The sequence below is a fragment of the Calonectris borealis genome, chromosome 10 (genome assembly GCF_964195595.1).
Source record: "Calonectris borealis chromosome 10, bCalBor7.hap1.2, whole genome shotgun sequence".
Lineage (NCBI taxonomy): Eukaryota > Metazoa > Chordata > Aves > Procellariiformes > Procellariidae > Calonectris > Calonectris borealis.
Genome location: NC_134321.1, coordinates 12,434,757 through 12,506,845, shown reverse-complemented (window position 1 = coordinate 12,506,845; position 72,089 = coordinate 12,434,757). Strand labels below are relative to the sequence as shown.

General features: G+C 40.2%; 1 protein-coding gene across 1 annotated transcript; it reads left to right on the top strand.

Moving 5' to 3' along the window:
• The first annotated feature begins 14,122 nt into the window (after nucleotides 1–14,122).
• Nucleotides 14,123–35,021, top strand: TXNRD3 (thioredoxin reductase 3). The gene is made up of 16 exons (XM_075158887.1): nucleotides 14,123–14,359; nucleotides 21,171–21,231; nucleotides 22,739–22,848; nucleotides 23,041–23,154; nucleotides 25,047–25,119; nucleotides 26,009–26,128; nucleotides 26,539–26,681; nucleotides 28,119–28,234; nucleotides 28,343–28,568; nucleotides 28,799–28,891; nucleotides 29,362–29,438; nucleotides 30,335–30,491; nucleotides 30,692–30,799; nucleotides 31,707–31,802; nucleotides 33,321–33,455; nucleotides 33,742–35,021. The coding sequence occupies exons 1-16, from the start codon at nucleotides 14,237–14,239 to the stop codon at nucleotides 33,802–33,804; spliced, it is 1,815 nt and encodes a 604-aa protein (XP_075014988.1). The 5' UTR covers nucleotides 14,123–14,236; the 3' UTR covers nucleotides 33,805–35,021.
• The last annotated feature ends 37,068 nt before the right edge of the window (nucleotides 35,022–72,089 follow it).

Here is a 72,089-nt window from a genome sequence, read left to right as displayed (position 1 = left end):
GAAGCTCTGTTGGTTACAGCTACAGGCAGCTGTAAGGTGACTCCTGTATCAAAGGGTGCCATAGCACTCAATCCAAACTGAAAACACAGATGTGCTGAAAACACAGGCATTCTGATACTTGGGGCTTTAACCTTCTGTTAACCTTACATACCTCGTGATCTTATGTATCTTAGAGAGCCCTGATGTCAAGGCTTTAACCCCTTTGATTTGGCAGGGGAAGAGTTGTTATTGTCAGAGTTGCCAGAGTCCTGGTGCTTTTTCATCATACCCAAACCCTCCTTTCTTTCAGCTGGCTCAGCTAGAAAGAAGAGAGGGTCCACACTGGCACCATAAGCATAGGTCTGCAGTCCCCGAGTTTCGTTTCTCTAAATGGGGGAAAGAGCACGGACGGTGCAGCTGGGCTAATTTCTCCCGAGTTTCCTGTCCAAGAGACTGACACACGTTACCACATACTATTTGCATCTGTGTTTGCAGCACAGGGAGGATCGTAGTCTGAACTCCTTTGGTCTCCATAGGGCTGCCGTGTGCCTCTGCCCTGAGATCTCTTTCTTTTGTTCTAGGTTCACACCCGGGCAGCAAACCCAGCTTGTTTGCAAAATTCCTCCATTAGAACACATGCTAGCTCCAAGATTGTCCCTTGAACTGCAGCTTGTCAGCTGCTGGGGAGAAGCAGCAGAAGAGGGCCCCTCTACCCATCTGACCTCGTCCTTATTCTCTCTTTCCAGACCCCCCCAGTACTGGCCAATACCAGAGACCCGGCTTAGACGGTTATTTGAGATGACCTCGTACAGCCACCCTTGTGCTGTCTCTCATATCGCACTGGTGAAACTCCTGTGCTTACTGAGGACGGGTGAAGAGAGCTTTACCTTCCTAACTCGCTCCTTATTTCATACCACTTCCCTTGTGAGCTCTGACGGCAGGAAAACATATGGTGCCTTTTTACTCATGGCTTGCAAATAGATGCAAAAAAGAGAACATTTAAGTTCCCCCTTTGAGTCTCCCTCTCCGTTCCCTGCCTGCACCTGAGCCGTGTCTGCCCTGCTGCACCCATGTCACCAGAGAGACCGTCTCAGGCTTCAGTTCCAGATCACACACCAGCAGCTGCCTTCGCAGCATCCTTCTGTTTCCAGAATAGGCTCTACCAGGGACAATGCAAGAAGGAAAATGGCTGAAGTTTCAGAGCAGCTGAGAATAAATCAATGCAGGATCCCCAGGAGGTCGTTTTTACAGAATTGCTCTGTACTAGAACAGCAAGTGGAGGAGCCGGAGAGTAGTAGCTGGCATTGATCACACCGGATTACTTATTAAAGTTATTAAGGAAAGATGTTGGAGGAGAAAAACAGGAGGAGCACCTTTTACAACTAGGCTAGAAGGATTTGGGGGAAAAGGGAGAGGAAAATAGCTCAGAATGGACTCCTACAATGTTCTCTTACGCTATGGCCCCATGTTTTTTCTCTAGATTTCATCCCTAGTTCATGTATTCTGAGGCTAAGGTGAAACTGTCACTTGAGAGGGGTCTGAGTAGAGTCAGGATGCAGGCAATAATACATTACATGAGCAAATACTATAAAAAGATGCCTCTTAATTGAAGTGCCTTTATGACTTTGTTTCTGCACATCTCTGTATAGACACATGCCTCTGTGTATGTGTCTGAGGACAGGCAGTTCTCTCTCTGCATGTATGAGCACGTGTTTGCGCACATACATAAATCTGACATTAGAAGATATAGATCTTTCTTCACATGGCAGTTTCAGTATAGTAACTGCATGTATGTGCAGGGTGCATTTACGTCCATAGGCCAGCATGTCTCCACCCATGTGCATGTCTGAACATAGCCCCCCCAAAAAGTACTGGTTTGTGTGCAGAGAGCCTAAAGCAAATGGGTCCTCTGCAGAAGAGCTCGTAAGCTACTGCGGTGTTAGTTAAGAAAGCAACATCTCTTCATAAAACCTAAAATAAGCCCTACATCAAAAACAGTACAAAACAACTCTAAACCCCCAGGCTACCGCAGGATTATACAGTTGTGAAATACATTATCCAGCCTTTAAAGTCATCTTTGACTATCTGCCTGGGGTCATTCAGACAGCCCAGACTCTCAGCTAAATAATACAAAAAAAAGTTGAGCTTGCAGATGTTCCCAGGAAGGCAATATGTCGAGGTCCAAGTTCTTCCTGCAGAGAGAGGCTGATGGGAGGATTATATTTGAATTCCTTGTTTGCCATAACAATGGCTCAGCAGAGAATTAGCTCCAACACAAACTCCTGTAGGAGAGAGATCTACTGTGTTTGGTGGCAGGAAGAGAAAAAATGAAGAGTTACAGGACTCCTGTGAATGAGTCATTGCATCAGAGGCCTAAAAGCAGACAGGCTATTCCTTAGCAATAAAGAAGCAAGATACAATAATTTCCAATGCAGTCTTTAGAGGGATTTGCAGGTAGAGTTTTCTATTTTATCCACAGCAGGCACACCAACTTCAGCCTCCAGTTGCTTTTTCTGGTTAGCCAGTCAAGCTTCTAATTGGATCTCCTGTTGGACATTATCTCTTGAGACACACCAGGGCTGAGAGAGGGGGCCAGGCTGCTACCCTGCCAACACAGCCAAGCCATCCGGCATCACCCTGCAGTGAGATCCAGACAGAGAGGGGGCTATGTGCACAAATGCATCCAAAGCACCATGTAGCCATCAGTCCACAGTGAGCTGCTTATGCCTCCATCCCAGGGCAGCAGAAGATCCAGCCAAACCTGCACGACCCTCCCATATTGGCCTGTCCGTTTTGTTCCTACACATGGGTAGTCTTGGCTGTCCATCCCCAGCCTGATCTCTTTTCTTCTTCCCCACAAGCCCAGGAGAGGATCTCCAGGGAAAACAAAGCAGTGTGAATTAGCTTGTCAGCAGCTTAACCAAAGGACAAGCCAAACCAAAGCTGCAAGCACAGCTAATTCCAGCTTCACTTCACCAGGCAGCTGGATACTTCAAGTGCAAGAAAATAAAAGTGTCCTGTGAGGCTCAGCAACAGTCTTTGACATTAGAAATGCTCAGATGAGCAGGTCCATGTATTGTGGGGAAAGGAGGCTTGGTGTGATATCATCCAGTGGATACATTTTATGAGAAATCCCAAATTCAGACAATGAAGGTGTTGAGCTGTCTCCAGCATCCAGCCAGGATCCTTCAAGCAGCAAGAGAAGCAGCATGAGATGAAGAGAAGATGTTTTTCTATGGACAGTAATGGTAACTCCAGGGGATTTTTTTGCTTACCCCAATGACTTAGATGGCCTTTTTCTTCTGTTGGTTGCAACAAACATTTGCCCACTCCTTTGGTTGCTTACCAGCTGCCACAATGATGCATTCTCTAACTCTTACTGGGGCAAACTGGCATGACTATTATCTGTGTTCTACATAAGAGCAACAAACATTGAAAGGAGCTCAAAATCAAATTTCCATGAAAGCAAAGACCAACTCAGGGACAAACAGGTGGCTCCACTCTGCCAGTGCCAGAATGCCTCATCCAGTCAGTCCCAGCAAGGGTTTCCCTGCAATGTCTCCTTCACCTTGCATCACTACGAACCTGAAGACCAATTTCATTAGCATGGGAACTAAGGAGAACAACTACTGCTTCTTAAGAAGTGCTGAAGTCCCTGGCCTTGTACAACATGTCTGCTGGTGCTTATATGTCACTGTTGTTCCCTATGGGGTACAGCTGTGAAGTGCTTGCACTCAATTTAGCCTTCTGTTGCTGGAGATTTACAGGAAAAAACCCACAGTCTGTGCTTACCGAGGAGCAATGGGGATTGTCCTGTGAGCTGTGTGTTTCTGGAGCTGGAGACGCTTGTGTTCCCATGACTATGCCTGTAAGTGTGTGCAGCTGACTGCTACAGCATCCCTGTTCTTGTGACCTTGGGTTCAGTCTAACCAATGAGCCAGCTAATAAGTTTATGTTAACATAAGGAGAGGCAGTAGCAGTGGCAGTCAGAAGAAAAGACATCAGAAATCAAACCTGAGAAAAGGAATTAGGGGAGAAGAATTCATTAGTTTCCTCTTTGCAATGACACATGCTTTCCACTCACTTTTTTAAAATGACATTTTACCTGCTATTAGTTTACTGTGAGCATCTCTAGCGCTGCCTTCCCTCCCCACAGCCAGTTCCCTCAAGAACAAAATTAAATTTAAGCTACTAAAGTTGGACCTTTCTGAAGTAAAAAGAATCTTTAAAAATGGATTTTTTTAAAGGTCATTTTGAACTTTATCTGAGCACACATGGAGACACAGGCCATTCAGCTAAATAATGCCATCTGACCACCTCCTGTCACCATTACTAGGATAAGAACATCATTTATGTGACGGGGAGAGGGGAAGGCTTTCCACTTGTTCCTTTTATTCCTCTTCTAATTTTTGGAGATTTTAATGCTGTTCATTTTTATAGCTGCTTCTCCACTTCCCATTTCCCTTGATAACCCATAGGAAAGGTCATGAACTTACATTGAAATGGGACATCCTGATTTTGACCCAAAACAGGACAGACTGAACTCCTTGCTCCCATGAGATCAAGCTGCATTCTCCAGGGCTCTACCTGCTCCTCAGCCTTAGCATGTCCTGCCATGTTGGCAGTCCCTGGGCAGGTCAGTGTCAGAGAAGTCCATCTTCCTCCTTGGGTCTCTTTCCCTCTTCCAGTAATCTAGCTTTACAAATTAAATAAAATATAACCTGTTATCACGTATCTAAGCACAGGCTTAAGTTCAAGCACAAGAACAATCTAGTCGACCTCATGAGCCTCTTTTGTGGGTTTATGCTTCACTGTGTGTGGGTGTAGCCTGTAAGACCCAAACCCTGCTCCAGAGGAAGCTCAGGGAAGTACAGTATTTATCCCAGCAGAGTCCCTATCTGCCAGAGAAACCTTCACCACTGACCTGAAGCATCTAGAATTAATTATCTTAATATTATCTTCAGCATTATCTTAACAGCAAAGGCTGGCATGGCGAGATGGCTTTGCACTGCCAGCCTCCAGTCTGAACAAACAGGGCCTCTTGAAACATGGACTCCGTTTCCAGATGTGTCAGATTCACCTTCAGCCATCAGTCGAAGGCAAAGGGGGTTGCACACAGCTTGCTGTGCGATGAGCTGTGCGGCAGAGCTCAGTGCTGTGAAAACACTGCATGTTATTTACTGTATCCAGCTCTTTCCAATCATGCTTTAAGCAAGGCCATATTTATTGGAGAGACACGTAAAAATGTCCCATATGCTTTGTGTGAATGGGGACTCTTGTCAAACAAAATTTCAGCACTCCACCTCGTCCTGCAATGGCATCCATGTCCCAGTTCACAGCTGCTCGGTCTCCTTGAACAGGCTTCCCTTTAACAACATTCAAATATTTAATTTGCCAAGTGCTGTGGGAATCCCAAAGGTTTGGAAGAAGTATCTATTATAAATGACAAAACATGACATTATTATAGGTAGCCTGCCTACTCGATGTCATCTGTGTTCTACGCTGCTCCTTTAATAAGGCTGTCATTCAGATCCTATACATAATAGAAAAAGACCCTGATGCTAGCACTTCCCAGGTACTCTAAAAATTAAAACAGCCAAGCCCTTACAACATAAAAAAGACTGCTTTCTGAACCCTAAAACCCTCATGTTCAGAGGAAGTGCTTTTAATATTCTGTTATTTAGTTGTACAGGCGTTCAGAAGGAGGCTACTCCCAGCCACCCAGTGCAATTCAGTAAATGTTCCCCTGAAACCTAACAACACAGTGCCCTCTGCTGCATTTTTCTCTGACATATTAAAAGGAGAAAAAAAAAAACACAACAAAAAACTGCCGTGCTTTGCAGCCTATCCTCTGGCTCAAATTGAGATAAGCAGATGGTTTGTTAGTACTTATCAATGACTCAGTAACATCCAAGGTACTACATAAAACACTTTAGCCGGAGAGAAGTCAAAATAACAAAATGGATTCCATACGAGGGAGAGCAAAAGCAATTGAAAAATCAAGTAGGGAGCACAGAAATGCTAGCAGCTCCACGTCTTAGCCCGGCTGTCCCTCCTCTCTAAGCAGAGCTCCAAACCCAATAATTTAAGTTAAATAACTAATTGCTATAGTCTCCTTGCTTTGTCCCTCCCACCACCCTCACCCCCATCCACCACATCCTCCTGTGACAAAACGCTTACAAGAACTACACGAACAAAACCAAGGACATGCAAGACGGGCAAGACCAAAGCCCATGCTATCTGCAGAGATGCACATCTGCACAGATGCCGTGTAATCTGCACCAAATGGAGCTGGCTGCAAGCAGCACCATCTCAGGAGAGAAGGATGGGCTGGGAAGAAGTTATTTCTGTCATCCTACTCTTCATGTTGACTGCAGTGCTGGATGTTAACATTCCAGGGGACAGGGATCTTTGTGGATTACTGCAGAAGAGAAGGACAAACACAAAGCAGCCTTGGGAAACTTCAAGGCCAACGACAGCACTTCAGCAATTCTTGCTTTGAGCTACTATCACTTTGGGCTCAGTTAATTAAAATCAATAAATGTATTTGCTTTGATTTGGATTTTAGGCCTTTACTGAACAGTGCTAAGGCTTTCCTTCACGGATTCACCAATGATAAAGTCAATAATTTAAAATTAGCTAGACATACTGTGAATATTGTCTTGGCAATGTAAGGTACTTCTGAACATGGGGACTCCAGGGAGGGATTTTAAAGCAGCACCCTGCTGGTGCGGTGGCTGCAGAACAAAAACATTTCAGATACTCCAAAAGACTATGTTAAAACCTGATCAAACACCAGCATTTGGGAATGTTTCATTCTGGTTTCTGGGTTAAGCTGCTAGAAAAATAGCGACCACCTGCAAACTGCATCAAGAGTCAATCAGAAGACAACCTCTAAAGAGCCAGCTGTTGAGTCTTGCCACCAAAGTGTACAAAAATCATCAATTTGGCTCTAAAATTGTGCCATTAAGAAATGTTTAGTTCTTTGCACAGTCGGCCTGATATTTGAGATTGTCAGAAATCATTTTTGAAAATGAAACCATTGTTTGCAACAGAAGCTGAAAAAGAAGGTAGAGTTTCTCTCCCCATTACTGTTTTAAGCAAAACACAAAAATTGAGAGACATGTCCTGAAATGCCGAGATTTGACAATAGTCTGGGTTTGTGTCTGGGTTACGCTGTTATCTAGCAAGGCCATGAAATCTACACCAGCACAAATACAGGTTTATTTGATCCTTCCCTGAAATTTGAGCTTCATCCCTCTCTAAACCTTCAGAAAACAGCAGGTCTGTTATGTCTTCTCCTTTCCACAACACCTTCTCTTGTGCTTCCTGCATCTTCCTGGGTCCCAGCCAGGCCTGGAAGCACCAAATAACCACAAGAAAGATTGCTCCTTGAGATCACCACCCAGGAGCAGGAAATATTATGAGCCTCTTGGGCGGGCCTGTTTTTACTGAAGGAACCACCCTACTTAGCAGATGCGAAACCTTGAATGGATCCAGAAATTCAGCCAACAGCTTATCCTCGTCAGCATCAGCCACTATTAAGAACAAACTCACTCCACTGAAGCAGTGAAAAACCTAAAAGGACGGCTTCTTTTGACATATGCAGTTAGCAACACTATTCTGATCAGCAGAGAGCACAGTATGTGTGAATCAAAAGGCACAAAGGGCAGAGCTCTCAACTCCAAGGATTCAAAGATGTCCAGCCTGCTTGTCTGCAGAATGGAAGAAAAAACTGAGAGGGCAACTACAAACTGGGTGGGAATCTGGATGCACAGAAAGATTTCTCTCTGATGCAGCTACCCCAAGGGTGAAAAACTGGGAGAATCCCTGCTCTGTTCAGCACAGTATTTAATTACCTAAAGGAAAAACCATGTAAATAGACTTTAAGAGACACACTTGATAATAAATCTATGACAAAAGGCAGTGTAGAAATCTGTGCTTTTGAATTTATTATCTGACCTCCCTGCTGAGCATTCCTGTGCAGCTGCAGGATAAAATAAATTGGTCTAGCTAAAGAAACTGTAGGAAACATTTGAATATTCCCTGTTCTGAAATATTAACCTGTGATGCTTCTGACCGTCTCTCTCTCAAGTGGAGAACAGCACAGTCACAGTGGACAGATCAAGACACTAGGAATTTCACTGGAAGTGAGGAATGCAAAGGGGAGTAGACCCCAGGCCAAGACCCCTGCATTACAAGTGCAAAAGCGTTGCCTTCCTAAAGCTGACTAGCATTAAAAAAAACCCAACCTTCATTAAAATACTCTCCTGGGAAATGTGCAGCATATGACTACTTAAAGGAACTCGTTTTGCTTAGAAATACAGCCAAGTTCCCATATTTCTAAAGATTAAAGACTTTTTTATCCTTTATTTCTACATTTCTTTTCTTTTCCTATTTCTTTTAAAAAGCCCTCGTAAGAAACTTAGCATGGGAAGGTGATTTCGGTGCATGGGAGACGGACACCACGCCGTTCGTTAAAGCAGACAAATAAAGAGCTCATCCTGTAAGTAGCTGAGTACCAACACTTTCTGTCAGCTCTAGAAAAGGTTCTGGCTTGCAGCACTTAACATAATTGAACTGCGGGGCTATTATTCTTCAGGTTTAGATCCAGCCTGAGTCTCTCTGATTTCATGAAAAGCTTCACCTGGGCAAAGGGAGACCCTAGTCTGCCCGAATCCTTGGAGCCTGACAGCCTCATGGCTTTCCTTCTCACCTGAGGAAGAAGACCTGGCACTCTTTATACTACTGTTTATTGTAAAATACATATAACATCATCAACAAACCTTGTGCCCTACACCTATGGGAGGAGACGTTCCCTGAGCCTAAGTCCCTGGCAATCTAATGATGCATTCAGAAAACCTCATGCTCACCTTAGCACTTTATAATAATGATATTAATCAAAATTAAACATTGTTCAAGGGACACTAACCATACACTTTAGACTGAAAGTGTGATGGGTAAGATTAGATGAGACACATTCAGCAGACTCTCAGGGACAAATTTTGAAACAGAAGACCACCAACATCACATCTGCAGAAAAGCAGATAAACAGCCATCTCTCATCTGCAGGCACAAACTAGCAGATGGTTTGCAAAACCAGGAAAGCGAACTTAAAGCACCCACTCTGTCTTTTATGACTTCACAAGCATGAGTTTTGCATGGGAAAAATACATGTGTACATCATTAACAGATGCAGGTCTTAACTCTTCCACTTTGATTATTTCTCTTTAACTGCCTTGTTTCTGACACCCTTTAAAAAGGAGCACAATGGCTTCTCACTATTTATTCAACACCTTGAAGAAAAATTATTCCTGGTGGGTCTTGAGCTCCCCCCATTGACTTCTCAATAGCAGCTAACATTGAGGCTTCATTTCAATGCTCCGCCACTGTCCAGACAAGCTTTTCTGGGTGGGATGTTGAATCTTTACAACAATGAAGATGTGATTGCCCTCCGCTGTGTGTATGCTCACTGTATTTTAGCACTACCACTGCTAACAGAAGTTACCGCTATGCCCAGCCCTTCCTGGAGAGTGCTGCTATTCAGCTGACGAGCTTATTTTCCTCTTTCTTCAGTGAAGGAAGAATAATCATTCCTCCCTAAGCTGTTCCCCCTCCCGACCTGGCCAACGTCTCTTACGATCTGAAAGACTCTCCCAGTCTCAGACTTGGAGCACAGGGTTATTACACCCTGGTATATTGTGTGCACCACCAGCACTCCAATGAGCTGATGGTAATATACCTAACGGTGCCAAAATTTGTGAATGTGCCAGGCTTTTGACATCATTTGCCATGAACACTAATCCATAAACTCTGAGCTGCAGGCCATCTGCATGTCACCCAAATGCCTGGCTATCAAATCAGGTTTTCAACAGCCTCCAGCATGGCTCAGTCTCCATTAACTCTCCATTGTTAGTGTTGACAAAGGGTGTAACCATGCTCATGGCTAAAGACTTTGGCTGTCTCCTGGCTTATGACTGATTTCTACAGTAATTCAAGGATAGTCAGTTGTTATTTATTCTGAAGAAATCATCAGCCTCTCTTTTCTTCCCTCTGCCCATGAAATGCTTGTGGCTTCGGGGAGATCAGGAGCTCCTTCTCCAAAACAGGAAATGCAGTTCTAAAATGCAGCATCCTTATTCTCCTGGTGCAGATAGGGTAAGTTCCCAGAAGGTCAGGGAAGGCACTGGGATAATGTGAGAAAGAATCAGGATACAGTTTAGGGATTTTGTCACCTTCTTGATCTTTAAGACACAGTCTCTACACTTTCTCAGCTGTGTTACAGCATTCTGGATATATAAAAGAGGCAACCTTAGGGAATACCACTTCATAGACAGATCTGCAATGGAATATAAGCTGGAGTTAGGTCATGCTCCTTCCTCTCCTGTGCTGTGACATAAGGACTGAGTCACGGAACAAAAAGATGTGGCTGGGAGGGGAGCGCTCTGCCTATTCTTCACTGTTAAATCCACTCCCTTCAGCAGCGCCAAGGCTCACAGCTATTTGAATGTACCTGAGAAATGGGAGCAAGCTCAGTGACACACAAATTTGATTTTAGGGAAAAAGATGGCTAAAGACTTTCACATTGTTATGTTTAAAGCAGTTCCCTGGTTCTTTTCTACCAGCCGTTTGCTCCTTCCTCCAAATATCTTCTGGCAAACAACTTAATTTAGAAATGCTTCCAACCTCTGCTGCCTGCGTCAATTTGTCGTTTGGAGCCTTTCTTATGGCAGAGACTGTCTTACTCCATATTTTTCAGCATGGTGTGTAGCTTCACACTTTTAAATATGGGATCAGACCTTTACGATGCTAAGAGCCCTCTAGTCCTGTGCAAGAGCTGTGGAAAGGATGTATCTTCTATTCTATTCTATTCTATTCTATTCTATTCTATTCATAAACCTCCCCTACCAGTTTCTACCTCAATGCCTTCCCATGGCATATCATGCTACATAATTAAGAACTATTTTACGTGGTTTGGTTTTTACTAATCCTCAGACTAATGTGAGTAACGCGTAGAAGAGGACTGTCTTAATGAGACCAGTTGCTTTTATTCTATCTGTTTATATTAGAGAAAGCAGACCAAGGCCTTTCATGTGGAAGGTGGGGAAGTTTACTATCATCCTATAAGCTCTTTGTATAGCTGCTGACTGGCCTGCAGGTAGCCACAGTTCAAGCATGCTTAAACCTTTATTAAACAAGTCTTTCACACTCCTATGTTTAAAACAGTTCCCTGGTTCTTTCCACAAGCCACTTGCCCCTTCCTCAAAATCTCTTCTTGCAAACCACTTCATTCAGAAATGTATACAACACTTATGCTGCTTCAAATATTTCGACATAGTCTCCTAGTGAGTGGAATGGTTGCCCAAAGAGCTCTAGTCAACCCCTTAGATCTATCCCCAGCACACCTGAAGAGTAAAATCTTGAGAGCTGAGTGTGATCTGGTATTCTGAGGGAGAAAAAAACCCACAGAAGAAAAGACAGATTCAGGGCCTATACTGTTAACAATAATCAGAGCTACTATAAGCCATTGAGGTGCACGGGCAGGACACTAAAGTGGCGGTCCCTTCCTTTCTAGAACTGAGCAGTTGCTTCCCTCTTCCTTCTCCAGAGTTCAATCCTTTCCTTTTCTCTCAACCATCGACAGCGACTGCCAACACGGCAAGACCTTACCTCCCTGCTCTCTCCTCCACTCCAGCTTTGAGTAAAGCAAAGCTGAGCAAGATACTGCCATTATAGCGCTTCCAGATCACCCATTTGTGTTCAGAGTTGACATTGTCCCCCTCATCCATTCTTCATAGAATCACAGAATCATAGAATTGGGTTGGAGGGGACCTTTAAAGGTCATCTAGTCCAACCCTCCTGCAATGAGCAGGGACATCTTCAACTAGATCACATTGCTCAGAGCCCCGTCCAACTTGACCTTGAATGTTTCCAGGTATGGGGCATCTACAACCTCTCTGGGCAACCTGTTCCAGTGTTTCACCACCCTCATCGTAAAAAATTTCTTACTTATATCTAGTCTGAATCTATCCTCCTTTAGTTTAAAACCATTACCCCATTCTTGCTCTATCTAAGGTAACAGTGATAATAATAACCAACAGCAGAGAGAGTACAGAAGGGAGAAAAAACCCTCCAGTGACATAACTTGCCTTGGACATTTATTCCTCATGGGACTTGGCACATTGCCATCAGTGCTGAGCGTTTCAACAGAAAAAGATGGTTTGAATATTTATTACATTCTCTGATCTTTCTGGAGCTGATAAATGCCAACTTCAACATGAAAACCCACCAACCTTCAGACTGTGTCACAAACCCTTGAGCTTGCGATATTAATTCCTCTAAGAATACTAAGGGTAACGATGTTTCTCATCAGGTAAAAGGAGTCTGAGAAGGAGGGAGAACAATTAGCCAAAGCTAGGAACCAAACAAGCAGTTTTGGTTGGACTATGACCGAAGTACAGTGGATACTTCTGGCCCCTGCATATTATGTCAAACCTTAGTAGCTGCAGGTACCGAATCCGCTTTCCTACATGCTGATACTAAAATAAGAGGCTAAACTTAGATTTGTTTTTCTCTGTGGGGAGTGTAGAAACACTCTTAGTCTAGAATTCTTTCATCGCCAACATTAAAATAAATGTAATATACATTTTTTCAAGCTCACTGGGCAGTGAACACTACAGATACACGTGATGAAAAAGGAATTAAGCAAGTTAATTCAGTTGTCTCCCACCAGGCCCATTTTCATCACCAGTGGCATTACAGCTTTTATATGTGATTATTTTTAGCATTAGTAAATAGCAGTAGGGCTTGTCTGTGGCAGGCGTGGGAGGGAGCACTGGACTTTATTATCTGCTTTCTTACAAACTTCCTATTGAACCTTACTAAATCGCCCCGTCTCTGTGCATTGCTCACCTATGGGAAATAATTCGTGTCACTCAGAAGCTTGCAGGGTTTGATTTACTAACATTAGTGAAGTTCTTAGATATTAAACCAGGGCAACCCCTTATGGTTGTTTACAGAAAGCTGTTGCTGCAATTGGTAAACACTGGCTTGCTCTGCAGGGAGATGACCGGGTTCTTGGGACTCAGCACGCAGCCTGTCATTCCCCAGCCAAAAACGCACCAAAGCAGGGGAATAACGAGACAGGATTCCTCCTGCTCCGTGCCCTGATCCAGGCTCTTTCCTCCTGTTCTACGCCCTGATCCAGGCCCTTTCCCTTGTTAGGCCATGACGCCCCCCTCCACCTTTCAGTCCTGACAACTGCTATGATTCTTGGGAAGAGAATAATCAATCTAATCAGAGATGTGTGTAACGATAAGCACTACCAGATGCTTCAGCATCCCCTTCCTTTAACCCTGTAACGTGAAAGAAAAGGGAGTTTCTTTCTGCTGTCTTGGCTAACGTGTTCTCAAGCCATAATCCATTTTATTATAGGAGAAGCTCCACCTGTACCCCGTTCTCCTTGTGCCTGAGAGGCCCAAGCAGCAGGTGAAGGCAGGTGGGGGAGAGCTGCGCTCCCAGAATTTGCCCTAATTTATAGGGCACCGAAGGGGCACAAAACAGGGCCCCGCTGCGGGTAGTTGTTCCACGCCGGGACATGGGACCATCGCCGCCACCTCGGGACTGGACGGTCCGTGGCGAGGACGGGAGGCGGGGGAAAGGCCAACGACCCCTGACCCAGCCCCAGCTCCGCTCTGTCCCTTCCAGTCGCTCCCCGCCGGAACTATTCGCCCTGCCCAGCCTTTGGAGGCGCCGCGGGACCCGCGGGGCGAGCGGGCGCTGCGGGTGGCCACGCCAGGGACCGCCCCGGCGCCGGCCAAGGCCAGCGCTGCCCTCCCGCCACCCACTCAGCGCGACTCCCCCTGCGCATGCGCTCTCTCTTCTCCCTCCTCTCGGTTATTCCACAGCTCCTCTCAGACGGGAGGGGTGGCTTAAAAAAATGCAAGGTTATCCCTCTATACATCACCTTTAGGTAAACATTGGCGCTTCTGTCCGTGATGTAAAGGCCCTGTTTATTACTTTACAATGAGTCATAGCGCGTGCCTGAAAGAAGGGGCAAGCAGCGCTCTTTGGCATTTTGCCCCCCCCTCCCCGCCGATGGGTCGGTCCGGTTCGTCACCGTCCCCCGCTCCGGAAGGGGCGGGGTGAGGCTGAGGGTCAGTGGGGGCGTCGGGCGCGCGCTGCTGCCGTTGGGTGAGCAGGGCGCGCGCCGGGCGGTTGTAGCTCGTCGCTTCCCGCCTCAGCCGCCGGCCCCGCCATGCCGCCGCCGGGCCAGACCCAGCTCCCGGACTGGGACGGCCTGAAGCTCCGCGTGCGGACCCTCATCGCCTCCCACCGCGTCATGATCTTCAGCAAGAGCTATTGCCCCTACTGCAACAAGGTGAGGCGGCGGCGGGAGTCACCTTGGCGCGCTCCCCCGCGGGCCCTCTCTTCCGGCCGGCAGCCGCCGGAACGGGGGTTCTCGGAGCCGCTTGTCTCCTCTCGCCGTCCTGGCGTGTGCCGGGCGGAAGGGCTGTCGCCGGGAGGAGGAGGCAGGCCTGGCGTGGCCCCCGTGCGAGGCGAGAGACATCTGCCCTGAGGGCGCCCGCTCACACGGCTGGCGGCCCGCCCCGGGCGGGGGGAAGTGCGCAAGGGGAAGAGAGTTGGCAAGCAAACGTTGCGGACACGCTGCTTCTTGTGCCGGCACCCTTGGGATTTAGACGTTACAGAAGTAGCTCAATATCCATCCCAGTTAAGTTGAGCACCAGGTGCCACCCCTTGGAAACCCCCTTATCAGGCTTGAAATGAGGCAAAGATCCTCACCGGCGTCCTTGGTAGGTCTTTCCCTTTGCCACGTGAGTGAAGGGGTAGACGAGGGTGTGGGAAGTTCTGCACAGTGTGCTTGTTGCTCAGCTAAACAGCTTTTGTATCTGTTACTTGAAGGTCAGGTTGCTGGTTGTGTTGCTCTCTTACTGAAAATTTGAGCATCACATTGGTGTTCAACTTGGACAAAGTTGCATCCCTGGGGAGGGCTAAGTTAAGTTTTCTGCTGTTTTTGAAATTTGAGGGAGAAGGTTTACTCTATAGCAAGAGTGTAAGTTCTAAATGCTAGCCATAATGTGTGTTTAAAAACAACAAAAAACTATTGATTAGTTGTGATGTTCAGAGAGAAATATCTAGCCCTGGTTTTGCATCAATATCACAGGGTAGCTGTAACTAGTGAGCCAGAAAAGAAAAACAGGACCTTCATTAGAATTTTATGATACCAACACACTATAGTCATAGCCCACATAGAATCTGGGCCTTTGTAGGCATTGTGATTCTTGGATGTTTGCAAAGAGCATGTTATGAAATGTTAGTTAAACTTCATAATACCGTATTTGATGTGGCCATGGTGGAAAAACATAATTGGAACTGTGGGATCGAGTCCTGGTGTTCCTCAATGGAATTGACAACCAGGGAAACACTCAAGCTGCATTCCTATGTGTAGGTTAGGTTTAGTTCCAGTAGCTCTTGTGAGGGAGGAGATATTATGACCCTGTTGTAGAAAACTTAAATGAATATATCCTATCTCACTTGCAACTTAATTGAGGTTTTGGGAAAGGAAGCTTCTGTGTATGAAAGGGTAGGGAAAACCAATGCCTTCTTTCCAAAAATGTTTCGGTAGAAAGATAGTATAGCATAGTAGGCAACTCAAATCCTTCTAAAATTTGCTTATTTATCAACTTACTCAATGGAAGTTTTAGCAAATGAAGTGATGATAGGGTTGAAGTTTTGCTCAAGTCTGATTAGTCCAGTTGACAAAAATGTTTTCGTCTGTTGAGGAGAAATCCTTTTATTGAGGACTTCAGTGCTGTCCATTGAGAAATATTTAGTTGTGCCTGTCCGTATTGCTCTGTGTGCTTTTAGTGATCGTGTTTGCTCAAGTGTTGATATGCATGGCACTCCGTCCAGTGTTTTTGAGATCATACAATGGCATAGTAACTTTTTAAACTTTGCAACCTTTTCCTTCATCTGTTTGTGATATTGCAGTGGGGCTAGACTAACACAAGTAAGGGAAAAATAGACTTCATTGTAGTCGGGTTATTAAATTCCCCATTGATGTTTTTTCCTGCATTTGTTCAGAGCTTCTCCATTAGGCAGGATTACTTGCTTCAGGGAAACAATCAGATATGAGGAATATTATCTTTATTGTCTTGGAAAGGGGAAGAATGAGTGTCGTGCATAGGAGGGCCCTCTCTCATGGCCCTTTCTAGGAGGGAGAGTTGAAGGACTCTGTATGAATCTTTGTGAGGAGGGGGGTGGGAGGAAGAGCTGATTGCTCTAGTAGGCAGATTTCCTTGCATTACTTTCCGGTTTAGAACAGAAGAGAAAGGTAATATAATGAAGAAAACATGTAGAAGAGGTATATATTGCAGAGGAACAATTAGAAGAAGAAAGCTTATGAGAAAAGCAAGCCACACATGAGACATCAAGTGATAAAACAGAAATATCTGCAACCATATGAATATTAACAACCCCTCCCACCGAAGACTTAGAAAATAGTGAAAGGAATGGGGGAACAATGGGTAATACAGCATTCTTGCTAGCTGATCTAGTCTGTTGAATTAATGAAGTGGATATAATTTGAAAGTGTAGTTACAGCTTGGGTACTTAGCCTGTGATCACATAGTTTTGAGTTCTTAAAGACAGACGGATGTGAATAGTGTGCACAGTCTGTCTTTTACTGTGGATGGTTGTTAGCAATGTGCTTTTGGTAGGATTAATTGAAAAACTGATGATGTTTAGCACTAGTGCAGAGAACACTCATGCTTTAAAAGGACCTAATTTGGGGAGTGGGAAGAATTCTTTATTTCAAATGGATGTAGCCATGCTAGAAGAAAATTAAGATTGTGTTTTCCTTCAGAAAAGCACTGCAAATAAATTCTCTAAATGAATTAAGTAGTTCTTGATTCTGTTCAGTTTAGCTAGTAGCATGACTAGGCAATTGTGCAGTTCTTTTTCTGCAAATGCAATTTATTGTTCAATTACTTTAGCAAGGCAGTAGTGGAGAGAGGGTGGTGTTAGAATTACTTCCTTGTCATAACTTGACTGTTCTTTAATTTCTTACCACCCTGAAAAGATTAATATTAAGTAAGATAGAAGTGCATAAAGAAAACACAGCTTTTTAGCATGAAAAATTGCCAAGTCTGAACACTGCGATATGTTGAAATTATTTTAAGAGCAACAACTGTGGTTGCATAGAAGTTGCCGGTTATTCTAGTTATATGTTGTGCTATTACCCATTATGTTCTGTATCCACAGGGGTTTCTGGTCAATTCAGCTGTAGCTATTATAGAATGTTAGCTGATATGTGAAACAGCAGATATAGGACATACCATTATTACTGAACTTCACTGCATGAAGCTTATTTCAAACGTGCTTAGCTAGTGACAGAAAGGGTCTCCAGGAAGAGTTTTCTAAAGTGTTAGACCAATTTCTCAGTTTCAGAGAAATTATCTACTGTTTAGTAATATCTAGAAATTTTTCTAGTCTCTCTCTCTTTTTGTGAAAACTGGAAGGGTTTAGTAGGTAAACGAGGCCATTGCATTGGTCAGAAGGGAAACGAATGGTTGTATTGGTGACCATGCAACCTAGTATCCCATCTCTAGGGAGATACTTGTTGGAGAAATTACATTTTTAGGATTGGGGTATAAGGAAGGAAATTTCCTAGTATGCTGCTGAAGTTTCCAGCACTGTGTGGCTCAGGAATTTCTTGACCTGAGTTTGTAGTAGTTTTATTGAGTTAGAAGTTTTCAGTGGATCCTTCTTTCATTAATTGGTCTAATAGCTCTTTTGATCTCCTTTTAATTTTGGCTTTTACAATGTCAGGTGGCAGTAAGTTCTCCAGTTTATATATTGTATGGAGGTTTACTTCCTTTTCATTTCAAAATTGTTTTCTGGTAAATGCAGTTGTTGCTGTTTGCTCCAGTGAGTATTTCTCAGAAATCATTTCCTGGTCACCTTATCTAGATATTACTCATGATTAGTGTATGTTATCTTTCTACTCCTCCTAATAATTTTCTTTTCCAAACTGGAATAATCTATTATCTCATGCCTGTATTGAAGACTTTGTAACTCTGATCATATACTTGTTACTTTTCTTTCTTTCTGTTTCATTAGCACAAGCATCATCTATTCATAAGTATAAAGTGCAATAGCTGCTTCTAATTAGGATGCTGACATTTGTCTGATTTTTTTTCTCTACTCCGTATCTTCAGTAGCGAATAAAGGTCGCTTAAATGCATTGTCTTAAATCTGTCCTTTCTTCAGTGTAATCCTTTCTTGTACTACTACTAATGTTCTCTGCCCTGTCGTCCTCCCTGCCAGCTGCTGTTGCAATGTTTTAGCAATTTAAAAAAAAACAAAACACTAATGAAAACTTGCCTGTTACTCTGCGGCTTTGCTGCAAACTAAAACAGCAGCCAAGTAGCTAATTTTGTGACTTTCCTCCAGATTCTTAGGTTACCACTTCATAGTAGTAATCCCTTTAAGCTTTGCTTTTTAGATCTTTCATGGCATTCAGCTTGGGCTTTGTAACAGCAGTTGCAGAGTGGGAGGTCTGTAACAGTCCCACTGCCTTTTCCTTTTCATTCAGTCCATACCCATAGTCATTCCAGTAATGAAGCCTGAAGGTAATGGTGAGTTGAGGACGAAAGTTTTTAGGACCACCTAGATGGTTAGAGGGCTGGAGCACAGGATGTGTGAAGAAGGAGCTCAGTTTGTTCAACCCTGAGAAGGCTAAGGAGGAATCTTAGTTGCTGTGTTCAGCAACCAAGTGGGAAGACAATCAGACTCTGAGAAGAGTTGCAGAGTGAAAGGACAAGGGCCAATAAAAACAAGTTGCAACAAGAGATACTCCAATGGGATAAAATGGAAATTCTTTACCGTGAGGATGGCCAAACATTGGAACAGCCCGAAGAGGTTATGGTATCTGCGTCTTTGCAGATATTCAGAATTGGAGCAGACAGTGCTTGAGCAACTAGATCAAACTTCACATTTGGCCCTGCTTTGAGCAGGGAGTTGGATCAGATGACCTCCAAAGGTCCCTTACAACTTAAATTATTCTATAATTGTAGAACTAATGTAATCAATTATACAAGCAGAGTTTATTTTTGTATATTATGGTTGATTCATGATGTGGTAAGAAACTTGCCATGTAGCTGGTGCAGAATGCAAAAGCTTTATGTTCGTCTGCATAAAGCTGAAACTCCAGTAGAAAGCACTGGAATACTCAGCCTTTGGTATAGTAACAGCATGGATCACTGCAGCATTAAAAACATTTTATTAATCATGTGTTTGACATATTTAAGCTTATTAGATGTGACTCAACTTACTCTTTGTGATGTGCTGTCAATAAATTTGAGGTTCATCAGAAAGCTGGTTGTAAAAGATTTCTTCTGAATTGGCAGCAACTTAGTATGCTTCATTGTTCAGACTCCATGCTGACAAGGGGATCCATCACACATATTTAGTGATTCTTGCTAGAGCTGTTTTCACATCAGGACAGTTATGATTAAAAGCAGATATTTTACCCATTGCCTTACAATATCTATTTGTATGAGTAAGTCTGCAAATTATATTTCAAAGGAGTGAATACTGCCAGATGTAATACTGCCTCCTGTGCTGTGAGGTATGTTGTTGTCCGACTGGAAGGACAATTCACAATTGCAATACTGCCGGTTTTACAAATAGGTGTTACCATAAAAAAATCTCAGTTCTAAAATGCTGCCTGATTTGAATCTGGTAATGGTACACTCTGTCCATTCAGAACTGATATTAGAAAAACACCCAGAACTCTGGGTAACACCCAGATTCTCTGTTAGAGAATCTCCTCTAAGTTGTCATTTAGGATGTTTTTTTTTTTTCTTTTTAAGACTAGGCTTGTATATAGAGTTCTCCTCCTCCCCCCCCTCCTTTTTTTTAATTTATTGCTCACTTCTGGATGCATAAACCATGTTTCTAGGACATGCTCCAGTGATACTATATCTGATTTTATTCATGGCAATGCAGGAGAAAGCAACCTTTTAATGACCAAGCATCTTTAGAATGCTTCTCCTGCTTAATGGAGAAGAATAGCAATTTAAGAAGTTAAAAAATGTAACTGTTACATTCTGGTATTAACTCTTTCAATATTTCACAAGCAAGATATGACTGATTTAGTAAAACAATGGCAAACAAGTTAGAACCACTCCTGCCTGATCCTGGAGGCTGAGGCAGATGTTGTTAAACAGTAAACCAAAAATCAGTGCTGGAAGAAAATTCAAGAGATCATCTAGTCTTGTCCCCTGCCTCACGGTAGGAGAAGTGGTAGTTCAAACACTTTTGAAATGTACTTTGAAGCCACTCACTGATGAAGATTGTCATCTACCCAGGCAATGTGTTTCAGTGCCTTGCTATTAGGAAAAGCTTTTCCTAAAGTCTAATATCAATCTCTTGATGCAGTTCAAGACCATTAGTTCTTATTCCATCCAGTACCACATCTCTTTTTCCTTGAGGGAGTCCATTATTTATTTGAAGACAGTGTTTTCTTTCCCCATTTTTTCTTTATGTTAAACCCAACTCATTGACTCCTTACAGTAATTGTTCTCTGCTTGTTCTAAAACTTTCCTGAAGTACAGCAACCAAAAGTGAAGGCAGGGCTGGTAGGCATGAGCTGTCCTAGTGCTGAGTACACTTGGAGAGTATTACCCTTTCTGCAGCTTTTTATAACGCCCTTTTTTTTTGCATTTACTTGACAGTGTTTTGTTTTGCATGTTATCCTCTACTCCCTTTTTTCTTTCTTTCCTTAGTACTTTCAAGGAATCTGGCTGTTATTTTATCTCTCCTCTTGATGTTTTTCTATATGGCAGTAATTCTCATGGCTTTTGGTATCTGTCAGGGATGGAGAAGCATATAGAAACTTTTTCTTAAGGTAATGAAACTTCTATTGGAAGATTGCTGTGATATGGGATGCTTAATCTGAATGCTGTTAAATAGCCTGGCTTTAAGTGAGGAACATGCAAAACATAGTAGTGCTAAACTTTACCAAAGGCATGTAGAGCTAGGCCCTCAAAGCATAATAACTGAGACTTAAAAATATCTGTATATGTCCAACAACCAAGTTTTACCCTGAGCTGTGTATCAGGTGTTGTGAAAGCTTTGCACTGGCATTGTGTCTGTTTCTGTTGTAGGTGAAAGAACTCTTCCGCTCTATGCGTGTGGAGTACTATGCTTTGGAACTTGATGTAACTGGTAAGTAGAAGAATGAAAGAGGATATATAAAGCAATTAAATCTTAATATATTCAGAGATAAAATCAATTAGGTTTCAATGTAGATTTTAATACAGGATGTGTTTTTAATATAACTGAAGGCTTTGACTCTCTGTACAAATCATTAGCTGATAGAGGATGTGAGATCTGATTTCTCTCTGAGGAGCTCTGTCTTTTGGGAAAAGGCCTGTGGTATTTTTCTCCTACCTCAGGTTCTTTTGTGGCTTTAGATGAATTGTTAATGTTTGACTTGGTATATGGGCGACCTTCGTGGAGAAAGTTGCTGAGTCATTGGAAGGAAGAGTAAATTCCAGTACCTTGGCTGTTGCTAGTTTGAGGGGGTTTTTTAAAGCCCAAACTGCTTTAGTTTTAATGCATGTGTAGTGCCTTATGCATGTATGTCCATAATGCACGTAGTTTTTAATGTAGTTTTAAGAACAAGTCGTTTCTAACATAATTCTTAGTAAACTCTTAATTGCACTGTTGGTAAGCTGTTGAATGTGTATTATAATCAATTTTTTTTCTGTACAAAACTTAGTTTCCAATGTTTTTTTAAAGTGCTAATGCTTGTTTGAAGTGTTTGTGCTTAAGCAGTGTTTGGGGAAAATACACTTATTTATTGATCCATCGCATCTTGTCTTACTTATTTTTACTTTTTATTGAAGTTGTGATACTGTGAACTAATTATAGCCCAAGATATGCAAAGTACAGTGCAGTCATTTTTTTCTGAAATTACTCCTAATTAATAATGTATTTCTCTTGCAATTGCTCTGATTACTGATACTAAATAGATACGGTCTTAGAGTAAAAAGATTTTAGTCAAAGTGATTACTGTAAATTCTCATTCCCACATTTACTGCTGGACAACTGCTGAGAGATCCAAATTGAGCCTGTGTGTGGGTGCTGATGATTCACGTGACAGGTCAGGCAATGATAATCTTAAAACTGGAAGGTTTAAGACAGTGTGGTGGGTAGAAAAAGTCTGAAGGCAGCTTTAGTAAGTAGAAGACCATGCTCATTCTTCCCATCCCTGTATTCTCATAATACAAAGCTGCTGGGCAAAACTATGTGCACTTAGACAGAACATACTTCAAAACTAGACAATTCTCATGAAAGAAAAGCTGTCTGTATGATCTACTGTGATATCTGGAAAAGAATTTTTGTGTGGTACCAAGCGTGACACTGTCAGGAAGAGACTGATCAAGAATCCAGGGAATACAGGGACTAAACTCTATTACTTTACTCCATTCTGTTAGAATTACCGCTTGAAGCACCGATTTATCCTTGGTATTTAAGTATGCTCTTTTGAGAAGTAGTTTCTGAAGACTTGTGTATGTTCAGGAAGTCTACAAATGTGATGCTTATAATAGAATTGTTTTCTTGGCAGGTCTACAGTATATTGCAGTCCAAACCTTCAATACTTCAGGTTGTTTTAAAAGCTCCCGTTTTGAAAATTGTTCTATAATGTACCTGTTTCTGTTATTCTTAGCTGATGGACCCAGTATTCAGCAAGTGTTAGCAGAGCTAACTAATCAGAGGACAGTGCCTAATGTATTTGTGAATGGAACTCACGTAGGCGGCTGTGATTCAACTTACCAGGTAACTTTTCTTGAAAAATCAGCTGGAAACAGACAAGACTACTGAGTGAATTCACTGTTTGATCATAATTAAATTTTGTGTGACTTATTAGACTGGGTGATCTAGCTCAGAGAAGGCATCGTCATTCAGTTTTTGTTTGCTCAGAAATGTGTGTGGTAATTTGATTTTTTTTTTCTCCCCCACTCCCCCCAGGCTTATCAGGATGGATCACTGCAGAAACTTCTTGGGGATAGCAAAGATGCAGAACCTTATGATTATGACCTCATTATTATTGGTGGTGGCTCGGGTGGACTTGCATGTTCCAAGGTATGACGTGAAAATTGCATTAAAGAACAGGCTGTATGTGAAACTTCTTCAAAAGTTAGTCTCGCTATTAATTACAATAGTATAAATCAGTCTATATTTTGATGATTATTACCATTCAACTTGTTAATTAATGAATCAGTAGTGGTCTACTAATGTGCTCATTCAGGAGATCACGGTCTGTGTGGACCAGTTTCTAGCCAATGCCTGTTCAGGTTTCGATCCTAATAATAGGTTTTAGGTTCTTGGCTGAGGGTGGAACCAAAAGTTTTTTAAGTATCTCCTCTTCATGTGTCGTACACAGGCACTTTAACACTTCCAAACAGTAATCTGGAAAAATTAAAGGCTATTCTTGAAGTACTTTTGACTGTTTAGGATTCAGGATCACCAGTCGTCTAAAATGAAGTGCTTTTAGCTGTTCTCTCAAGGAGCTGGTTCACTCCTTAGTTCTCTTTCTAGCTACTTTTTCAGAAATGGTAATAGAGTCTGTGTACCTCTTACACAGTTAGCTGTTGTTCAGAGTGCCTTAGGACCCAAAGTGTGGGTCCAGTTTTCTCTTCTACCTGGGGGATTTGAACACATGCTTCCCACCTCTCAGCCAGATATCCTAACCATCAGTTTATGGTTTGGGCATGGTGATGTTATTCTTGACAGCCTTGGCAATTGCTGTACAACAATACAGTTAAGCGTGCAACTTTCACTAGATAAATATAAGGCAGGCAGGAGAAGGTGACAATTAAATTCTTCAATTGGCCAATTGGACATTTTCAGAATGCCTTAGATCTTTCTTCGCAGTGCATTCTGGGACATCAGTTATCAACTTGGTGATAATTACCAAACTATTCAAAGTGGGAGAGATCAGGTATTCGCAGAACACAAGATAGCTGCGTAACTCTAAACCTTGTTTGAGCCAGGACTACAGTAACTCTGCAGGAGTTAAACAGATTTGAGGCACCTAAAGATTTGATACAAGCCCTTGAAGGATCAAACAATGGGTAGCTTCAATCAAGTGCCTGGTAATTGCTTGGACAGAGTATCATTATTCAGGTTGGAATGGACATTAGTGGGATGTCTAGCCTAAGCTCCTGCTCCAAGCAGGGTCACCTGTGAGGTCAAACAAGATTATGCAGAACCTCATCCATTTAGGTCCTGAAAATAGCCAGGGGTGGAGACGGCACAGCCTTCTGTGAAACCTGTTTCACTGCTTGAATGTCCTCATGGTGTTAAAGTTCCTTATATCCAATCTGAAACTCTCTTGTTTCAACTTACAGCCATTGTCTTTTGTCCCTCCACTACTCGCCAGTGTGAAGAGCCTGGCGCAGTCATCTTAATGATCTCCTCATAGGTATTGAAAGTTGCTGCTGCGTCCCCTCCAAATCCACCTTTTCTCCAGGCTGAATGTGTCAAGTTCCCTCACCCTTCTCATAGGGCGTGTGCTCCAGCCCCCTGAGCATCTTGGTGTCCTCCATTGAACTGTCTCCAGTGTGTTAACATCACTTTTTTCTTATTCATGAACATGCCAAGTCAATCCTGCCCTCCTGAGAGAAAAGGAGAGCTAATAGCATAAATATTGTTTTGGGTGAGGTAGAAAAGGATCATAGGCTGATAAGCCCATCTCATACCCTCTTCAGATCATGGCTTTTGACAGTGTAGGATGATATGGATGCAGCATTGAACATAAGTATCCATTCAAAGTTTGGAAAAAAGTAATAGTTTTTGAGGGATTTGAATTTTTGTCTAGTGAAGGAGGTAGAAGAGCCGTATATGATAATGAGACTAATCAGCAAAAGAGCCTTCTATTAGTGCTAAGTATATCGTGACCATAAATGAGCAGACAGGCTTTCTTGGTCAGGCAAAATTTCAGTAATGCTGACTTGTCTCTCCATCTTTTACAGGAAGCTGCTGCCTTGGGAAAGAAAGTAATGGTGTTAGATTATGTTGTTCCAACGCCTCTTGGAACATCATGGGGTAAACGTCTTTTAACTTGTATTTTATGATGTTTGAGTGCCAGTGATACATACTGAATTGTTAGATATTATGGATTTGTATTCTTAGAAATTGTGGCTGAATTCCTGTAATTCTGGAACACAGATAACAAAGGAGTTGTTTTCCTGGCATGCCTGCTTTTCTGGATAGTTATTTCTGGTTTGTGCATTGCTAACTCTCAGTTCTTTGTCAAGTGTTGTTCTAGTTCTGTTCACTTTCAAATTGTGTCCGGATAGTGTGTGCGTGCGTGTGTGTGCATGTTCACATTCTCATGTTTGTGGGGTTTTTTTGCCTTTTAGTTAATCTAGTTCTATTTCGTGGACAACTGATCTAGGCCTACCTCTAGAACAGCATTACTATATGGCTATGCATGCCTCATCTTTCCATAATTAAAGACAGCTGCTGTCTGACCTTATTAATACTATTGGCAGTTGAGAATGAGTAAGGAACTTCATTGGTCAAGTTTATTGAGTTGAGATGTGAATGTGCTTTCATAGCTAAGATTTCAAACAAATAAATATTTCAAATTCCACATAAGAGGTGATACTAAGCTCTAGGAACTTTGGGCTTTTTGCCTTGCTTACTTGCCAGTCTGACTAAAATCTAAAGCACTCTGGGGTAAGTATCCTGGGTCTATGTTTAAGACAACACATGGTACCCTTCTTGGTTCGTAACCTGTTAAACTGAATACAAACTTGTAAGCTTAGTATGTTCATTGTATTTTAAAATGTCTCTTAAAACAGAAATTTCATGTTACTTGTGTGGCTACAGCAAACATCAACTGGTATATGGGTGATTATACAAAGCACACGATAGGAAAAGCATAAATATCCTGTTCATGCAGGTAATAACATGGTTCTTTCCATCTTAGGACTTGGTGGCACATGTGTAAATGTAGGTTGCATTCCTAAGAAGCTAATGCATCAAGCAGCACTTCTGGGTCAGGCACTCCAAGATTCAAGGAAGTACGGGTGGCAGTATGAAGAACAAGGTTAGTAAGAACACAGAGGACAGACCAAGACAGTGTACAGAGGAGACTCTGAGCTTAACGTCACTCTTGTACTTTGGACTTAGTAAACTAGAGGCAGAGTTCAGTAGTTTTCTTAGATGAATCCGAAGGCATCCTTCTTCTTGAGTCATAGAAACCTTTAGGATTGAAAGATAATTGTGTCTTGTTCCCTATATCTGAATTAAATGAAAGAACTTCTAGAATGAGCTTATTTCAGATAGTAACAAGTCAGGTAAATATAGCATAGTAGAACAAGACTTTAATATCTATCCTCATAACTGATGATAATGATGTTTTCTTAGCGTGATGTACAATGAATAAGACTTAAGTTTTTCTTTAAGGGCTCATTGCACTTTGATTTCTTTAAATATGAAACTAATATCTTGTTTCAGTTAAACACAACTGGGAGGTCATGGTGGAAGCAATTCAAAACTACATTGGTTCTTTAAACTGGGGCTATCGAGTGTCCTTAAGAGAGAAGTCTGTGACATACCTCAATTCTTATGGAGAATTCATTGAACCACACAAAATTAAGGTATGTGCTGTGTTTAAAACATTTTGTTGGGAGGGAAAACTTGTGTTCTAAAACTGCCTTTTAAAATCCAACAGGGAAGAGGCTTCATCTTGACATTGCCAACTTAAGTCAACTGTAGTTAAAAACTCATTTGTGAAATAAGTTATTGATTCAAATTATTATTGTACTTTAGTACATGCCACAGTGTTTGCAAACCTAGTAACTCTTTTGTAAGAGTAATGTGGGTATCTGTAAACTTATGTCTTGCATGAATAGAATAAGATGGTCTCAGTTGCTAACTTCATGACTGAGGTCAGCAGCCTGAGGGGGTTGCAGGGGGGAAGAAAAGCTTTAGCTGTACGATTTTGCCACTTGGAAAATCTTCATACTAAAGCATAAAAACTATTGAAATTAAATACAGATTAAACACTTGCATAACAGTGCTGCTAGAACCTTATGCTGTATCAGCATAAGAATTAAATTGTCAGTTTTGCAAGACAAAACATGTGCTGGCAATCTTGCTGTAAATGATCATCTTGTAGCAAGGTTAACTTAGAAGAAGTGCATATTGAAGACAACTGTTTGGTAGAGTGTGTGTCTGAACCAGTCTGTTTTCAATATGGGTTTATGAAGGCTGAACTACATGTGTTTTAAACCAAGAGACTAGCACTGAAAAGACAGTAGTATGCTCAACTTACCTCATCTACCAACTGTTCTAGTGTCCAGGTATGCAGGTCATCTACTTAATTGTCCTTAGTCTATAAATGAAGTAGAACAGAAAGACTTTCAGCAGGAGGTTGGACTAGATGATGTCCTGAGATCCCTTCCAACCTGAATTACTTGATGGGGAGGAAGTTTCCCTTCATCTGTGTTGGAAAATAACTAAAGAGCAAGAATGAAGGTCAGATTTTGAGAGAGATGCATTGACAAAATGAAATTTCCCAAGACCAAGGGCCTCTAGAAGTCAAATTAGTTTGAATTCATTTAAGGCTGGGTCTTAGGCCCTCTGAGATCATGTAACTAGATCCTTTTTTTTTTTAATTTCTACATTGGCCTAGGAACTAATTGATGTTATTCTGTCACTAGCATTGTGTTGGCCTTTTATTGAAAGTAGGGCGCAGAGGAGGCTTAATTTATTGTGGCTTTTTATAACTTGAAAGTAAAGTTGTTATGAACAAATCAATCTAAATGAATAGTTCAAATGGGCAGGATTCAAAGAGTAAATGATTTAAAGTGCTTTAACTACTGTGAGGAAAGCCTGATAGTTTGTGATTTAAACCTATTATTCTTCAGTGACCTGCATGGCTTCTCTAAATGCATTAGTTCTTTTTTGAAACTGCTTGTTCTTGATTCTTAAACATATCCACAATATTTAAGGGGAGGATTACGTAATTTTTTTTATTTTATCTTACAACCTGTTCCTATGATAAAAACTTCCTTAACTGTCTATATAAACAGGCAACTAATAGAAAAGGACAAGCAACCTATCACACAGCAGAGACTTTTGTCCTGGCAACAGGAGAAAGGCCTAGATATCTGGGTATCCCTGGAGATAAAGAATACTGTATTACAAGGTGAGATGAAAAGGCATAGTAGACTGAACTTTGTCTGCTCTAGTGTTTGCGAAGACAAACAAGCTTGTCTTGAAAGAACCTTGTAACTTACACTTCTTTTCTTTTTAGCGATGACCTCTTCTCCCTGCCTTACTGCCCTGGCAAAACTCTAGTTGTGGGTGCTTCCTATGTGGCCCTAGAGTGTGCAGGATTTCTTGCTGGTCTAGGTCTAGATGTCACAGTGATGGTGCGTTCCATACTCCTTCGGGGCTTTGACCAAGAAATGGCAGAAAAAGTAGGTGCTTACATGGAAACACATGGCGTAAAGTTCATCAGGAAGTTTGTACCTGTTCAGGCAAGTCTTTCTTCAGGTTTCTTCTCTCCACGCAAAATTACTTTAAACAGCACATGTAGAATGCATGTGCTGTCTGGGAAGATTTTGGCTGTGTACAGGAATAAATGTTTTATGAGATTAAGCTTTTTTTTTTACTGCTGAATGATAGATTAGTAGGTCAAGGTTTAAAGTGACAATGTAAGTGAGCTCTGCTGCTTAAGGTCATTCTAAGCTTACAAATATTTATACAGGTTGAACAGCTGGAGGAAGGTATGCCTGGAAGACTGAAAGTGACAGCAAAGTCTACTGAGGGACCAGAAATGTTTGAAGAAGAATATAACACTGTAAGCATTTCTGGATTTGAAATAACTGAATATAGCAGCACATGAAAATGTATTAAAATACTGTAAAAGTTGTTCAGGAAAAAAGTAAAGGGAAATCTTGCTTGAAAAATTGTTCACATAAATTACTGGCAGAAAAAAATACATGAAAATTCAATATTCTTCTTCAATTGAGCCCTGTCAGCAGAACGGGCGAAACTTTACGTGCCTGGAATTTAGTTCATATGAACAGTGTTGTTGCTTCTGTCTTTGTTCTGATATTAACGTTTTGCTGTTTGTTGCATCTCTGAAACAAGTTGTACATGGAAGAGCCTGAACTGTTGGTGGCTCTTCCAAAAAATTTTTGGAAGAGTTACTTCAATCCTATGCTTCAGTTTTTTCAGAAGACGACCAAAGGAAGTGTTAGGCTGATTACACTTTTCTTGCATAAAATTATTGCATGTAATTTTGTGTGGGTTTTTTTTTTTTTTTAGGTTTTGATAGCCGTTGGTCGTGATGCATGTACCAGAAATATTGGTTTAGAGACAATTGGTGTTAAAATCAATGAGAAGTGAGTATTGCTCAACTACCTTAAACCACTGAATGTGATCATTTTTTTTTTTTTACCTCTAACAATACCTATGATACTGATGCTTTATTTTTTTTAAATCCTCACTCTTATACCTGGCAATTATGTGAACCTTTAAAACCTTTTCTCTCCTGGATTTGAGTACAGTTGTCCATTAACTTCATTTCTTTAATACGTATTTCGTAAAAGAACTATGCTGAATGAGTTAATACCTACTTGTTGGCCACTGTGCTTAAGGAATAGATTTAATATATTTGCTTAATTTACTTAGAAACTACAGCTTAATATTCTGTTAAATTAAACATTTTATTCAGCTCATGTGGCAAGTTAATCTAGGGATCCAAAGAGACAGCAAACTACTCACTTCCTACAGATTTAACTTTTTTCTTGTTTCTCCCTGGCATCACAGCAAAACTGGTGCAAAGGAAGAGGCAGGATTATGTTGTTAAGCAGAAAGCTGCTGCAAGCTGATCTTAAATTTTTCTAACAACTTACTAAGCCAACTTACTTAAACATGTGAGTGATATAGCAGCTCTTTTTCCCCATAGGGGAAAATGTACATTCCAAGCTGTATAATAATCAAGTAAAAGATAGTAAGTCCAAAGATGGCTGAGTAACTTCATTGTCATCAGACACGCACTGTCGCTCAGGTCAAAACTGGCCTACTGAATACTGACTTAGCCATGTGTCAGAGTTGGAGGTAATGGATGCTCTGAAGAGTTTGCAGTTGAAGTAAAAAAGGCGTAAGCATATTTAATAAAATGTGCATAGAATAGTTAGAATAACATCTTTGTAGCAGAACTTCTCCCCTGTTTTTTGCTGAGCTCTGAGGAAGGTTATGATACTGAACTCTATTCTCTTTTCTGTTTGTTTTAAAGGAATGGAAAAGTACCTGTAAATGATGAAGAACAAACCAATGTGCCTTATGTTTACGCTATTGGAGATATATTGGATGGAAAGCTTGAACTTACTCCAGTTGCCATTCAAGCAGGGAAACTGCTGGCCCGCAGGCTTTATGGTGGTAGTTCCACAAAGGTAAAGCTATAAGAATACAACTTCAACTTACTTCTATGCTTTTTGCCTCAAAATTGCAATAGCACGAGCTGATTTGTCCACTTGTCTGTGGGCACTGCAAGTGTTTTATTAAAAAAAAAAAAGTGCTAATACAACTTTTCCTGTTACGTACTGTATGGAACTTGCATAGTCTAAATATAAATTTTGTTTTTTATTTTTAGTGTGACTATATCAATGTACCAACGACAGTGTTTACTCCTTTAGAGTATGGCAGCTGTGGGTTAGCTGAAGAAAGAGCCATAGAAGAATACGGAAAGCAAAACTTGGAGGTGAAGAGCACACAAGACTTGTTTAACTTGTAGCTTGAGAATGTTTTTCTTGCGCCTTGCTGCTTTACACTCAAGGCATAGTGTTAAAACAAGATTAGAAGGTTAGCTGGATAGGTCTTTGATTGTGGAAGTGTTGTCATCTGGCTAACAAGGTATTGGACTCCCAGAAATCCAGGACTGGACTTGATAATGTTAGAATTGTGCGTTAGCTATTTGCATGCTGCCGAGAAGCATTTGACTTCCGGCCAAACTCAGGTTGCAAGACTGTAGGTGCTTTATTTTGTTGTTGTGAAGAAAAGACTTACTGCTGAAGTATACCAAACTCCTGGGATGAACTGGCTATTTTCTGCTTATTTACTGTACTTGAATTGGGAATTAATTTCTTCCTGACCTTTTCTTATGGCTATAGGAGTATTGGGCGTAACTTCCCTGTTTTATGGTAATTTCTGGCTTCTGCACTTCTCTGAAGAGTTTCATTAAAGCTGTTTGCATGCCTTGTGTTTGACTCTTTACATCTTTCAAATACACTTGGCATTATTTAGCTTCTGCTGTTGCCTGTTTTGCAGAATAGGTTTAAACTTTTAGTAACCAGATATTAATTTTGTGCTACTAAAGCACTTCTCTTTCTGAAAGTATGATCTTAAAATGCTTGTGTGTCTTATAGCTGTTGCTATAGAGTACTTAAATCAAGGGTGCATGGTTTGAGTCAAGTCTTCCTCTACTGACTTTTGGAGGATGGACTGCTTGGGTTGGGGGCAACAAAAATCAGTCTTGTCTAGTATATGTTATGAAAATCTAATGGGTTAAATGTCAAACCACCTATTTGTAAAGACATTAAAAATTAGAATTATGTCTGACTGAATTAATTCATCAAATTCTAATACTCTTTTTCTTGTCATCTTCCCAGGTTTATCACAGTTTGTTCTGGCCACTTGAATGGACAGTACCAGGCAGGGATAACAATACATGTTATGCAAAGATTATCTGCAGTAAACATGACAACGTAAGTAGCAAACTGGAATGGATATGCTGAGTGTATTCTTGAAATTTCTTTAGACCAGCCAAAAAGACTAGTGTCTTTTATTTGACCTGCCTGACGCCAGCTCCATTCTGTTAACATAGGTATTTAAGAGGTCTAATCAATTTGGAGAGAGCTGATTGTTTTGTTTTGGGGTTTTTTGGTGTAACAGCTGTTTGAGCAAATGGTAGCTTTACATGTTATGAAACTTCATGCTGAGTTCCAATTTAAGGATAGATTTGTGAAGAAATTCACCAAGGTTTTTCTTCGCAGTGGGTTTTGAGTAACTAGTATCTGGTGTCTTGTTTTAGGTTCCTGGACTTTGTGGTTTTTGCTTTTTGCAAAGTGCAGAATTTTGTATGTGTAGAAACTTGGAAAACATGTGGTTGGCCCTAGAAAACTCGGGGATGAGAAATGGGAATTTCTAGTGATCAGTAGGTTCTTGTTGTTGCAAAAAGTAAGTGCCAGTGCCGTCCGGTATTTTTCCCCAAAACTATTTGGGAGAACAGACAAACAAAGGAAGATTTTTGGTGTTTAAAATTACTTTGGAGAGAAGGAATGATATGGTGAAATAGCATGGCTTTTAAGCTAAGAGGAAGTAAGCTTACTCTTTTCCTTATTAGCCCACCTAACCTTTTCTCAAAGACTGCAGAAAGACTCAAAGTTCTGCTTTTATTGGAGCCTCATTGGAAATAATCCAAATGAAAAGAACACAATGGAAGGAGGGACTTCATTTAGATTTTTATGTGAAAGGTTTTTTCCTAGGATGCTGGAGGGGAATGTAAGGTAAATAGTGTATTTAAATCGCTTGTATTATGAGGAATTTGTGCCCTATCTTGCAAATCATGGCCAGACTTGGGCTAGGACATCTCTGAAGGTATGGGAACATCCTGGGATTGTTTGTATCCCTCTTGATAAACCAATTCATGAAACAAATTGAAACAAACCACACCCATTTTTAACTTGTTTTTGTAGCCTACCGCCATCACTCTAGATCTTGCTACAGAGACAGCTTGCTCAAAATTCAAGTCTATAATGTTTTCATTTTCCTTCTTGTTAACTGCTTGGGGAGGAAGGGAACAGCCAGTGAAGCTCTTCAGTATCAGATTTTTAACAAACAATGTAAACAGGTCTTCGAACTGGCCTAATTTCAATGTAGAAAAATAACTTTAAATCTGAACATACTAAACATGCTGTATATCTATAAAATCATAAAAACAGCTGACAAAACTAGAATCTGTTTCGTTTTAGGCAGTGTCTTTGAATTAGTGTTGTGCAGTGAATTTAAAACTCATTCATTTTAAAACATGTTTCATTCTGCTATAATGGACTGAAAAGAACTGCAGAGCTACTTTCTTCAGAGTAGTTCATTTCTTGTTAAGACTCTCCTGTTGACCTCTTTGCGTAACATATAATTTTTAACATAGTGGGAGTTACATACTAGAGCTTTTGTTTAAACTTTACCTAGTACTAACTCCTGTTTTGTTCTCACCTGTCTTAAAGAATCGTGTGATAGGATTTCATGTTCTTGGACCTAATGCTGGTGAAGTTACCCAAGGTTTTGCTGCTGCAATAAAATGTGGTCTCACCAAAGAATTACTTGATGAAACAATTGGTATCCATCCAACTTGTGGAGAGGTAAGGGAGGGGGAGGGCACAGCTTGATTTAAAACCTGCTTTTGAAGATGGTTACCTAGATGCAAGGAAAGAATACTACATTGTATTTTGAGATTTATTTAGTATTTGCTTAACTTCTCACCATAAGATATTGACATGTGATAGAAAATGTGTTAATTTGCACCGCAACTTGTTTTCCATTGTAACAGTTCAAAGAAACCTAGTATTGTTACAAGAGGAGACCAATAGCCATGTGGATGATGATACAGAGCGACAGTAAATAAGCTGTTCTTTTGGTGTCTTACAGGTGTTCACTACAATGGATATTACAAAATCTTCAGGACAAGACATCACTCAAAGAGGCTGCTGAGGTTAAACCTGCTGTTTTACATGTTTTCATGTTATGCACACTTGGTTCTGTGGAAGCCCTAATACATCCAACTGCTTTGCAGCAAAATAAACATTTGCATCAGTACCACTGTATGTAGTGCAGCTGGGAGTGGTGCCATTGTGAGGCTTCCTCAGTAAATAGTGTTGCAAATGGAAACAGTAATACAGCAGGGAAATCTTGAACTGTAAATCCCGACTTTGCTTGGAATCAGCACTACTGTGCTTTTTTGATGTTCTGGCTCGGAACCTTATTGTGAGGTGAGCTACGACTGATGGCTTCCATGCAAGGTTGGGAGATCTCTTCGTCCGGTCAGATGACTGAACTCCTTCTGAAGGAAATTCTTAAGTTGCACAAATTAAAGCTAGCGCTTCTAGGCTCCAGTGTACAAATGCCTGAGATAGAGGACAAATATATAATTGAATGATTCTTGCCAACAGTTTACAGTTGACTGATTTACCTTTTTTGATGCAATTTCTTTTACTTAATTGTATATTCAGTTGAGGCAAGATGGCACAAATAGGATGCAGTGTTGAGCAGTGCAGTTCAAGCACTAGTCTCCCACCTCAACCAGTCTAAAACTTCAAAGTAATGTAAGATAACGCTGCTGTTCACGTTCATAGTTGTTTGACCTCAGGTGACATCCTGTCTTTTAAGATAAAAATTTTGGTTGTAGGCATCTTGTGTGTCAGGGTTGAAGAGCACAAGCGCAAGACCTTGTCAATTTGTTCTTGCTGTTTATGACTCTATTTAGTGCTAATAGTTTCAAATCTGGTTTCAGCTCTGTAATGTAAAACATCACAGAACCCAAAACTGTAAGTCCGTACTCTTATGTGGAGTATTAAAGTCTTGGAGGAGCAGGGTCTGAGAGTAATCTGTCCCACTAATATAGTAGGTGCCTGCCCATGATGGTAGTAAGCGTTGCATAGAATTTCTCTTTGAAGCATGTGTTGCAGCAGAGAACAATGACTTGGTGTGCTATCGTGCTTTGTGTAGTGTTGTGTACAGTCAGTACTCTGAAGCATTCCCCTAGCATTCTGCTCTGGAGGAACTGTGCTTGAATTTGGCTCTTAGTTTTGTCCAAAGAGATGTTTTGAAAGACTACTCTGAACATTGTATGATAGTAAACAAACAGTTTTTAACTATTTAATCTATGATGTACCATGGAATTTGAAGTTCAATAAAGAATGTATACAACACTGTGGTGTCTGACCTCATGGTTTATGTTATTGCATACTTGAGATTTTATTGTGCTTCAATTATATTGTTTATCACATGCAATACTAAAACCTCTATAGATGTGTACATGCTGTAATCTTTCAAATGGAGAAACAAGTTTTCTTGCCACATCTGGGGGCTTGCTCAAGAAATCTAACACGCTTCTATTTCACTATGCAGAATTCTCTCTGCTCAAACTGAGAACAATTTTATACCACTTCTATGTACTCCAGAAGATCCTAAATACATATGTTGTAGTGTTTAACTGCAACATAGCTGAAAGATGCTCAGCAACAAATCTTGCTGGTTTTCAAATTTAATAAGTCTTGGAGACTTTGAGGTTTTGCTGTGGGTGCCTCGTAGTACTGCAAAATGTTTTCACTTGACAATGGGGACACTTGCTGAGCTGCTGGTGTTGCTTTGCTGCGGAGCTCTGGGGAGTTACTTACTGTGGTCACTCATAGAAATATTCGATAGAGCCACCTGCTTGCTGTGACTTCTGCAGCAGTGACCTTAAGAGTGGCACTGCCAAAACCTTGCATGGCTGAAAGTTTGCCTCTTAATAGGTCAGATGTTACAGTTTGAAGTAAAGTAGGCATAATAGTAGTGTAGAAGTGACCTTAATCTCTAAACTGAAATGGGTAAACCAGAGACTCATCTGAGTTCTTTTTAAAGTCAGGGGAGATTAGGGTGGACAGCTAGTAGCAGGTAATATGTTACAGACTTTGCACAATCTAAACAGCTGAAATGAAACTTAGTATAACAATAAAGCATTCAGAAGGCTTTATATCATGAGAAACTGACTGGTAATGACAAAGTTTACCTTGCATAGCTGTGTTACAGAGGAAGTAGGAGGAAACAAATCAAGTTAATGAATAACTTCCTGAATTTACTATTAGTAGGCACTAATTGAGTTTTATTTCGAATTCAGATTTGATTTGCAGGTTCAAGTTAATTGATCAATAATTACCACTTGCATATCTGTAACTGTACTAATTGGGGATGTTTCTTATGTCAAACTTGCCTAGGCTGTCAACTCTTTCTAAGTGATACTTTACAAGCATTGAGCACTCTATACAGTTAGTCTTTTAAGCATTAAACTCTCCAGTTAAAGTATATGATAAGTAGCTAATAGCAAGAACAGTATTTTAAGTGAACATGTTGCTTGTACTTCAGTAGGCTCACATGTAAAGTAAAAGGCACCATGGCAACAAGAGGTAGTTAAAAGCCAAAATTTTAAGTTTGACAGTAGGTGTTAGAGAAAAAGGTAGAATCTGAGAAGTAAAAACCTGTAACAGCCAACTAAATATTCCTGAATGTAGAGTCTGACATTGGTTTTCCAGTCTTTTTTGTTTGGTCTGTGACCGAGTTAAATAAGTAGAATGGCTTCCTGCTTCAGTCTTTTCTAAAGTATCTTTTCTTAACTATTCTGTGCCTGGAGTCTAGCTGTTACGTGACCCTAAACACTCAAGTTGTCAGTTCTCCCAAGTATTGGGGCCATGTTGTCTCTCATTCTTAAAGCCCTCTTTTTCCCAGCACCTTTCAGGCTTGTTGTATCTTAGTAATGCATTATTTATAAAACTGAAAATAAATTTTAAAAATTGCAGGCCCGGTAGAGTGGCCAAGTGTGGGGAGAATTTCCTGATGTAGTTCTGAAAAGGTTTTGAGACAGCTTTTGCCCGATTCATTACGTTGCAATTTCTACAGTTTCTTCTGGTACTGCCCTCTGACAAGAAACTTATGGGGAATGGTGTATGTGCCGGTGCAATGAGGTGTAACAGCTGGGTTGTTAGCTTGATAAAAGAACTGTGAGAAACAGACATCAGTTTACACAAGCTGATTAAATGATCCTCGATAGACCAAGTAACTGCAGGGAGTAAGCACTAGCACTTTCTCTCTATGTATTTGTTTGCTTGAGCGACAAGAGTAGACACTTAAAACTACAGGGAGAGTCTTTTGATTGTTAAGCTACATAAGTAGCATTTAAATGAATATCTGCTTATGTTTGTCTTCAGTTTTCAAACTTGCTTTGACAGAAACTCAGCTAGTGCAGGTTTAACTGGGTTTAGAATGCTCTAAAACAATCTCCCCTCTAGCTGACAAGGAACAGATGCCTTGTCCTGAAACTCATTTGCTCCAAATCATTAGTGAGTTTGGGTAGTACAGACACTTAAGCAGTGGCATTAAAGGCAAAATGGCGTGTTTACATTTCTGTTGTCATAAATGTTGTTCACCAAATTCTGAAGGGGTGTTCTGTATCCTTAAAATACTCTGATATTTATATTCATACTGTAATACCAGGAACCTTTTGTAGGCTGCAGTTGAAACTACTCAGTTGCTTACTGAATCTGCTATTAGCTGAAGCAATGCTTTGTCTAGATCACTGATAATTATGGCACTCTATCTGGACTGTAGCTCTTGGAACAGTGGATAAACAGCAAAGCTGTGTGTGTTTTTAACTTATTGGTAAAATTTATCCTTTCCAGGTCTAGGAGTGGTTATGATTATAGTTATTGTAAACATGGAAAACACTTAATCATCAAATTAGTAGATGGCTTTCCACATAGCATGAATTTTAATTATATTTTGAGCACTGTAATTTGTCTTGAGTAACACGAGCAGCTGGTTGGCCTGTGCAGGAACTGTGGGGGCAAGTCAGAGACAAAAGGGGGAGCTGAATATTCTGTGATAAGCCTTGAAATGCCAGAATAAGACATGAAAGCTTTTCCTGTATAAATGTACTATTTAAAACTCGGATTCTGACTATTCCCCTTGGACTGGCTTTTGACAAAGACTTGAAGTGTTTACCTTTCTTCAACACATCTCAAATACTGGAAGAAAAGAAAAATGAAAAATATTTTTTTTTAGCTCTAAACTGGAATTCCTATATGCTTAAATCTGGCGTTTGTCAAGTCTCCCCTGAATATTGGCAAGAGAAAAATTCCTGGATGTGCCTTAGAGGTGGGAACAGCAGAGGAAGGAAAGGTCAAGTGTTTTAACTAAAAATAAACAATGGATCTAATGAAGCAAACCACTTTTTTGTGGGTTTGCAGCACTATATAATCTATTCTCAAGGTTGTAATTCAAGTAAATGAAGAGACAGGTTAAGAACTCCTTCAATGACCTTTTTTTAATTGACGGTACACAGTGAGTGTGTGATTGAACATCTTCACCTCCATTAAGGTAGATGAGCTCACAATTTGGAGCGGAGTTGCGTAGTTTCCAGTGCTGCCTCTAAAAATAGCAACCATCCTTTAAGATAATTTCTTTGTGTGGCAAAAACAGGAGCAGTCCTGTGCTCAGAAGTGTTATAATGACAAGGTGTTTGGGAGGCAGCCCTGATTGCTTCTTAACTGGAAGACAGGATAGAAAATACCATTTGTTTATTTTGCAGAGCCAATGTCACTGATCTGCTGGTTACTTGAACTTCCTTTTGGACCAGCAAATGACTGTCATGTTTGCGTCTGCATTGTGGTGCTTGCTCTACAAGGGGAGAAATTATCAAATTACCGAAACCAGCTGTGTATGTGTCTGCAACAGATGTATCTGGGTAGGGAAGAAAACAATTACTGTCTTATCTAGAGATTCTAGTAGAGACAGCAGAGTTTGGAGGTTTTTTGAGCTATAGTATTTTCGACTAGCTTTTCTTTAAATACGCTTACAGTCCAAACATTATGGTGATGAAAATCTAAAAAGCTTACCTTTGATTTCTAAATAGAAAAAGTTGTCTTTAAAAAAAGGAATTTTTGGAAGATTTCATTTGTAATACACAAGGTCCGTAATCAGTTTAGCAGCTTTGTTGTTTTGTCCACTGGAAGGACAAAAGTGCTATTTCTATAGTTAACTTGGTTAAAAATTACTTATTGCAGTCTCCTAGGTTTTTTCTGAAATACAAGAGTAGGGGGGTTTCTGTATGTACGATGTTCTACAAGGAGTTCTGTCTTCAAAGAAATTTACTTTGTCTCCCTTTCCCACTACACCCTACCAACAGAGTCCCCAACTGTGATTGATTTGACTTGTCTGCTTCTGCTGCTCTGAGTAGTGTGCCTGTTAACTCTAAGAACATGTAAGTTGTACCTAAATGGACTGAGAACCGAGGTTTTCTGAGCCTGAGAGTGTCTGGGCAAGAAACTCCCTTTAAGTAGTACTTATACTATTGTTGCTGTTCGCTTTTAACAGAGGCTGATAGTTGTGGGTAGATGCTGGCATGGTTCACCACCTTCTTGCCTTGTAAAAATGTGACTCTTGGAAACCTGGCACTGAATTCCTTATGTAATCTTCCCTTTGACATGCTCTGACTTGGGGCTTGCGTAGTGCGTGGGCGGAGGGCAATTTAGAGCACTGATGGGGTCTGAACTATTGCAGATGGTGATTGAGTGGAAGTCATGGGTTGGCATTGTGCATTGGTGGGGAGGGAGCCCATGCTGGCAAAGGTTGGGCAGAAGAGGAAGGAATTGGTGGGGGTGGGAAGGATTGGTTTCATCTGGGATTTTTCATCTATCACTTTTCCTTTTCTCCCTCACCTCAAGCATGGTAGATCCTCTACCACCTTGTGGTTAAAACCCTATGCTGGGGCTATATCAGCCAGGTTTATTGCCAGGTAATGTGTCTGCTCCTTCCATCCCATCTTCTCTGGGTGTAGGTAGCGATACCAGCAAGTGAGGGGACTGGGAAGCAAAGATTTTACTATGCACTGTTCCCTCCCTTTGCGGGCAGAACTTCCCTCGTCCTGATTTACTCTGTTCCTCTACCTATCTATCCCCCTTGACAAAGATTATTGCCTACCCTGTGGTATATGAGATCTTCTTACTCTCTCTCCCCAAAATAAGAGGCCCCATAATTTCCCTGGTGCAAACACCTCTACAAAACCCCTAATTCTGTTCCCCTTCCTCTGTCGCTTTCCAGGCTTTCAATTGCAGCTGTCATCTCCCCATTGCATTTCTATTGCTCTTGAATGTTAATTTTATGGACTTTGACCATCCCCTCCCTCCTCCCAGCTGAGGGACAAGCTTTATAAGGATTATTCCTCTTGAAGGTGATTAAAGGTGCTCCTTCGTTGCCAGATTGGCATCTCCGTAACACTTGAGGTCTCTGCTGGGCCAGGGAGGTGGAGGAAAAAAGCTTGAGAACCAGGCCAACTGCCCCTCATGTTGGATAAAGCATCATTAAACAGCCCCTTCCCTTCAGGCTCCTTTTTGTCTCTCCCCTTTAGTAAAGGAGTTGAATTTCTAAATTAAGAAGCCTAAGATTCTGCTATTGAGATGTTTGCATTTAATTTAGTTCACATTCTGCAGGGGCTTAAGTTCACCTCACTGATCCTGACCTCAACCAGCAGGAAATGCACACTTTTAGAATGTGTTTGTCTTGCACTTGGGTTTGCTTATCTGGGCAGTGGCAGTAAAGGTTAGAGTCTTGCTTTGTCTTGCATCTGTGCTGTGACTGTGTTGGTTACTTAACATCTCTGAGGATAAGCATATATTGCATGAGCGAGAGGATTAGTTGCTGTTTACACAGCATTTTAAAGTTATAAAATGAGATGTGTTAAGAGCAATGTCACTGACAGGGTCTGTTTGACGCAGATCTGTTTCTGGCTGATCACCAGCAGTTGTGTTAAGTCTTGTTGGAAACAAGAGAAACTGAATTCCTAGACTTCGCTATTCAAATCCTTATAAACAAGGTGAGGTGGGTTAGCCTTGGCTGGCCACCAGGGGCCCACCAAGCCGCGCTCTCACTCTACCTCCTCAGCAGGACAGGGGAAGAAAATAGAACGAAAAAGCTCATGGGTCAAGATAAGGACCGGGAGACCACTCGGCAATTACTGTCACAAACAAAACAGACTCAACTTGGGGAAAACTTATTTAACTTATTACTAATTGATACCAGAGTAGGACAGTGAGAAATACAAACAAAACTAAAGTCACCTTCTTCCCTGGCTCGACTTCACTCCCAACTCTTCTACCTCCTCCCCAGTGGCGCAGGGGGATGGGGAATGGGGGGTTGTGATCAGGTCATAACACTTCATCTCCACTGCTCCTTCCTCACGCTGTTCCTCTGCTCCAGCTTGGGGTTCCTCCCAGGGGATACGGTCCTTCACAAGCTTCTCCAGTGTGGTTCCTTCCCACAGACACTTAGGTTTACACTTTGGTCTTCAATCCCTTTTCTAATATCAAGTACAAATAAGTAGTTAATGCTTTTGAGCTGGGATTTTATCATTTGGCACTTTTCCTGTGGTCCTGCTACTGTCCACAAAATATATTAGTAGGGCAGAGTTGTTATGTTTAATATCACATCATCTGTGCATTGCTCCAGTATTCCAAGAGTCTGTACTTGTAATCAGGGATTAAACTATCTTTGCAATTCATCCTAGTGGCATATGATAGCAAGCAGAAATTGCTCCTAAAAATTGCAGAAGATTGTTGAGCCTTGAGTTACTTCCTTTCAGTACAGCAGGAAAGACAGTTGTATTTGTCAGACATTGAGAAAACAATGCATATCAAAATTCAAAAAGTTCTAAAGATAAAATGAGTTTCTGAGTAGTGCTTGGGCGTACTTTCCTTACGTGTTTTTCTTCTTCAGTTCTGCAAAGAAAAAGATGGGTTTCAGCACACTTCTTGTTACCACTAATATATTTTTTTAGTGATATTTTATGTATAACGAAATACAAGATGAAAAAAACCCTTTTGTCATCTCTAAACCTAACATAAACAAACTGGATTAGTTGCTCACACTTGTGCATCCCCTTATAAATATCTGTTATTTATCTTATAAATATTGTTTTACTTGGGGTCCTTTTTTTTTTGTGAGATTTAATAGCTGAAGGAAATGGAAGCAGGGAGGGGAAACAATAAAGCACAGAATTGATTTAAATGCAGCTGTCCTCCAAAGCCTTTTGATTTGTGCCAGGAAGTGAGCAATACAATATGCAGCAGAGAGGGGCCACGTTCATCTCTTTGGTCAGCATTGCGCCTTTTTCCGCAGTCTTACTGGAGGCAGCACTGTGGAATTGCCCATCACTGCTGCCTTGGTGGACTTGGTGGGCTAAGCTATGGAGTGCTCACCTTGCTTCTTATTCATTGCTTCTCTGCTGTAAGCAGATGATTAATACCCTGAAGATCAAAATCATTTTTCCAGCTAGCCCTAAAAATAGTAACATGTAGTTAAAAATTTAATGATTTTCAAAGTGAAAGATAAAAATGTCAAGGTAATTCTTACACTGAAGTGTTTTTTTTATTCTTGTGGTTTCCTAAGTCATGCTTTATTAGAGTGATGATACTTTAAATGTATTCATTAATTATTACAACATGAAAGATTATAACCTTTAATTTGAGGAGTTCTTAGCTACTGGGAAGGAAACTAAATGATAGTCTAATACTCTTTATCATTGATTTGTGTTACACTAAAATCAGGATGCCAGTGGGCTAAGCAAAGATGAAATATTATACGGAGCCCTCCTTCAGCCTCAGTTGTTGCTTTGTTTTTCTTGTTTTCTTAGGTGACCTCAAGTAGCCATTAAAAATCTTCTTTCCTCCCAAGCTGCTTCTCTTCAGAGATTCAGCAGTCAATGCAGAGGGCAGAATTAGTCTGTTTGAAAAGTCTACAGCTTGTATCTCTGAACTGCAGAAGACATCCTGAAGGAATGTTCTGCTCTCATTCAGTCCATAGCCCTCATGTTTAAAGCTTTGTAAAATTAGTGTAGAGTAAGTAATCGATGCTTCTGATTTACGAAGCCATAGGGCATCTCAGAAAAAAGCAGACTGCATGAAGTGGTCTAACTTGATTGCTAGATCATAACATAGGATGCCGATTTTTTTTGGTTCTTAGCCTCACTTAAAGCAAACCAGAGGCGTTTACTGTCTCCCCAATTTCCAAACTATGCCTTGTCAAACTGTATGTTTGCATGTACTGAAATGAATCTTCTATACAAGAGCAAAATGCATAAGCAAACTTACAAAGGTATTTTTTCCGTGGCTGCTATTAGAACAGTAGCAAGTCTGGATTAACAAACGCCATCGTCCCAAACAGGGACAGGAAAAGGACTGAAAAATCCTGATGGAGTACAGAATTAGACTTCTACAAAACCAATAACTTTTTCTATCTATTTCTCCATTCTGTTTCTGTGAAGGTTTCTGTAACCTGTCAGACATGTTATCTCCCTGAAGATACCACAATGGGAAAACTCCACACTCCAAGTGGGGCAAATTCTTGATATTTTACTTCTTTGTGAATGAATTGCCATAAAATGAGACAAGTTTTTTAAAGCAAAGGATATATAGACTATTTTTTATAATTAGGAAAATTTTTTATAATTAGGTAAAATGCTTATATAATCTGTTGTGCTCAGAAGGAACACAAACTTACCTGAAATGTGTTAACTTGTGAATTTTGATCTTTTGGTTTCTTAGGTAAAAAGGAAATGGTTTTCAACAAGTACCAAATCAACATTGTGAGGTACATAACCTTGGAAAAATAGGATGTATATTTTGCAACAACATCATTTGCTTGAAGTAAAATCTCTTACAGTTACCTAGGATTGCCGGCGAGGTGGGGGGTGGTTCCTCTTCTGTATTGTGTGCTCTGAAGGTGAGATTAATGTATAGATGGAGGGAAAGCCCATGAATCCTGTATATAGGACTGTAGCATTCAGCCTTTAGGCACCAGGAAAATGATGCAAAATAGCTGCAGTCTTCTGATGAAAGCCTTCTCTTGGGGTTTTTTTAGAACTAATAATAGCTGTTTGGAGACAAATACTATTAACCAGTCCTGCTGCTGTCTGTTCTGTTTCTGGTTTTATCCTAAAGGCTTTGCATATTTGCATTTCTGCCAAAGCAGAGGCCAATAAACCGAAGAAAGAGGGAGAAACTTGGATTACTTCTGTGGTAAAGAGTAATGTTAATGTTTTGTCAGCTGATTCATCTAAGGTTTCTCGCAACATAGTTCTTTAAAGTTCAGTCGGACTTAGTTCATCATGTTGAAAAAATAATGGAAACACAAGAGATGAAGAAAGGGGCTGCTTTTCTCATCCACAGTCTGAAGGCAAAGAAAGCAGTAAAAGTGTATGAGAGTCATGATGAAATTTTCTGTACCACTGGCATGGTGTGCTCGTCGGGGCTAACCGAAATTGATCACTGCATATGTTTGGGATTCACGTATTATTGCCTTTGTATGATCCTGGGTGAAAACTACTCTAAAGTTTCACTGTGGCAACTAAATACTATTGCTACTGTAACAGTGCAAATAGGAAACAACCCGTTGGAAACGTTAGGCTATTCTGAAGTCTTGGTGGGAGGTGGTGGATTTAACAGTATTTCTTAAACAATAAATCTGTCCTGCTCCTAAAGACAAGCTTCTAATAAGGGTTGTAGCAAGTCTTTTTGGGAATGTATCTTTACAGAATCGTGGTCCTACTTCAGCAGTTCTCTCATCATGAATTAAATGCTTCACTGGATTCAGGTCCTAATCCACCCACCCTTTTTCTAATTTTTGGCATAGTTTGTGGCCATAGGTTCTGGTTTAATAAGGCGTATTATACGGAGTATGAAGAGATCTGTTTACACAAAATCATGGTCACTTGTATTGATGCTTATTGTATTCAATCTAGTTAAAGATTATCTCATTATGACAAATTAGAGGCATAAAGGTAAGACAATATCTTACATCTTAAGACAAATATCTTGGGTTGTTTATGCAAAATTTGGGAGAGCTGAGAATCAATAAAAGGGTAGAAGACTCTGTTTTCATAAGTCTTCCCCAGTTTTGTCTGGCTTTCCTAAGAGCCGTAGACCAGTTCTCAAAAAATACAGTCTCAAAAAATACATTAAACAGACAATACTTAATCCTGGATTAAAGCTATTTTTTGGTACATAGAAATATCCAGGTTTAATATCTATTAAAATACGACCAAGTTAGTTTTATGTCTTTGGAAAGTGAACGTTTCCAAATATTCAGGGAATTTGAGGACTTGCCTTGGAAATTCCTGAGATGTTACTATCTGAAGCACAGAATGAGTGTTTGAAATAGTTTTATGACTTTCAGAGAGTTGTGGATTGGACTCTTGATAATTAGGGTATTTGGTTTCAAAGACGAAGTAATAATTCAGACACTTTTGTGCACTACAGCTATTTTTCATGTGGTGATTTCAGCATGTAACAGTGTACTGAGTCCTTTGCTGGAATTTGGGAAGATGGGATCAATTATTAAAGGAGACAGAAGCAAGTTCTATTGCCATCACAAAAGGCTATCTATAAGGCCTTTTAAACTGTGCTTTTACATATTCCGCTGTAGTCTGCACAGATCTGATCTTACCAATGTTATTTTTAAATAAAATATAATTTCAACACACGAACATCTGGTGTATGAGCATAGCTTGTTGTCAGCATGTTGAAGCTTACTGGTTTTTATTGAATGTCACATCTGCTATGAGAGCACAGGGAATACACTATTTCAGCTTGTTTCTGCCCATCAGAGTACCACCCTTTTCTGTGCTTATTCATCATACTCTGGTCTTCTTCCAAGTACCCCGAAATGAAAAGGATATGTGCTAGAGTCCATGCTTTGCACTTTTTCATCTACCTCACATTTTTATGAGACAACAGTGACACTATTTTACCGAGCTACCATTCTTTTAGATTGATTTGCTTTAATCCTAAATGTAACAACTGTAGCAGTGTCTGCTCTCAGAATCCAGATGACCACTTCAGCTGCAGTCAGCTTTTCAAGAGGGTCTGGGCAAAGGGGCCGGTATCAGAATCAATGGTCCTCAGTCCATTTGTCTTTCCTTTAATTTTCAGAAATAAAGCCCTGGTGAGTCTATAAATACTTGAAACCAAAATGTTGTATGATGTTGACTTCTTATGGATATGGATGTTGCTAGAACCTCTCCTTCAGCTCCAGCTGCTAAGCAAGTCAGATTCTTCTCCTTTGTATATTAACATTTGACTGTGCAAAAGTGCTGTTACAAAAGAACATTCAGGATTCATTTTCTGGGACAATAGCAAGTTACTAAGCTTAGGCAGTGAAGGCATTTGGCTGCTCAACAAATTGAACTTAGTGTGCCCTAACTAAGATATGTTTGTATTTTTCAATTATCTTCTCAACTACTTATAATAAGGTGTCAATGTTTTTAATTGCCTGTCATCTCCCAAGAATCTCTCCCATAAACTTATGCCTCTCAGATGTCTGAGGGGAAGTGTTCCTGATAAACTTACTCTTAAGCTGGCCCAGACTTTGCATTTGCTAATAAGCAGGAACATCTGCTTGTTACTGTCAAAACCAATGCTACACATTAGAAAAATGTCAAGACACTATGATTTTGTTGTGAGCTTTAGCGGGGAAAAAGGGTCTTGGGCATTTTAAAACTTCTTTAGAGGTTTAAAAAGCCCTCTGGCTAAAAGCCGACTTCAGCTTCTAATTTTTTTTTGCCATTACAAAACTTAATTTTTCCTTTATCCTGTGATTTGTCTGTTTTCTAATGGTGTTCTCAGGAAAATAATTGGATGGACGTATTCTTTATCTTCCTTGGGTTTTAATCTTAATTTGTGTGATTTGATATTATTTTTATTAATGACAATAAAATCCTGGAATAAAAGGGGCTGTTTGCATGTATCACGGACATACCTAGGCTGTCACACATCTCCTTTTCCACTCAAATAATTCATTTTTGTTTGTCTTTGATTCCTTGGATGAGGCAGCGAGATTACATCAAAGGACACAATCCAGATGTTTTACAGGTATTGGTGAGGTGAAATATTTGGTTGAATTTCAAGGGGCAGGAGGTGATTCTTTAAGGAAAAATATTTATATAATGAACTTGTGAATTTCAGTGTTAAAGGAGGATTTTTTGAGGTGCCAGCTACTCCCTGCTCAGTAAGAGTTTAAAAATGCAAACACAAGGTCTGCTTTTCAACTGCTACAGCCAGATTTGTGCTGAAGTTGGGAGATACCTCTACTTGATCCCTCTCAGCTCACAAGATAAAGATCATCTTGGCGCTATTTCTGCTTTTAATTTGCGTATGGGGTTTTACTGAACTCTGGCCCCGCTAAGCGTTGGGTGTCGTATTGCCTTTCAAGAAGAATCTTGCCATACTTGATCATTTCTCCTAACGCTGTGAAGGTTAACGTTTGGGCCTGTGTTGACAGTATCCTCTGGTCTGATGGTTGGTATCTTTCATTTCTGAAACAGAAGGAAAAAAACCTACCTTGTCCAGGTAAAACAGGAGTTTTCAGTGTACTACTTTTCTAAAACTGTTATTGTTTCAAATCTGGGAATGAAAAATATTTTTTTTGTGGAAGATGTATTCTAGGGCTGGTTTTTATTAAGTGTCAGCAGAGCAAAACAGTGTTTGGCTAAACAGAGATAGTGGAAAGAAACCTAACTGTTTCATATGATATATGCAGTTAGCATCTGCAGCCTTGTAAGATTAATACAGTATCTAGCTACACGGCAAAAAATTGAGGCTTCTGCTACCCATGAATTCTAGCAGTAATGTTCTTTGGGGGGAATAGGCAAGCAGTACCCAAACTGCATCCTATCCATCACTTAATCATTACCGCTGCTTTACTTACACAAAAGTTCAGTATAAAAAGGGGCCTATCCCATTAAAAGACCTCCCTAACAATTTGTGAATATATGTGCTGAAGCTAAGATATGAAATGGACTTTTAATTCACAACAACAACAAAAAAATCAAGTAGAGAGGCTTGTATCCTATTTGCAGTGTATCTTCTTGGCAGTAAAAAAAAAAAGCTTCTTCCTTTCTGAAGCATATGTAACTCATAAAATCTGAAAATTGCTTTGAAGCATTGGCCTTGTACAGAGCTATACTGTGTAATTGGCTTTTTCAAGAAACCTCTGCATTCTATGCTTTAAGGTATGTACTAAGTGATTTAATAGGATATGTCATTTTTAATTACTGTGGAAAAGCATTCATAAGTCTAAAAATGCAAGTCATGTCCTCTTGGCATTACTGCTTCTAAAAGCATTTTTATGTAACCTGCAGGAACTAGCACAGTATTTTTTTTATCCTCTGAGTGCATGATAGTTTTACATTTTTGTGATCTGCAGGATGAGTTCAGTACAGCATTCAAGGTAAATTAGCCTTAACTGAGCTCTCAGAAAAACTGCTGCTAGTTTCTAAAATTAGCTCATCCAGTTCTACAATACATCACTGTCTTAGGACCGTTCTAGTTCTCTCCACCCTCTTAATATCATCTAATGCAGTATAATGTCTACTAACAGGAAGGGAAAAAGCCATGTCATTGTAATTGCCCCATCCATACCACAGCTGCATCTGATTCCAGTGGCCAACTGTAGCAAATAATTGATTTGGGGTTTTTTTTTTCCTAACCTTGAGTTCTCAGCAGATTATTGGAATTTAAAAATGACACAAGAACTTCTTTACAAGAGAAGGTGATTTGCTTTGAAAAAGTGTCATGTGCAATTTAACCTGCAGTCTATCGTAATTGATGTTAGCTACCTTTGACAGTTATTTCATGATTTTCTTTGCTGTTGTCTGTGCTCTAGCCCTATGCAGTGAAAAAATACTGATGCCTGACAAAGGAGAATGAGCTGTGCTATTGTTCCCGTTGCAGCATCCAAGTGTTTGCACGGTTTTATTCAGTTCTGGGTTTGTCAGTAATCCAGTCCACACAATGCAGGTGGAAAATCCAGCGGAGTAGTAGTGCTGGGAGCTGACAACAGGTTTGTGGATTTAATGGGAGTTGCAAAACACTGAAACATCCTGTTCCAGAACGGAGCCTAACACAGGTGTGGTTGGGTAAAGCTCTGAAGTTTTGGATGAGTAGTAGATTTGTCAAAGAAATGAAATGCTTGGGAAAGGTCCCAACCAACAAAGTAAGCTCTTTGCACTTATAGGAAGAAGTATGCCTTCCAACAGAGTTGGAACTGGCCATCTTCAACTAGATTTGGTCTTTCATCATCTGCAATAGTTTTATCAATGTTTGAAAGTTTCCAATACTTTCCAGTACTTAACAATGATTAAAATATGTGCTGCTACCAATTTAAGTGTGTCAGTTGGGGCAAGCTTTTAGCATAAGGTGGAACGGTATGCCTTCACTTGAAAATAACAAGGCCCATTCTTCAGCAGAGGACTAGTTGAATGGAAGCTTGCTAGCATAGATTTAGGTAATCCTTTTCCTTTAATGAAACTTCAGCTTTACATTATAATTTTCTCTTGCTTTTTTTTCCTTTTTTCATGGCTAAGATTAAAGCATCCCGTCTGCACCCAGAGAATATGTGATAGCTCTGTCTGTGTCCTTGCTCCAGTCCACCATCAACCTTCTGTACAATTACCCCAGTGGAACAATTCACTTTGGATACTGTGCGACATCAGACCCTACACAGCAAGGTACTGGTTTTACTTTTGCCCTTTCACACTGCAGCTTGTTCAAAATGCTGTTTGTTACAACTTCTGCCCTTAGTTGCTGCTGTGTCCTGTTCAGCTGTCTCTTTTTTTCTTACTTTCTTGACAGAGGAAAAACTAGAAATATTGATTTCTAGCTGAAACCAGATTAGATGATGGTGTGGGTATATGAATGTAGATAATAAGATATATCTAAATTGGTGCCTTACAGATTTCAGTGACTTCTGGTTGCAACGTCAATATTGGTCCTCTTCTATAGAAAAAAAACTAGAGGAGCCACAGAAAACAAAACAGAAGGGGACTTCTGCAGTTTGTTTAGTGCATCTTCTTCATTTAAGGTAGGCAAAACTATCCTGAAAATGATCTTGCTTGATCTATGGTTAGCCTTGGAAAGCCCCTACTTCTGTTACTGATTTTACCTATGCACGTATTATGAGAAAGAGGTTAGAAAAAGTTTCTAAAGAGAAAAAAGTGAGAAGTCTGAAGACATATAAGAAGCACGTGGCAGAACAGGAGAAAGGATTGGAATTTCCAGGCTATATGGTGATAACCTGTAAAGCATAGACAAGACGTGCAAGAACCACTCCATCTTACCTGGGACAGGTAAGTATAAATATAAAGACAAAGAGTGAATGAAGAGTTGCTGGTTCTATGCTGCTGCTTGCTTTCTCTGTAAGCTCTTGCTACCTGAACCTGTTTATGGCAAATGAAGTGTTGAGAGTCTCAAATTAACCAAATAATTTAGCATCCCTTTTTATGAACCTCACATTATAGAAGAAGTTATTCTGTAAAAGCTGTGATGACTATAAAGGAAGCTGTGCTGTTGTAGCCTTATGTTTTCCTTCCTAATACTATTAAATATCCAGGCTTTTAAGCGTTAATATAAGCTTTCACCTTGCTAATACTGCTTATTCTGCTGGACTAAATAAGAAGCTACAAATACTAAATTGTAACTTTGCTGAAGATGAGGGAAACTGAAAAGAAGAAAGTTTTGATAAAAGGAGTCAGAAAATTCATTTCCATTTTAATGGGATTTTAGTTGTGTTCCGAATATGCTTCAAGTTTAAATCCAACACTTAGAAAGCTCATACTACAAATAGAGTGGTATTTTCAGTGGAAGCATACGTGTGTTGTCTCCTGAAGTACCCCATCTGTCAGGTAGCACCCTGACAGCCGATTTGTGTATGCAGAGAGGATTGAGTGTGTAATTGTTTATTTACATAGATTGCTGTGGGATTTAGAAGTGTCACTAAAAGTTCAAAGTCCTTCTGTATTGTAGAGACGGTTTGTTTAAGGTTATGTGAAGATGCATTAAATGAAGAGAAACAAAATATCTATGGGAATACTGCTGATCAGAGAGCTGTATTTGCATGAGCTGTAGTCACAGGCATCCAGTTGTCTTATGTGGTGCAAATACTCAAGCAAACACTTATTAGTTTTATTTTCATTTTATTTCAAGACTAAATTTATAATTTCTCCCACAATCAAGTCATAAGGAAGAAAATCAGACAGCTTGAGTTTCACTAAACAAAAGAAAAAGCAATACTTATTTCTTTTCAGACACTTTAAAATATTGTCTCTCCTAAGTAACAAAGAAAATACCACTTCAGATAATGACTGAATTTTAAAACAGGTAGCATTTCCAGATAGACTGTGTTTTACTGTCTAATAAAATAATTCCAGTCTTGCTAAATTGTCGCTCCTGTGTAATATAATAGTGACTCTTGGATACTTTCAGTTGCTTTGCAGTGGAGTCAATTACCAAAGGCTGTTCTAATGTGTTTCTAGGGAATCACCAAGTGATACAAAGCAACAATTCCATTACCTCATTTGTATCTCAGAGAGGAAAAACACAAAAAAGGACCACATTTAAGATGTAAAAGGTAGACCAAATTGTTACAGCACTCACAGTATGGACTACAGTTTCTGCTCTCTTTCTGTCATAATAAGTTCTCATCTCCCATTTCAACAGGAAAGCTTGCTACATTACTGCTCTAATTCTGGCCAGGGAAGCATTACTTCTACTGGTGTGCTCAATGAGTTGTAAAATTTCAATTAAAGCATCAGCACAGCAGTTAATAGATGTCATTCATCCATAATGCCAAGGATTAGTTTGGATTAGCACGCCGTTGATGTTTGTCTCCGGTGATTGGGTGCCTTGGACAGCTAGCGTGCAAACATTTTGAAGACACAGGAAGACTGGGGATGGTGAGGTGACCTACCTAAGATGCAGCTTGTGCCTGCATCTATGCATGGAGCCTCCCCTTTTTTTTTTTTTACAGTATCAAACCTGTAGATCAAGAGCTGGAGCACTAAGCACTAGGCTGTCTTTCAAAGTCCAGTTTTCATTTCAAAAAGCTGATATTCTGATCCTTTGGCAAGGTACATTCAGGAGTGCCATGGAGCTGGTGGAGAAGAAGCTAATGTGTTATGGAGTATCTGACATGTCCAATTACATCTTTCATTCCCAAGGAACCAAAGGCATTCCACAAGTGTACAAACTTCTTTTAATTAACCATCAGAAGTATAAAAAGAGGCGAAGTTGCCAAAGCAAACCAGGGCAGGTTGGTCTGCTCTCTCTGGTTCTAATAGTTCTGTTCTCGTGGTTCTGATACGGATCTGTGGGTGGTAGAATCAGTCAAATGCCTTTTCCACTGATTCAGAGCAGAGATTGGAACCAGGAACTTGCAGAAAAAACCCTCATCACTACATTTTGCAGTAATACAGGCTGTGGATTTCTCTAAGTCTTTCTAGGTAGAATTACTTCGATTTTCTACATTGCTGTAGAATACTTCTTATACAGTTATCAGACCAGAATGGGAGAATAAGATGGTTTTTAAGCCAGACATTAGGAATCAGGAAGCCTGACTCCATTCTTTTTCTCTTGGCTAGCTTTGTAATGTTAGTGTTTTCACCTGTATTTAAAAATCTGGAAAAAAAACACAAACAAACAAACAAAAAAAAACCCCACAACAACAAAATGCAAGTGTGTTTTCTCAGGTCAAATACAGTATTGAAGCTTGCTTAGGTGGCTGTCCCAAATCCTTGCTGAATATGGAGTTCTTGACTAATATTTTAACAAAAGATAGGCAGGAGAGGGTGAGTCACACAGTTTTGATGGCCTATGTGTCCTTAGTGAATTTTAGTAAGCTACTATTCTTCTGTGGTCAAGAAATTAAAATCTAATGTGAACCTAGGGAAAGCTAAAGAGGAAGGAAATAATGCAGCTGCTCAAACAGAAGAAATGTAAGGTGAATACTGGTAGCTTTGCCTTAGGAGTGAAGAGGCAGAAAGTAAGTGAAAGCTGTTTGAGTAGCATTTTAGAGGTTGTTTTGTTGTTCTAACTTCTTCAGTAAATTAAGAACAAAGTATTATTAAAGTGTGGCTCTGTTATGATGCACAACTAGTGAGATCTGTGGTTAGTTCTCAGTAACTACTAGATCTGCTGGATTTATTAATAAAAAGTCAGCCACACAGATTCAGTCATGCATTGTTAAATCTGGCCAGTATAGCTTACAGTGCATTGGCCATCAAGCGAAAACCCTGCTAGACAAATTTCATGCTGTACTCTTCTCACTGCAGTTCTCACTGCAGTTCATCCTCTGCCCTCAGTAATAACTCTGCAGCACCAGAAGTCTCAGAGGGTATGTAAAGGTGTATTAGAGGGCAATGGAGTTAAGCAGTTTTCAGATGCAGAGCTAAAGAATTGTATTGATGGGAAGTGAGAAATTACAAAATACAAACTGGATTCTGTAAAAGCTGCAATGCTGTTTATAAGAAAAGGTTATTAAATCATCTGTTTTCACTAGAATGAGTGTGTAGAAGTAGATTGCAAGTACAGGGCAGATCTAGCTCATCATTTGTCATTTCTTTTTAGTAGTGGTTTACTTTAAAATATACCGCACAAGCCTCTGCCTGTGAATTTCATCTTCAGACACACCGTTGATTTAAATATTTTCCGTCAGAAAATGGTGAGAGAACTACCTATGCAGCAATAGGAAAAAAACAGAATCATTCTTCCTTCTTATACACATGTACTCATATACACGTGCACTCATACACTCAGAGGTGTAATAATCCCTATTTGGTTGCCAGGGCTAGTGGGAGACTAGTGGTGGCCCCAGGCAGAGATTAAGAGGCAAGTGCACTGAATGACTCATTGCGTTATCTAACGTAGCTTTGTGGGGTCTCTGTGGAGCCCTAAATAATTGCTATCTGACCCTTCCCCCTGCTGGAGCCAGTATTAAATCCAGAATCTATAAAGGCAGTTGCACCATACCTTTGAATGAACAATGCAGTAATTTTGCAGCACTGGGTAGCTATTGGAAACCGACAGTTTATGATTCCGTAGGTGAACAGACATCCACGCATTGCGTGTTGTTCTCACATGCTTGGCTATGTGCGCAGCTGAAGTTCACGTAAGTTTACTACGTCTTCGTGATGAGATGAATGTTGGGAAGATGATTACTCTGCTGACTTACACGTGGCTCTGGATGAATGGGTGTGACCCTATTGGGATCCTAAAGGTACTGGGAGTCGCATTGTGCAATCTGTGGGATCGTTGCATATGAAAAACTTTTTATAATATTCAAACCAAGAACTCAGACTGAACAGGGCTGATCTCTCCAGGCATCAGGAAATGTTTGCTTTCTTGTACTGAGTACTCCTGAGCTTTATTGTAGTAGCAATCTGAGATGTGCAGATGAAGATATGAGTTATAGTCACAATTACAGACACTCCTTTTCCCTGAAAAGTTTATGGAGAGAGAAAACCACAGCATCATAGGAAGAGCATGGGTGTGCAGAAAATGAAGTGCCTGCCCAAAAGTTATACTGAAGTTTGTGGCAGAGTATAAAATTAAAACACCAAGGTGGAACTAAGGAGACTTTAGTTAAAGTGAGATGCACATTTTTCAACTAAATTAGCAGTCAGTAAGAGATGTGGACTTATCAAAACTTAAGTGTTTCCTAGGAGCATACCAGCAATGTTGAAATTTGTCAGGAAAAATCCTAGAGTCCAAGATGGATTTTTTAATTATTTTTTCATGAGAAAGAAAACAGCCCCGTGGTCAAGATTTCATCTAGGACATGTGAAGTGCAAGCTTACATTTTTGCTTTTCCTCATTCAGACCGGGTGCTTGAATCTGAGTTTCCCTTATCCCAAATAGTTGGAAATTTTGGTCTTTTGCTATTTCCAGGCACTGGCCTCATCGGCTTTGCTTTTTGAAGGGACATACAAGTATCTTTGGAGTCATTAGATCCCTCTTGTTAACAACTCACACTCCTTTAAACACATAAATGAGAGCGTTGCATTGCCCATGCTGCTTGTACTAGGAGAAAAATACTTATGCTTTGGTGGCTAAAAATCATCTGTAATTAGGGCTAAACTTAGTCATGGCCAATTTATTAGACTTATTTTTCTTGTGAGAAGATTGTCAGATTTTTCTTTCCCCTCTCTGGCGTGCAGATGATGGCAATGTTGTCATATATAATTATTAATGGTAATGATACGTAACAACGCTTCACCCAAGGCTTGAGAAGACAGCAGTGTGAAACCAGAAAAACACATCAAGCCTAAAAGTGTTTCAGGCACTTACCCAGCCCTCTATTGTTCTTCTGTGCTTTCTTGTGTATTATGTTGTCTTTGTTTACCTGCTTGGTTTGGTTTTTAAGTACTGAGTGTGTCAGGACTTGCAGTTTGTCTGCTGAGTCCATTCCTACCCCAATACAGTACCTGGTAGACTGGGTGGTGATTTTTATGGGGAAAAATACGTAACATAATGAGAGATCCCTGAAATCCCTCCATTTGTGATTTATCTTGTATCTCTGGAAATGTACAGAGACTGTGGCATTCTCTAACGACTAAAACAGGAGAATAGCTTTTCCCTGAGAAGGCATTCAACTATTTCACTCAAACAACAACAAAAATACACTTAGATTACATGGTTTCTGCAAAATGGAAAGTCTTAAGTTGTTAGGTAACCTTGTCCTCTAAAACTGACTGATTACCTAAAGGATTCTTCTGAAGGTTTTGCTGAACGTTTCCAGTTTTCCAGGTGATTAGCAGCCGTGCTGCAAGGGTTTCTAGGTTCATGACTGCATGTTTGGATGAAGTAAACAACGGATGTTCCTGCTTAATCTTTTCTAGGCAGATTCGAGGTCACTCGAATTGGAACCATGTAATCATGTGAAGGCAGCCCGGAGCCTAAGCTGATACCTGTACCCTCTAAGCTCACCTTCTTCATTTGGATTCAATACCATGCTGACCATAGCCATCTGGCTCCTTCAACTTGTCCACAAAAGGGCTGGTGACATGCAACACTGCAACATACCTGGTATGAAGAAGAAGGAATTCCACTTTTTAGCTGTCTGAAAAAAAATTCAGAAATACTTTAATTGCAGCAGGAGTAAATGTACATCCAGGATTCTGAGAATACTACTTTAATAATGTTCCCATCCCCACAAGGGCTTGAAAAGCTAAAGTTTTTTGGGCAGCTGCCAAATGCAGGTAATGAATGGTTGTTTAGTGCTTTGGAAATGTACAAAGCAAAGCAAATGCTAAACACCAGTTGCATTCTGTTATCCAAGTCACAAGACTGCTTAGAGAACTGCAGTGATAAATGTCCACAATTATAGTCTATAAATACCAACAGGAATTATTTAGGGTGGAACAAGGCAGGGACACCTAGGAGTTAATTAGATGGACTTAAGCGGAGGAGGAAAACTTCCTTGAGAGAGAACTTTTGAAGCTGACACCTTTGACCAGAGACATGCTGACTATACAGGAAGAAATACTTTTGCATAAGCCTGTGACAGGTTAAATTTACTAACTCTAGTATGGAAAGTATACCAAATCATTCATAGAGCCACTGCATCCAGGGACCAAATTTAGTGCTCCTAATTGGAAGGCCACTTTTCATGGATGTTTTTCCTCTCTGTAGTACTTCGCATAAGTCGCTTAGGCATCTGCAAGAAGCTTAGTGGTGCAGGAGATGGGGAAAGGTTCAATGTGTACGAATAGGCCCAGCTGCGCTTCCAAGCCGGATTTTCTCCATGCACAACAGCATCAGAAGTTTGTTAACAAGCAAGTGCATTACACTAATTTCTCTCATTTGTCCTCCTTATTGCTTTATTAGCAATTCCTGGATAATCTGTTGTTTCAAACTAATTTTACGATCATTTTGCTGGATTAGTGATAGAACCATTATAATAAATGAGTTAAGGACATTGAAACACTTGTGGTTTGATCTCCATTTGCACCTGGTGAGTGGATGTACAGTGTATGTACAGAAGCAGTACGGGTTGTAGAAAAAATATAGCAACATCTGAACAGAAGGCATCCCTTATCTTCATGAGTTCCCTTAATTAGCTTGGCATAGAATTAAATTGCCTTCCCTGCGGAAAAAAGTTTCTGCTCATTTATTCTTTGTTTTCTGAATACTACTGAAGTCATACCATTATATAAATGTGGATTTTTTTTTTTTCCCCCAAAGAGTCTTGAAGTGTTTAAGCTTAATGTAGGATGAGAGACAGGTCAATGAGTTAAGAGGTTATTCCTGGGGAGAGGGAAGAACTTTTTTGGTCTGTGACAACACAAATTCTGTAGAGTATTTTGTAAGAAAGCAGAAAAGCTAGAGAAGGAGGTGAGTGACGGTGAAAAAGAGAAGTGAATGAAGGGGTCACAATGAGAACAGAAGGGGAGAAGCAAGCTGATATGTAAGGCCATAGAAACAAGGTGCAGGAGCTAAATTTGAAATGGTAGAAAATGGAAAACATATCTGCTCCTTGACAAGACAATAAATTGGACACTGGCAAGCTGGTACAAGAGAGTTTTCTATTCAGACAATGCAATTTCATCAAAAATTAATCATCTTAAGTTAATACATTGATTTAGATTAAATTTGATGGGAAAATATCAAAATGAATAATTTTATTTCTTTCTGGCAATGTTGAAATATTTTATATTGGCATTTTATTCCTTTCATTTCAACTTCTATGGTATTTACATTATTTTGATATTCCTATACTATTGCATATAAGAGTTTCAGTGATTCCAACTCAGTATGTTTTTTATTTGCACTGAAAATAAATGTCAAAATGTTGGAATTTCCCATGGGATGAGAATTCCACTTTCTGTTCACAATACGATGTGAAAAGAAATACAGTGCTCCAGAGTAAGTCTGACCTTAGTACTTCTCAGCTCTGAAATGCCAGTCAATCTAATATATGGATCAGAATTGTGTAATAAGATCTCTGAATTATTTATGCTAATCATCTTTTCATTATTTCCTCACCAATATTGGCAGTGGTAATCCCTTGTACACTAATGCATTTTTCCCATCCATCTAGATACAACTTATATGAAATAAGCTACAAAGGAGTCTCCTTGGAGCATGGTTTCCAGTTTTAAGTACTGCTCAGATATTTCATCTTTTTTGCTGAATTAAGCCCAAAGCCGGTCAATATATGATTCAAATAATATCTCTAGCATTATCACTGATATTTATTTTACAAAATGTTCTGCAGTGTTGATGAGTTTCAATCCATGTGGAGATAATGGCAACTGTCCTTATGAGCTTGCTCAGGAAGTATGATCTGAAAGCAAACAATGAGATTGTGAGACTTTCTTTAAAACACCAGAATGAGTTAAAAATATTAGTAGGGGATTTTTTTTTTATTAAGCACATAGCCAATCTTCATGTAAAGAAAGATGGCTTCAGCTTGTATTGAGGAAGTAATTAACACACTGGCTGAAAGTTAACCTATTCAAATGGTGTTCCTGAAGGTAAAGGAAACTGAATACATTCTAAGTTTGTTCATCAGAAATATGCCCATATAAAAATTTATTGATTTGATACTTTCCTGAAATAATAGCAAGGTGTACAAACTCTTTCATCAGCTTGTCTGTTGGAGAGAAACTTAAGCAAACCCTATGCAGAACCCTCTCTGAAACTTTATACCGGAGGTAAACTTCTTGATTAAAATGTTTAAATTTGGCTGTCTTAATTCAGGTCAGATTACCCTATCTAAAGATGTAGGTTTTGGTCTCTTAATAAGCTACCTTCTCTCAAAACACTGACAAAGAGGTCAGATAATAGCCTCAAATTTTCTTATGCATCATTAGTCCTGCTGGGTTCTCCTATCTACCTGTTCTCCTGCTTATAGGATATGCTTGGAAACTAACTGTGCAATAAATGTAAGCAGGCTTATACAAAGGAGAGATGATAACCAGAGCTTCCACAATATGCTATATTACGTTATCTAAACCTAAAGCAACACATGGAGTAAATTATTTTGTTATCGACAGAATCTGCTGGTGATTTGAAAAACAGGTTTTTTATATTTTGTTTCTCAGTTACGGATTTAAGATGCGTTTGCTGATGCCTGCTGAGGGGCATGGGTCTGGTGGAAATTTCCAGAGCACCTTGTGCATCCTACTCCACCAGAAATACTGCATGAAACCTGTTTGTAGAAACCCTGAGGGGCAAATGCTGATTAAAGCCTCTCAAGTTCTGTCAGAAACAATGTAAAAAATCAGCATAAGTTTTTTGCTGTTTCTGTCATCTAATACAGAGTCAAACCTAAAAATGTTAAATTTTTCTGGTTTTCTCTAATCAGAGTAGTCTTACCCTATTTCTGTAGCTGGCCTGCCTTCCAAGAAAGAACAATTGCTCTGAAAATAATGTTTCTGGCCTCTTCTGGGCAGAGATTGTGTCTTCTACTTTTTATTTATTTCAAGTATTACAACCCGGAAAGTTATTCCACTGACCAGGGACACCACAGGAATTCCTTTGCTTTGAACAACTCCGTCATCCCCTCTCCTTCTTGCTTCCTCCCTGCTGAGTGTCTGCTGGGATGAGCTGGTTCATGGTGGCGGCTGGGCAAGAGCGGGTCCGTTCTGCCTCAGAGGGAGGCCATCAGAGGATGGCTGTTTTGTGAAAACCTGCTCCTGAAAAATGTATTTGCTGGGTTAAAAACATGTTACCTTAGATTTTGTGCTATCTGACAGACTGATCTCATAGTAAAAACACTGCAGGAAAGTGGGTTAGTAAAGATTTTGTGTTGTCAGCTTTTAATATCATCCTTAGTATTTATTTATTTATTTATTTTTCTAAGCAGAATATGGTACTATATGTCGCTGTGTTTCAGATGCAATATTTGAAAATATTTTCAAGAAATCAAAAAAAAGTGCCATGTCTCAGAAACCAACCTGCCTCTAATTTCAGTGCCTGTACTTTGTTTCACATGGAGCAAAATTTTGCAGCTAATACAAGCGCTTGTTTACTTGTCTTGGGTTGTTTGCCAAACTAAACCATCCATGACGTGACATGTCACTTGTATAGACAATCCGTGTTTGAACTGGGGTTTCTAGATACCCCTTTGGGTTCTGTAAACAGAGGCTTAACTGATCGTTTCAATGTTGTTTTCTTTGTCAAGAAGAGTTTAAACCCGTCCTCTGCTGGCAAGCCTCCCTCCTAATTGCAGCAAAGTAGCGTTGCCCGTGTCATTGTAATGTGGCTGATAGGGGCAGCGTTTTAAATGGCAAGCTCTGCCTGAGGTGCAGAAGAAAAGCTCCTGCTCTCTGGAACCTGCTGTATAAACAGATAAATGTATGTCGAGTATATAACCAGTGAGCCAGATCTTGCAGAATAGTCACTTGTGGTTTTTAGAGGAGAGAATGTCTTGTAGGGCAGATTGAATAAAAGGCAGGGGGTGGGGGCTGCACCGAATGAAGGCAAACCCAGAGGCGTACGAGCTGGACTGACGAGCATAAAGACGTGAACAGACATCTGAGGAATTCTGAGGCAGAGCGTGTGGATAAATATAAGAAAACATACCTAGTATACAGGCAGGGCAGAGATGTAAAGGTCTGGATTTGCTGCCAAAGATGGGAGGAGGGGAGAAAAATTTGGGTGTGATTGCTGTTGAGCTGGTGGTTGGGCAGGGAGCGAGGGGGGGGTCAATTATGCTCTTCACGAAGAATTGCAACTGTGGGATGGGGTTCGATGGGGAAGTTGTCAAAAATGAAAACAGACAAAGGACAGACAAACATTTGAGCCACAAAATTTTGAAGGAAAATTATGTACTTTTTAAAAAATTGTGGTGGAGAAAAAACAAAAGGAAGTGTGTATTAACAGCAGTGTGGATATGCCAAAAGAACAAATCAGAAGTCCTGAGACTGCACTGAGATTGTGAGCCTCCATGACAGGATAAATGCTTTATTTTTCTCATGCAAGATGCCAGAAATAATAATTATACTTAATTTAAGGTTTTCATTTGAAGATATATTCAATGGTTCTCAAAAGACACTCCTATGTCCAAAAGCACATTCCAAAAGCTCCTATCCCCTCCGGTAGGAGTAATTGTCCTCTTTTGTAACTTATAAAAACACGTTTGGTCTCCTCTTGTATCTGCCTTTGGTACACAAGTTTAGCAAATGCAGACATTACTGTGCTGGTTTTTTCCGGCGAGGTGAGTTATGATTACAACATAGGGGATGAGCTCCTGACGTTGATAAGATTTTTCTGCAAGTCACCATGAGGTAACGGGAACTGTCTGTTTTAATGATCTTCACTGTTTAAATTTTTATTGTATTCAGCTGGAGTTTTTATGGCATTTGATTAAAGTTCTCAGGAAAGATGAATTTAAAAGACTTCGGGTTTGTTAGATCTGCTACAGCTTGCCAGTCACTCTGCCAAAATTTTCCACTGTGTACTACTTATAGTTCTGCGTGGCCTAAATTTAATTGACTGAGGATGAGAAGCATTATTATGGATCTGTCGTTGCAGCCACTCTTCATATGTTTCACTAGCTGGAATGAGCAGTCGCTGGGTTTGTTTCTGACCTAATTCACGATGATGTAAACCAGCAGTGATTTCACAGAAGAGGAAACAGATTTAGCTGGTGAGAAAGCAGAACTGCGCTCGTTGCTGCTCCAGTAGCGCTCATTTACAGGTGAGTGGAAGAGTAAAGTCCATTGTTAAAACACTAAATTTCAAGTGTGTAGGAACAGAGGTACATTATATAAGCTGTTCAGCTGAGATAACAACATAATTCATCTTTTTATTTCACTGACTCTATTAAGACAATACTGAAAAAAAGAAAATAGTCTGGGCTTTGCAGCCTAGCCTCCTTATAATACCTCATTGTCTCACCAGAAGCAAAGGTCTAAAGATCAAAAAGTGGACGGAGATGTATTTAACATACCAGGCTACAAGAACTGGTAATGTTAATTTGGTGTATTGAAATATTTTAATTCCAGTAGTCTCACTTTAGTAAATTCATGTAAATTAATTTACATGTTGATTTGTCTGTGCATTGATTTATCAAGTATGTCTTGTTTATTAAATTCCCCTTACTGATAACAAACAATTGTTACTTCGGGTAATTGATTTAAAACATGTAGACCATTGTCAGCTGATACTGTGCCAAGAGTTACAGCACAAATTAATACAGGCCAGAAGTTTGCGTGCCTTATTGTTGCTCCACCAAATCAATATCTGAAGTAAGACCATGGCATTCGCCAGGTAACAGGAATTCATTTGGAATAGAAATGTACAGTACATGGCTGGCAGGACTGGGGTTTTTTATGCATATGATTTGTCTTAATACCTGACTTTGAAAGAACAGAAGGCACTGTGATCTTAGCAGGAGCATGCAGGGAGAAGTTGAGACTGTGATCCTGCCTCTATTAAAATTGATTGTAATGTGATGGATTGGGTCTCTCTCTAATATGCGGCAACCTCAAAACTTCCCGAGAGTCTTCCTGCGAATTGCAAATATGAGATTGAAATGGGGAGTCCTGTGTGCATAGCCATTAGCAGTCCTTTTAGGCCTGTAAGATAGGAAGTAAGAGGGACCGAGACACCTTAAAACAAAGCCCTTGTCAGAGCAGAAATGTCCAGCTTCCTGTCAACACCAACTGTCAAATGACTCGGGAGCTTTTAAAACAATTGCTTGGCCTGGAGACAGGAGCTGTAAGCATCTTTGCTCTCCTAGCAAAAGAAAACCCCGTGAAGTCACTGGAGAAGGATGAGAACAAACATGGTACTTGTTAACAGACAAGTGAATAATTGTCCTCTGCCCTCACAAATTGAAAGTGGTGGGCAGTGATTTACTGCTGAGGAAGAGAGACAGTCGCGGTATGACATGGTGCGTTGCCTTTCCAAATCAGATTTTCAATATTGTTATATAAATATTATTAAATGAATCACTAAAAGGAAAGGGTCAAATTAAGGTTTGGAGTTTTCTTCCTTAATTACTTAGTTTCTTCCCTAGTTACTTCAGTAGCTTTTACCTGACTGACGTCAGCAAAAATTTTAGTTGTATTTATAGGGTTGTTTCATCCAAAATCATGAAACATCTCTAACTTCCTCTCAGAATTTGGGCTTATTTTGCATAGTGTGTGCATCTTATCTTCATACTGGGTTGCTTCTCCTACTTAGAGTATTTCCATTTGACAGAGAAGATCCACATTAGAATTTGCAAATTAGGATTTTCAAATTTTAGTCCAAATTCTGGAGACAAAGACTCAGACTTGTCTTCTTACAGAATTTGTATCTTGGGCCTCTGGCCTCGGTGCTTGCAGAAGGACAAACCAATTCTCAAACATTTCTTGCAATAAAGCTTTTTTGGCCTTTAAAAATGTATTTTCCTACTGTATTTTGTACTAATGATTTGTTGGGTTTTTTTCACAAGAGTGCTTGCAGAAGGCAAAGTTTAGCTAATAAACATGCAAATGTGCTCACAGGAAGGTTTGTGCCAGAAATTTTAATGGGTTGCTGTTCTGCTCCTGGTTGAGTAAATCACAGTGGTTGCTCTAGCTTTCTTCCTCTTTTCAAATTTGGTTAAACAATGATGGAGCAGAAAAGAACTGGGTGAGAGGAAGGTTGCCAACCCAATATCTACAACCAGAAACATTAAAACAAAAGTCCCTCTGACTTTCCCCAAACAGAAATCTACCTAATGTGACTTTCATTGTCTAATTTTAAATAGCCAGTTGGAAGAAATTTGATTAATTAATAATTAGTAATGAGTAATTAATAGGCTTTAAAAAAAAATGTTGCTGTGGTAAAATAATATTTGGGAGGGTTTGTGTGTGTGAAAATTTTTTTCAGTTCTTTTGATTGCAAGAGCAAATTGTGTAATAATGAAGTTTTACTGAAACGTGCTTCCCCATTTCAGCCTTAGTTATCTTATATATTTATCCCTTCTCTCAGTAGCATCCTTCAGTCTCTCTTTCTTTCTCTGTTTCTTTCTCTCCCCCCTTGGTCTTTGAAAGAAATAATACCTGTGACACAGAACACTTCAAGCATACAGTACTCTTACCTCTAGATTTTGAGTAATAAGAAAAAAAAAATTCAAAGCCATAGTTGTGTTACCCTCCTCCACTTACCTTCCACTGGCAACGTTCAGTATTGATCTAAAAGACTAAAGATGTGGACTGTGTATATGGTGCCGACCCCAGCATCACCTCACCTGTCCTCAGTCACGAGCTCCCCCTTCCCTCCGCGTTGCGTGTGATGCAGCGTACTTATCTGTGCAGGTGTTGCTTTAGGAGCCTACATCTGGCTCATGTACTGGGGCAAACCCACCCCTCATTTGTCCTGCTCCTCAGGACAAAGATTGAGAGCTCGAATTTAGTTCTTATGCTTCTGTTATACCAGAGACAGAAATAAAGCATGCTTCAGAGCTAGTTCAGCTAGTTAACTGGGAGAATACCACAGGTTACCTCAGCTCTTGTAATGTCCTCTACTACAAACACAGACTGTCCCTCCCTCCCTCCCTCCCTCCATCAAAATAAAATGAATCTTAGAATCTGTATTGCCAAACATGAAATTATCCTCCAAAGAACTGGAATATTAGGTCTGTATTCCCTGAAGTATTAAAGAAATTTGGGTCAAATTCAACAGGACAAATCTGAATGCCTTTGGGAAGATCTAATTAGATTTTTATACTTCCGTAAAGCATTCTTTATTTCTGAAAGGGCACATGGCTACTATTACATCTCTCAGCAATAGTGTTTATAGCAAAAAGTGTACAATTTGTGTGTGATATGGAAACTTAACGCAGAAATCAAATTTTTAAGAGCTATTTGGACTGCACAGCAGGCCAAACAGAAAGACATCATTGCTGTGACTGACCTACAGAGTACTTTCGGTAAAGAAAAACTGGTGTGCTGATGCTTATTCTGTCAAAAGAAAAAGAACAAATGGAAAACAAGGCTGAAAACCCTTTTAGTAAATACTCAGATAAATGCCTCCCAGACTGCCTCAAGCGTCCACTTTTGCTACCTTGTGATGTGGTGGGGCCGTCTGTAGATCCGACTTGCTAAGAGATTTTCATTTAAGTATCAGTTGCTGTGGTAACAGCATGAAGAGCAGATCAAATGGATGCCAGGACCAGACGGGTTTCTCTAAGAACTCCACATATGTGAATGATTGGTGGTGACCCAATTCCAAAAGGTAATCGACACAGATTTGCACTGCAGCTGACTTAACCTTGCCTTCTCAGGGGTCTGGATCTTGTTTCTGGTCCCCAGGGGTTCTCATGAATTAGCAGCCCTGGGGTTTCATCAGAAGCTCATGGACTTCCCACAGAGGAAATGCTGGTGGATTAACAGAAGTGATACAGTTTCATACTCGCGTGTTTATGCTGCCTTCTCATTGTCAAGGGCTGGGCTGAGCCAAGCCTTGGGCTCTGTCAAAATGTTGAGTAATTATCACATGATAATCACACACTGCAGTTTCTCCCAGGCTTAATCTGATTTTTGCACTGTAGTTGCTTACAACCCACTTAAATTCCACCCACGTGTGGTTTAACCAATATAACTGATTAGATTCAATTTTCCATGGTCAGAGCTATGTTACGTACAAGGTTCATCAGCAATTATTTGATCTTTACTGAGGTCTTTTTGGTTGGTTCTCTTGCATTTAAAACTGGCTTACTCAGTTCTTATGAGTAGTTGAGTTAAGATCATAATAATGATCTGGTGCTTACTGTCTAGTAAAATCCTGAGTTTCCCTTACTGTTTCGGAAAGTTTGGGTTTCTGTTTTTTGTTTTCCCGAGAAATGTGTGAAGGGAGAGTGTGTGTCGTGGTTTAGACACAATTACGTGGGCTGGGCCAGTCAGCGTTCCAACTTTATCTGGAAAGGGGATGGAAGGCAACTCCTTAAACATTGCTTATTTCCCTTCCTCTCCTACCTCCAAAATATGTTCCAACATGTTGATTTGTTTAATCTTGATCCAATCTTGAGTATGTTGGGATTTTTAGAGAAATAATGCTATGTCAAGGATTTTGGGGTATCTGGGAATACTCTTAAAACAAAGTCCTGCCTGTTGTGTGTAGTCGATGCGTGTCCCTTGCCCCCTGGCCTGGCAGCAGCGTGTTGGCAGCTTCATAGCTAGGCAGTCGGGTAGATAAGAAGGTGTGGATCTTGACTTAGAGGAGTTAAAGTATTTTTTAGATTTTTTAATATATTTTTTAAAAATATATTTTATATTTGATAAGAATACATTAGAAGTCCATCCCAGAACCAAGGAAAGCTCTCTTTTCCACTTTAAGTTGCTGCATACTTAATAGTTTTGGAGTACTGTGTTAGGCAATTTATGCCTAGTTGTGCCTACATGGGTATGCCATGTAGGTGTCAAGTTGTCCTCTGGTCTTCAAGCCTATTGCTTCATGGCCTCACCAGAAGATGTTCAGCCCATGCAAATGGCAGGTGATTTTGGACTCCTAACATTTTTCTTGTCCCCAGTCAGCAAGTACAGTTCTAAAAATGTCTCTGTCAGGAGGCTGGGAGTAAGTCTCCACATCAATTAGATTCTGTCAGCTTTGCCAACTACTTAAAGCAATTAGACCTGAGAACATGCTGGCTAAATTTCCATGGAGCACATTCTTTCTTCCTGCACCTTGCTTGCGTATATTAGATTGTGTTGCAGCTGGAGATATACCACTAGCACAACGTAGGCATCAGAGAACACATTGTGCCTCCAGCAAGTGCTCCGGGCTGTTTGTGGAAGGCAGCCTCCCAGTTTCTCTGGTCATGCTCAGCAGATTTGTCTGCCCATGTCACTGAAATGAACCACAGTCTGCTGGTCTTCACAAGAGACGGGCTACGCTCATCCATAAAGAAAAGTTTCAGAAGTGATTCATTTCTCCATTTTTAGTTTTGTGCTTTGAACATATAGATGAAGAGAAAATACTTGGCAATGGACAGAAAGCCAAGGAGGAGCAGACCAAAAGAAACAGCAGAGCTCTGCAAAATCCCTGGAAGCAAACAGGGAGACTGGGGCACTTACGGGACAAGGTCAATGAGTGAGCTGGAAGAATAGCCCATTTACATGCTTCTGGCTTTGGACTTAATTTCATGTGAATGCAGTATGTCTGGGAGATGTTCTTAAACGGGACTCAAAGCGTTATAATGTCCACACCTTATGATAGAAATGGTGAGAGTTCAGCTTAAGTTTAGTATTTCCAAAGAGTCAGAGCTCAGCCTGTGATATTTGAGTTTTAGGCAGGCTGTCGGCTTTGTGCTGGATCAAGACGCCACATATTAGTGTTTGTCAGTAGGCTCAGCTGTCTGCATGCGTACAGCCACAGTGTGTAAGTCCCCGTGGTAAAATGCGCCTCATCTTCAACTGAGACCGGCTTTGCTTTTCTGAGGTTAATTTAGCTGTTGCTTGCTGAAGTTGTTCGCTGCCTCACAAATGGAATAAAATTACCAGGTGATGGATTCTTCCTGTGGCAATGTGGCAAAAAATTATTCTCTGGAGAGGAATCCACATGCAGTGTCTGCATCACTTAAAGCTCCATTCATGACCTATTTTGGGGAGCTGACGGGTCTTTGGTCTCCTGAGCCTCATCTAGTCTGGGATGAGTTGTATTCACAGGCAATTACTAAATCAGCATTAAGATTGTTTCATAGATTGTCTTGATTCCTTGATCTTCTAGTGCAAGCTGTTCAATAAAGCTCTGGGCTATTTAGGAGAATTTGCTGGCTGAGAGCCTTCTTGATAACACTCCTGCGCTTGTTTCCTGGCTGCTTTTGAAGGTATCTTAGAAGCTTTTAAAAACAATCTTTATATCTTGCTGTGCAGTTAAAGCTCTAAGTTTCTCACTAGCATGTACAGATGTTTCTTGGGTATTGGCCACAGCTAGAAAATGGGAATGTGTAAAAAAACCTTCCCATTATAAGCTAGTGGATCTTCCCTTTTCTTCAGCTGTTTTTTGTCTATCGTCTGCAAAATATACTGCACCATGCTGTCAGTGAGCAGCACTCGAGCAAAATGTATCCATTGTAGAAAATTAGGATAATCTGAATTCCAACAAGATTCAGATCTAGCTTTTTGAATCACTTAATGCTGACCTTTTCACGATGTTATAGAGCACCTGTGAACTGGAATAAATGCCCAAATAAATAAATACACAGAGTTTATTCTATGTAAAAGGCAAAGAAGCAAGGCTCATCATTTAGATCCAAATCTGAGTTGGAAAAAAAATCCTTCTAAATCTAATATCTACTTAAATGTTTTCTTGGGTTTGTCTTTTATTTCAAAAATATCTTTGTTTTTACTTTCTACTGTTCTCTGAAGTGGTTGCTGTCTGTACACAACAGCACTGGGCTATTCAGTGTGGAGAACCCAGGACAAATCACACTCTTCACTTTTGCACTGAATAAGCTGCTGAAAAAAAAATAGCAGCATCATTTGGAGGAAAAACAAATCAGGAAAGAGTGAAGCAGGAATGGGGCGGGGTGCTTAGTCTGGAATCTTGATTTGGAGCCCTGCAAGCATATTCATACATAGTGAGGGAGTCTTTAACCTTAATAGTGTCCCCTTTTACTATGTTCATAAAATATTACTACTCTTATATCTTTACCACATTAATCCATCTTTGAAAACCTGTCTTAAAATACCAAAAGGGAGAAAAAGCTGATGTTGCTGGGGTCACTGACATTGACTCCTGCCAGGAAGGTTTCTCAGGAGGAGAATGTAACATATGACCAGCCATAATAAGGCAGACTAGAGGTTCATGTAGTCTCTTAGAGTCCAACATAGAGGAAATTAAAAGGACAGGAAAAGCATACCATGACAGTCTTCCAATACGTCTTCATAGCATCCAGTACACTGTAGTATTGCTGCTACTTGAGCTTTAAGTAGGACCTCGGATGGATTTTTCTGTCTTGAGTTTGCTTAATTGCTTTTTGAACCTGTAAACAATTAGTTGAACTTGTACTGCTGTGAAATACAAGGAATTGAATTCTGAATGAGCTGCTGCATTCAGAAACATAAGAATCAGTTCAGAGTAAAGAAGAATTGATCCCAGCAGCTAAGCCTGCCACCATGTGCTAAATATACTTAAGAAAAATCCTCTGCTGCAGATGTCTGGAGTTGTGTAGTAGGCAGTGGAAAGAAAGAAGAAAGGAACCTTGTGTGAAATCCAGAGCCAGGGCGCAAGTTTTGCAAGAGCAGCTATTCTTCTGGCCAAAGACTGGAAGGTTTCACATCCCGCTTCACTAAAGGGAGCTGCTTCCAAAGCAGAGATTGCTGCCTATTGAAGAAAAGAGAACCTTTCATATTACACTCACACAAAAAACCTATCTATTGATTAGACTGTGCTTAGATGGCTTTTGAATAGGAATTTTCTTTGTGATGCAGGTTGGGTTTCTGAAGAAAATTTCCTTACAAATACTCGACACAGTAGCACTGACTTATTTCTTCCCCGTTCTTCTTCCAGCTAGCTCACTGGTACTCTGCTCCATGTACATCCCACTCACTAAACACACAATACTAAATTGGAAAAGTAAACGATGCTTTCGTTGTGAAAGTTCTCTGCTTGTTTCTGTATTTGCCACAGATCTTGTTTTTTTAAAAAGAATCCATATTTGAAATTTTTCATTGAAACTTAAATTTTGATGAAGAAAATAAAGAGAAATTTTCATGGAAGAAAATGCCTTTTGATCGATTACAGTTATGAGGTTTCACTTACTCATCACAGATCCTTTATTCAGCCTCTAATCTTTTTTCTAAGGATTATGGGAGAAAATTCTTACATGTTTTTTTATAGTACCAGATACTAATAACTAAGATCTAGCAAAATAAAAGATTCAGAATACTTTTTCAGAAGGATGCTGTGGATGGAAGCAGTACGCAAGATGAAATATGTATGTCTCCTGCAAAGTAGTGGCTTGTAAGCCTTGAGTTTCACCTTTGCATTTTTAGTGTGAAAAAAATTTTTTTTGCCTATTCTGATATAAAAAGGCATAACAAAACATATTCCTTAGACTGTTTAGTATAGCTGCTGTCTCTCTTGTGTACCATTTGTGTCTCACCTAAACACCATATTTGAATTTCACTCACTGACAGAAAAATATTTTCACTGCCATGAACCATTTTTTAGTACGTGCGCTGTACAGGTGAGGATGTGTGAGCTGGAATCTCATGCTTCTGAGTGCAGGTGGGGGTGGGTTTCAAAGGCATTTGGGTTTTTTTTATAAACATCCTTCTCATAGGAATGTTGATTTTTAAACATCCTGAAATCCTGTATTGCCACTACACAGCCTGATTAGCGCTCCGTCAGAAACCCTCATCACCATGTTCCTAGACTCGGCTTACAGTAGCGAAGAGTAAAATCAACTCGGGGATTACCTTTTCTTTATACAAAGGAATAATTGTGACAGTCAATTTGAATAATCACTGGGGCCAAAGCTTGCAGGTGATAGGGATTTGGAAAGTCCTAAGTCTGGAATCTCCTTGCGTTTTTCCTTCATCAACGTATGTTCGGAGACGCGGCCTGAGGAACAGGTTTGTATGAAACCATTTTGCATCGCTGTACAAAGTGCAGCAGTGTGTCATGCGTGTCTTCCTCCAGGCCTGCACCCACTAGGTCAGAAAGCAGAAATGCTGATGAATCATGTTTGCTTTGGCAACCTCCTGCTCGGGTTCCTTCTCAAACCTCTTGTCTGAGCTGGGTGCCTTTCCACACGCAGGTGGGACAGCTGGGATCTAGCAGAGCTTCATCATGCTTTTCTCTGCTCACATCTGACATCTACTGGTAGAACAATCTCAGCTTGTGCATTTGCAGAAGGTAGCTTAGATATACATCAAGTTTAATGTATGTACCTAAATGCAGTGTAGAATTTATTAGTGTAAACGTTTCTGTATTTGTTTTGGTTATTCTGTGAGCAAAGGGAGGTGGATTTGTAGCAGGAAGGCAGGGTTCTTGACAATATTGAAATGAGAGCAGAATAAATTACTGCAGCGGGTTTTATAGGCAGCACTTCAGCTGAGCTATGAATAAGTGGGATTATGCTATCGTTGCCTCAAAGGCTTTTTTGTGGTTTTGTTTAGTTTGCTTGTTCTGCTTTCCTTATACAAAGGATCTTTCGGTAGGAAGCGTCACACTATCAGAGGTTAGTGAAAGCCAGACTCACTATGGGAATCTGAGATGGTACTTTTTGTTTATAATCAATGCTTTCTGGCTTTGGCATGTCGCAGGCTGTTGGTTTAGGAAACAAGGGTAAGCCATGCTTTTCTTTCCGCTAATGGCCTGTCTTAGATGTGCTTTTTTTTTTTAGGTTCCTGATACTGAAAATGAATCCCCTGATAGAGAGACCTTCAGAATATCCCAAGCAAAGAACAAGAAGTTGTAAGTAGAGAAAGAGACAAAAAGGAGTTTTTCTAGCTCTTTTGGCAGTCACAGAATTCTATTTGGATAAGACACAGACTTCATAAAAAAATAAAAATAGGTGTTTAAGGGTGACATCCCTTTTCTTATTATTAGTGATAATATGTTTACTTTGGTCTATGAATTCAGAAGCAAAATGCACTGCAACTATAATGGTTTAGCTTTCAGGGCTTGAATTCTCTTCATGCGCCTGCAGCTGATTTGGCTTTACCCAAGGTTAAGTAAGTCCTCTGCTTGTCCATGTCTCATCTTTCCCATGTAAACTTTTGCAAGGTACTGTATGTCCCAGTTAGTGTTTGTGAGATTTTTGAGGAAGGGAAAACACTTTCCTGCTGATATTAAAGTACTTGATTGAAGACCCAGCATGAACATTCCCCAAATTCTCTATGCCTTGCTCCTATAAGACCTGAACTCGCTGGGGATACTCATTGGCAGAGGAGGAAAATCAGAGCTCTATTCAAAATGCTTTCTAAACACGATACCCCCTCTGCTCAAGAGCCGAACTCCGGCTTGCTCAGTTCTTCTAAGCACACACATCAATATGCACACAATTAAGCACAAGAGACCAGTCATGTGATAAGTTCTTATCGATCGTCTTCTGAAGCTCTGGAAAAAGAACAGAAAAGGTTTCTAAGATAGAAAGCTCTTCGGGGGGAGCGGGGGGAGAAAGGTATTCTCCATCATTGTAAGGACTTGAGTTGGCAGGACATCCCCAGTGGTTTGTGCTTTTAATAAATTCCTGTAAGAGTCCTAAAGATGGTAGCTGAGATAGAGTACTGCTGCGCGCAGCAGAAGGGGAGATAAGAAAGTTAAGCTCTGTGTATTCAGAGGTAAATTTGAAATAGTCAAGCACATTGATGGCCTGCTGAGAACAGGAGCTAAGACAGACCTCCGAATGTTGTAAGGCACATTTAGTGCCATGAGCAAGAAATGATCCTGTGGGGGAAAAATAGGATCATACAAGAACCACAGAGTCCTGGAAGA

What these genes read in the sequence shown, in the direction of transcription:
- TXNRD3 (XM_075158887.1), top strand. Translation starts at nt 14,237, where the DNA reads ATGCCGCCGCCGGGCCAGACCCAGCTCCCGGACTGGGACGGCCTGAAG. An exon ending in ATGGTGGTAGTTCCACAAAG is followed by an intron (nt 30,492 to 30,691) that starts GTAAAGCTATAA and finishes TTTTATTTTTAG; the next exon opens with TGTGACTATATCAATGTACC. An exon ending in ACGGAAAGCAAAACTTGGAG is followed by an intron (nt 30,800 to 31,706) that starts GTGAAGAGCACA and finishes TCATCTTCCCAG; the next exon opens with GTTTATCACAGTTTGTTCTG.